This window comes from Solanum lycopersicum, chromosome 1 (assembly GCF_036512215.1).
Source record: "Solanum lycopersicum chromosome 1, SLM_r2.1".
Classification (NCBI taxonomy): Eukaryota; Viridiplantae; Streptophyta; class Magnoliopsida; order Solanales; family Solanaceae; genus Solanum; species Solanum lycopersicum.
In genome coordinates, this window is record NC_090800.1 from 21,673,318 (window position 1) to 21,745,406 (window position 72,089).

General features: G+C 34.4%; 1 protein-coding gene and 1 long non-coding RNA gene across 2 annotated transcripts; one reads left to right on the top strand and one right to left on the bottom strand.

The window, feature by feature from the left end:
- Positions 1 to 1,222: 1,222 nt before the first annotated feature.
- Positions 1,223 to 22,245, top strand: LOC138341696 (uncharacterized). Its single transcript, XM_069293290.1, has 11 exons — positions 1,223 to 1,450; positions 1,783 to 1,906; positions 2,773 to 3,001; positions 3,440 to 3,651; positions 3,712 to 3,905; positions 4,060 to 4,242; positions 4,336 to 4,824; positions 5,526 to 5,717; positions 20,843 to 21,034; positions 21,846 to 21,907; positions 22,008 to 22,245. The coding sequence occupies exons 1-11, from the start codon at positions 1,223 to 1,225 to the stop codon at positions 22,243 to 22,245; spliced, it is 2,343 nt and encodes a 780-aa protein (XP_069149391.1).
- A 27,242-nt stretch (positions 22,246 to 49,487) lies between these two features.
- LOC112940707 (uncharacterized) lies at positions 49,488 to 57,567 on the bottom strand. Its single transcript, XR_003244986.2, has 5 exons — positions 57,502 to 57,567; positions 56,850 to 56,925; positions 56,047 to 56,117; positions 52,259 to 52,319; positions 49,488 to 50,126 (listed from the first exon to the last, which is right to left on the bottom strand). It is a non-coding gene; the product is annotated as an uncharacterized lncRNA (long non-coding RNA).
- Between the last annotated feature and the right edge of the window lie 14,522 nt (positions 57,568 to 72,089).

The following is a 72,089-nucleotide window of genomic DNA, read 5'->3' on the forward strand; positions in this document are numbered from 1 at the left end:
TTTTTATTATTGATGAATCTGAACACGTGTTTTTACTGATCTTATGAGTGTCTCTCTGTGTAACTTGTACTGTTGAATATTGAGAATATGTAAACTTACATAGTGTGGTTATTAAGTTGTGAGTTTGGTAAATTGTGAACTGTTAGACTATAGAGTGAAAGTTCATATAGGGTGTAAGGAGTACCGGTATTTTGTTCACTTAACTTGTGCTTAGAAGTTTGCTTGTTAGGTACCGTATGGTTTGGTACTCACCCCTTCCTTCTACGAATTTTTGTAGGTTATGAGAGTGGATCTTCGTGATACCTTCCATTCTCTTCGTTTTCGAGGCATCTTGTGGAGGATTGTGAAATAGGTGTTAGTAATCTCAGCGAACTTTCCTACTCCAATTTATGACTTTGATTTTACTTGAAAGACAACTTCATTCTAAAATCGTATTTTTACTTCAATCTAGTATTTAAATTAGAGGCTTGTGCACGTGAAAACTAGGTTTTGGGGATTGAATTAAGTTTAATTGGTTTCGTATTAGTAAGTGTTATAAGACTATTTCCGCATTTTATCAAAATTATTGGGTTAGACTAACTTATGTTGGTGGAATAAGATGAGTGTCATCACACTCATTTTTGGGTCGTGACAAAATTGTATCAAAGCCTGGTTCATAGGTCTCACGTGTATACAAGCCTTGTCTGCATAGAGTCTCAAAGATAAGTATGGAAACGTTTGTACTTATCTCTGAGAGGCTATAAGGACTATTAGCAAACTTCTTGTTATTCATTCTTTCTCATTATTAATGGTTACCTTCTTTAGTATTGAGTTATTGTATACTCTTTTGATTGATGACGAGGACTAGAGTTAATATTACTGGTAATATAGGGGAGGCACTTCCTGAAGCAGTTGTTGAGGCCCCCTTTAGGGGTAGGGGTAGAGCTCGAGCTAGAGGTCGTGCTGGTGGTACAACACTAGCAAGGGGTCGTGGCTGTGGAGCAGTTCTAGTGAGAGGTCATGTTAGAGAGGTCTCTCTAAAGCCCCAGAATAATGAAAGAGAGGTTCAGATTCCTCCATAACCTGTAGTCACACCTTTGCTTCAGGATAAATTATTGAGGGTGTTAAATGTGATAGAGGGCTTTTCTCAGGGTGGTGGTGCAACCGCCACACCACGTGACTCTCATACTAGAGAGGGAGCTCAGACCAAGAAAAGCAACAAGCTGCAGTTGTTCAGTTAGCGATGGGGAAGCTACCAGTGGATCCCGCGGTTAAGAATGATGTTACACCAGCATTTGGGGGTCAAGTTGCACTGGTGGTTGTTCTGACAGAGGATGAGCATCGTAGATATGAGATATTTCAAAAGATGGACACACCTCAGTTTCAGGGTAGGATGTTCGAGGACCCTAAAGAGTTACTGACTCTATGGCAAGAGTTTCTAGATGTGGCTGGATTAGCAGAGTCAAATGGGGTTCGATATGCATAACTCCAGCTTCGTGGGCCAGTGGGAGAGTGGTGGAGGACTTATTTGGGGGTTTTTCCAATTGGATCTCCTCTAGTTATTTGGTAGCAGTTTTCTAGTGCATTCCTTGATCGTTTTATCCCTTGTAGTGTGAGAGAGGAGAGTCACTTGAGGTTTTAGAATTTGAGACATGATGGTTTATCGATTACAGAGTATGAGGCGCATTTTTGCAAGTTGTCTAGGCATGCGTTGGCCATTATTCCATATGAGAAAGAGGGGATTTGCAGATTTTTTAAGGGATTAACTTTCTCTATCACGTCAGCTGTGTTTTGGGCATCTAGTTAGGAGGATCTTTCAAGTCCATTGGGAGGGTCACTAAATACGCGGAATTGATGGAGAGAGTGGAGTTTCGGGACCCTAATAGGGCCCGTACATCAGGCCAGTTTCATGTTGCCTCATTTGGGGGTAGGTGATCAAAAAGGGGGAGTGGTTCCTTTCTAAGGCAGGGACTTTAGGAGTGTTAAAACATCTAGGGGTTCTTATAGCCCGGGCCATGGCTCGTACGATTCCCAAAAGTGACCTACAGGGCGAGGCAATTATAGTGGATTTTAAGGGTCCACATAGTAGTTCCAAAGTAAGAGATTTTGCTTTATAGGAGGAGATCCTTATCACCTGATGCGACAGTGTACTTCTCAAAGGGGTCTTGGTACGTCTCAACCTAATTATCCATTTCAAACTAGACTACTAGCACCACGGGGTAGAGGTCATGGAAGAGTTTAGTCAGTGAGAGGCGATAGATTTTCAGGTAGTGGTGTTGCAGCTCATCATTGTTGGAGTAGATGTACCACCCACGTTGGAGGTTGTGGAGGGAAACAATGTTATGCTTTCATAGGGAGACCCGAGGCAGAGACCTATATTGTTATTACAGGTATCATCCCAATATGTCGTCGACCTTTGTTTGTATTGTCTGATCAAGGGTTTACATTCTCTTATTTGTCTACCTATGTTGATGCTGAATTTGATATGATATGTGACAGCATGACTTTACCTATTCATGTTTCTACACCGTAGGTGAGCCCTTAGTGATTGATTGAGTGTATCGATCCTGTCTTGTTTCTTTTGCTGGGTATGACACTTGGGTACACTTAATTATTCAGGGGATGGTAGACTTTGATGTTATTTTGGGTATGAATTGACTTTCTCCTTATCATGTTATCCTTAATTGTAATGCTAAGACTGTGACTTTAGTGATGTCGGGTGTTCCGAAGGTTGAGTGGAAGGGTGTTCGTGGTTCTTATCCTAGCAAGGTCATCTCTTTTATCCGTGCTTAGAGATTGGTGGAGACAGGGTTTTTGTTTTGCTTAGATTTAATCGGGATACTAGTGTTGAACCACCTCCCATGGACTTTGTTCCCATTGTTCAGGTGTTTCTCGATGTATTTCCTTCAGATCTTCCAGGTGTTTTCCCCGATAGGGATATTGATTTTGCTATTGATTTGGATCCAGGAATTAGGCTAATTTCTATCCCTCCATATCATATGGCTCAAGAAGAGTTGAAAAAGTTGAAGGATCAATTTCATGATTTATTGAGTAAGGGTTTTAATCGCCTTATTGTATCACCTTAGGGTGACCATGTACTATTTGTAAAGAAGAAGGATGGGACTATGGTTAGAGTATTGATTACAATCAACTAAACAAGGTATCGACGAAGAACAACTATCCTCTTCCGCGTATTGATAACTTATTTGATCAGCTGCTAGAAGCATCATTGTTCTCTAAGATTTATTTGAGGTCTTGATATCATCAGTTCAAGATTAGGGCATAAAATATCGTTAAGACACTTTTTTGGACCTGATATAGGCATTATGAGTTCTTAGTGATGTCCTTCAGATTGACTAATGCCCCTACAACATTCGTGGAGTGGATGAATGGGATGTTTCGACCATACTTTGATTCTTTTGTGATTGTTTTTCATTGATGACATCTTGGTTTACTCTAGGACTGAGGAGGACCTTGTCGGACACTTGAGGATTATACTTCATAGGTTGACAGAAGAGACGTTGTATGAGAAGTTTTCAAAGTGTGAGTTCTGGCTTACTTCTATCGCATTCTTGGGACACGTGGTGTCCAAGGAGGGTATTAGAGTAGAACCCGCCAAGATTAAGGAAGTTAGAGGCTGGACTCGACCAACTTTACCTACTGAGTTAAGAGGTTTCATGGGATTGGCAGTCTATTATTGATAATTTGTTCAGAGTTTCTCTACAATTGTAGCTCTGTTAACTAGATTGACTCGACAAGATGTGGGTTTACAGTGGTCTGATGCTTGTGAGGAGAGCTTTCAAAAGGTCAAGACTTTATTGACTTCGGCTTCTGTGTTTACTCTACTTGGGGAGGATATAGATTTTACTGTGTATTGTGATGTTGCAGGAGTTGGATTAGGTTGTGTGTCGATGCAGAAAGGGAAGGTGATTGCTTATAGTTCTAGGTAGTTGAAGTCCCATGAGAAGAACTACCCTACTCATGATTTGGAGTTGGCGGTTGTGGTAATTGTACTTAAGTTATGGCATCATTATTTGTATGGTGACATTGTGATTATCTGAGTCTTCAATATATATTCAGTCAGAGGATTTGAACTTCAGGCAGCGGAGATTGATTGAGATGCTGAAGGACTCTGATGTGACAATTTTGTATCATCCACAGAAGGTCAATGTTATGGCAGATGCTTTGAGTAGGAAGACGCCTAGCATGGGATGTCTTGCATCTTTTAGTATAGGGGAGAGAACATTGTCTAGATATGTTCAGGTATTACCTAAAATTATTTTCCAATTGTAGATTTTAGAGGTCTGTCATGGGATGGTTGCTTTTATTGAGTCTCGATCTTCTTTAGTCGTGCAGAACTGTGCGCACCAGTTTGATGATGAAAAATTATGTCTCATTCAAGACAAAATATCGAGAGGGGAAGCTAAGGAAATTGTCCTTCATTTTTATGGTGTCTTGAGGATCGAAGGCAGGATTTGTGTGACCAAGATGGGCGATATGTTTAGATTGGTTCTTGAGAAAGACCATTGTTCTAGATATTCCATCCATTCGGGAGTGGCGAGGATGTATCATGATTTGAGTCAGAATTACTGGAGGTATGGGATGAAGAGGGATATTTCAAACTTTGTTTCGAGGTGTTTGACTTGCCAGCAGGTCAAATGTGAGTACCAATGGACTAGTGGTGTATCTCCGAGGATGCCTATTCCTACTTGGAAGTGGGGGAGGATTACTATGGACTTTGTTGTGAGTTTGTCTACCAAAGTGGGTGGTTATGACTGCATTAGGGTTGTTGTTGATAAGATCACCAAGTCTGCCCACTTCATTTCGATTTGGTTGAAGTATACGGCAAAAAGTAAGTTAAGCTATATATTTGTCCTATTGTGCTACTACACAGAGTTCTTGTTTCTATCATATCAGATTGAGGTTCACTATATATTTCTCACTTCTGTAAGGCATTTCAACATGGTTTGGGTACTTAGTTTAGATATGAGTACATAATTTCACCCTCAGACAGATGGTCAGTCTAAGCGGACAATTCAGGTGTTGGAAGATATGCTTCGAGCATGTGTGATTGATTTCGGTGCTAGATTGGATTGACATTTACCCTTAAAAGAGTTTTCCTACAATACAAGTTATCACTCTAGTATCCAGATGGACCCATTTGAGGCACTCTATTGTAGACGATGCAGGTCTCCGATATATTGTTTGATTCGACGGAGATGGACTCTTTGGATACAGACCTTCTTAGAGATGCTATAAAGAAAGTTCATATGATTCAGTATAGACAATTGAAACCCCAGAGTTGACAGAAGAGTTGTGCAGACCGGAGAGTTAGATTATTAGTCTTTATGGAGGGTGATCATATTTGGCTCTGAGTATCACCTATGAAAGGTGTGATGAGGTTCGGAAAAAAAGGCAAGTTAAGCCCTAGATTCATTGGACCTTTTAATATTTTGAGTCGAGTGGGAGAGGTGGCTAATAAGTTTGTGTTGCCACCTATTTTGTAGGCTATTAATCATATTTTTCATGTCTTTATTCTTCGAAAGTATATTCCGGATGAATCTTATGTGCTTTCACTTGATTCTGCGGAGCTCAGTCCAAACTTGACACTTAATGAGGAGACTATCACTATTGTGGATAGGCAGGTTCAGAAGATTAGGACAAAAGAGATAGCTTCAATGAAGGTGCAGTATAAGCATCGATTAGTAGGAAAGGAAACATGGGAGAAAGATTCTTACGTACGTGCCAAATACCCTATGTTTTTGGAAGCTTCAAGCACTTTGTGTTAGTTTATGTTCGAAGACGAACATAATTTTTTTACTGGTGTATAATGTAATGACCCGCGAAAGTTATTTTTGAAAATTTGAATTATTCGTATAACTTGAGTTAAATTATTTATGGTTAATGGTAAATAATGTAATTAGTAGATAGTTAGTGGGCTAAAGTGATCATTTATTTATTATCCTAAACTATTAGGATTATGTATTAAAAGAATAAGTTAGTCGTTTTGGTCTGTTTAATACACAATTAATTCAGAAAAGAATGAGAGACAGAAACCTTACCTATGTGACGCACACGATAGGAAAAGAGATAGCGATTTGCATGTAACAATGACTCGGACTTTGTTATAATTGGTTTTGCTTAATTGATTATGGGTAAAGGCAGTATTTCATGAATTTAAGGAATGGGTTTGAATGTGCAATTAATGTTCCGTCTTATGTAAAGGTGGGTTAAATATAGTTGGGGTGAATTGACGCGATGTGACTAAAGAAGATTAGTTTACAATTGAAGACAATATTTTATGTAAAATAATGAAATTAATTAGGTGTTATTCGATTCGAAATTACGTTATGGTTGTAAAGTTACCCGTGACAATTTATTATGAGTGATATGTTTTTTATTTTAATAATGTTTTTTTTATATTTAAAAATAGTGTTCTGCCGTGTTTGACATTCACATGCAATGCACGTGCGTCAAAACTAGTAATCCATAAATATGTGTACTAACTAATTATAAAATTGCTAATCAATAAATGTCATTTATCCAATTTGTGCACTCATCACTTGTCTTCAAGTGAGTGTGAACATTCTCTATGCCATGTTAATGTATGTAGTTTATTTATTCCATTTTTAATAGTTTTTTTTTTTTTGGGGGGGGGGGGGTGTAACCGGACCTAGATAAATTTAGATATGTCTTTGATATTTTGGTCATAGTCCACAGGGTACTTGCGGCTTATCCCCATTTATCTACCCAATATATTAGCCCCATAATCTTTCTATTGCAGGGAAGAATTTTTTCACTATAAATAGTGATGGTCTTACTATATAATTAGAAAAACATTGAGAATAATTGTTTGTTGCTTAGTAACTAAACGTGGTCAGCCAAGGCCATAACTTCTCATTGGAATTATATTATTTTATCTATTTTATTTTTTGTGATTCATGTAACCTCTAGGTCATTAATCTAGCAAATTTAGTACCACATACTCTTCCTACTCCTTGCAAGGTAAATTTGTCCTCTATAAATAGTGATGGTCTTACTTTTTACCATTATCTTGGAAGTAATTGCCTTTTGTTTAGTGATAGAATGTGGTTATTCATATTGGTCATAACTTCTCATTGAAACTCCATTATGTAATGATCAAGTTCCGTCGTTATAGAACAGTCAATGGGGAATTTTTTGGCCGGAAAATTATTCGAGTATTTGGAATTTTTTCAACCTAGTGTAGAGTTGGACGAAATTGGAGTAATTAAGTTTTAGGGAGATCTTGTACGAATAGGGTGATTTATTTATAATTTTGATTAAACGAGGGAGTAGATAACTCATTAATGGATCTGTATGACCTTATTTAATTGATCTTGGGCAAGTAGATCACCGAAAATTGATCTTAGCACGAAAGAGGTTTTCTGAGTGCCGTCAGTTAAAGGTGTAATTTGAAACAGAGGGCTTGGAATTATTTGAATAACTCACTATTTCGTGCAAGACTCTTTTGTGTAGGATTTTGCCGCTATGGAGGAGCCTCTTTGGAGGGCCATAAACCACTTAAAGTCGTACATAAATTCCCTGTAAAACTTTATTCTACACTTTTTGATTCTTATAGTTATGGAACGAACCCCATGCGAGTTTCGATTGTTTTCTATTATTCTTACGCTAAAGGAAATTTTTTTACGCCCCAAATAAATTTTTTGATCCGTTGAACGTAATAGAATCAGTAAATTATCAATGGGGGATGGTTTTGAATACAAACCCATGGTGGAAAAACATAGTTTGGATACTTGGGTTCATGACTATGATCTAGATTTTTTGAGTCTTGTATTATATTTATTGTTTATAAATAAAGAACAAGCAGAACGAATCCATAAAGGGAAGGATTTAGGGTTTCAATCTTGTTTTGAGATTGGTAATGATTGTGATTTTATTATATGTTGGTTTTTGCTTGATTGTGATGCATGTATGTATGCAAAAGTTTCATTATTGATCACGCTTTCTGTAAGTTAATATGATAAATACCTATATGCCATGAATCACTTCTTGAATATATCATATTGAGAATATACTTGTGCTTGTAATATCAATATGTGAAGAGGAACAGGTTCCACATTTTGGCATAACTAATTGGGATTGATTGTCACGTTCCTGCTTAAAAATGGGATTGATTGTCACATTTCAACATTACTATTGGATTGGGTGACACGTTCTGGTATAATAATAATTTGAGTTTGGGTTCAATGAGAGGACCAACTACTTGACATAATTTTAATATCTTGAGAATTGTGGAATTGTACGTTGTTGATAGATATTTATAATATTGTGCATGTTCGATACTTTGCAAATTTATGATGTTCTATTTATTTGCTTATGTTATACTTAGTGAGATAGTTGTGATGTCCTATCAATAGTGTGGTTATGTACTAATACTGAACTTGCTCTTATTTTTCTTGAGTACAAGGCATATTCGGCTATTGAATGACCTTCTCGTGATGATTAGTGATTTGTTCAAATTCAAGGGTGAGCCAATTCTTCTACGCTTCCATGAGTTCTCCATTCATCTATGTCCACACTTTCGACTTAGACTCCTCTAGTTAGTTAATATTGCATAAATTTTTTTTATCCCTTCTCGTTAAGACTTTGATTCCTCATTAGTTATTTAGGTACATTGACTATAAAGTTGTTTAGATTGTTTGCTCGAATTAGTTCGGTTAGTTGTTTGTTAAAACCTTGTAGTTTATGGGGACTACATATTAATTGTCATTAAGCCTACTTCCGTATCTTTAAATGCCTTACTTTTCATAAAAGTTTTACATTTGGGTCGTAGTAATGGTTCACCCCCTACAGGGTTAGTAGGAGTGCCAATCACGATGTTGTTGGTCGTAACACATTTTTTCACTAAATATTCTATCTTGTTTTGTCTTCTAAATCACGAAACCTAGAAGTCACTACCCCATATTCTTCTTTTTCATTGCGAGGAAGAATGTATCCCATATAAATAGTGATGGTCTTACTTTGTCATTACAATGTTTGAGTAATTGCAATTTATTTAGTGATTGAACGTGGTCAACCATATTTGCTATAACTTCATATTGAAATTTTTCATTATGCTCATTATCGAAACTCATATAACCTCTAGGTTATTTGTCTATCAAAGTTACTACTCCATAATCATCCTATTCATGGCAAGAAAGAATATCCCCATTATATATAATGATGATCTTATGTTTTTCAATGTATATGAAAATATACAACGCATAAAAATGAGTAAATAAAAGTACTTATTAGTTGAAGGAAGATATTCTTTTTATAAAGCTCTGGATTCAATTCATGTCTCATAATTTTTGGCTTGTACTTGGAGATCGAGATTTATTTCCGGATAAGACATGTTAAGAAACTATTGCTATACTGTTGAAAAAACTTTTTGTCGTGAGATTAAATCTCCTTTAAAAGAAAAAGATATCTATTCATATCTCAACTCAAAAATTTATTTTCAATTGTTATTTTGTAATTTCACTAATAAAAACCACTTGAATTTTCCATATAAATATATGTCATCCTGTAATTTTTTTTGGCAGAAACAATAATCTCTAATAATTTGAAGGATATCTATGCATAAACCTAAATTTGTTTTCTCTATTCCTATTTTATTGACATAATTTCTTGCTTACAACCATGTTATGAACTTTTCTTTTGAATCGTATGTCTATTAGAAATAATATTCATATGACACATTCCTCAAACTTACTTGTGTGATTACACGAAATGTTCTTTACTAGAAACTTTGACTTCAAAAGAGGTTTGAATAAACCATCTTTTGGATTGTGGATAAAATAGAAAAAAGACTCTTTATCCTGAAAAACAGGGATAAGATATGTGTACGTCCTACCTCCCATATTCAACTTTAAGATGAATATCTTTTTCACTAATAAAACATAATATTGGGCAATACTTCATTTACATCAAGTTATGGTGATGTTAAAAAAATTGATCATAAATCTTGACAAATTTCCTTACATAATGACATGGTGATCGTCAAAAATTTGTTCTCAAACCTGGATGAATCACCATAATATATTCAGCATTACCGAGAATATCATATAATTGAATTTATCTCTTAACATATTTGGGATAGTTCTGAAGGAAGTGGAACTGATACACTTCCTTTGAGTAAAGTAGAACTCAGTCTATTTATATTTTCTAATTTCATCAAAGAAAAACTAATGTGTGTGTAGAAATTTTCCAGCCCATTTCAACGGAATATTTTTTCTTTAATAATCGTGATTAGATTGATTGTGTGGGTTGAAATCTCTCATTTCGAAAGGGTTAAACACGGTGATGTTTGGCATTTTAGCTGATAGATGGAATATTGATTTCTTTTTTTCCTACACAATCCGAATGTGAGTAGTTGTGAAGGGGGATGAAGGTATTTCCTATGTGACGAACTCACGAAAATCATGAAAATTTCATATTTTAACTCTTTTGAAAATATTACATGATTGACATTTTTTATCGTATTTGATATTTCATTAACTTCCTAAATTACCACGAAAAATATTTTTTAAAAGATTAATTTTTTGGTCATATAGGTCATTTTATAAATTATCAAAAAATAAAAATAAAGTCTTTGCCCAACCCTAACCTAATCTGATTAGGGTAAAGCCCTAAATCATTAACCCTATCTATAAAAGCTAACTTCAACTTCCTCTTAAGTTCACCTTTATTTCTTCTTACTATGTTGCCTCCTTGCTCACGTCTGAACGTTAAACTACTACTTATTCTATTGTGGGCAGTAGAAGCACTCTAACACACACGCATGAACGCACGCACGCACGCGTGCACACAAATGTGCCCACGCGCGTACACACGCACACCCACATTATCGAAATGAAATCTACTTTTTTGGGGCTACCTCGTGTCATGAAAAATCTAATTTTTTTCTATCTCCAAGTCTTCTTTCTGTTAGAAATTTTCTAATAATAAGGTTTTTGAATGTACTTCAAGTGGGATGAAACTAAAAAAATTCGTGCGCACACACGCACAAATTAATGAAGTGAAATATAATTTATTGGGGCTATCCCATGACGTGAAAAATTTTATTTTTATTTTCTATCTCCTAGTCTTCTTTCTGTTAGAAGTATTCTAATAATAAGGTTGTTGGATGTACTTCAAGTGAGATGAAACATATAAAATCTTCGGTAAATGATGTTAAGCACTTATTGCAGCAAAATGACTAAGTTGAAATATCGTTTCCCCTATAATGGTCTTTCTATTTTGATGACGAGTACTTCCTTGTGGAGTGCCAATTATAAACAAAATCTCAAGTAGGCTTCAAGCTACTATGAATCGAATTCACAATGGATCACAAGAGGGTTCAATCTTATACGACTAATGTTCACAAAAAATTGCAAAACCTCTTTGAAACGCAGTAAAAATAGGGGGAAAATATGATAGTGACTTTAACATTCATATTTTGAATTTTTTCCATAATATTAGATATGGAAATGATTTGAAAATATGCATTCATATATAACTACAATAGTCCACCATATGAGAATTAAATCTCTTAGGTATAGTTCAATAATTTAATATTTAGAAAAAGAAAGAGATAACTACAACAATGTGATTTTACATAAATAGGATTGTAGGAACACTAATACAGTCTTTTTCTTTTTTTGTTAGGTGCAACACCAGCACATAAATCATAAGGGAGTAACAATTTCGTACCCTTTTTATGAAAGAAGACATCGTGTGCTTAGCAAAATGATTTTTTGAAGGTTTGTATCATTGATATGAAGATGAGCTCAAGAGGAAGTTGAAGTATTATCTACCTCTCTCATCAAAGGTATAATAATTGTATTCTCTACCTTAAAGTGTTAGTTTATTCATGGACGTCATAACAACGTAACAGTAAATTGATTTGATGAACAAATTGGATTCAGTTTCGATATTCTGATAACGATGGCACTATGTTCTCTGATAATAAATATAGTATAGATGTGAAGGTTTTCATAGTTTAGATGATGTTGAAGTTGTTGAACTCAATGTGGAATCAGGGTATGAAGATTTTTATACAAGTTTTTTATTTGGGTCATAGTAATGGTTCTCCCATAGCAGGGTTGATAAGGGTACCAATCACGACGCTGTGGGTCGTAACATATTTTTTCACTCACTATTCTATATTTTTATTTTTTCTAACTAATGTACCTTAGATGTCATTTATCTACCAAATTTACTACCCCATATTCTTCTTATTCATTGCAAGGACGAATGTCTTCCATATAAATAGTGATGGTCTTACTTTGTTAACAGTAACACAATGTTGGATTGATATTGATTTATTTAGTGATTGAACGTGGTCAGCCATATTTGCCATAACGTCACATTGAACTTTTGAATTATACTCATTATCGAAACTCATGTAACCTCTAGGTTATTTTTGTATCCAAGTTACTACTCCATAATCATCATATTCATAGAAAGAAAGAATATCCCAACTACATATAATGATGATCTTATGTTTTTCGATGAATAAGAAAATATACTACGCATAAAAATGAGTAAATAAAAATACTTATTAGTTGAAGGAAAATGTTGTTTTTATGAAGCTTTGGATTCAATTCTTGTCTCATACTTTTTTATTTTTACTTGGAGATTGAAGTTTGTTTTCCGGAGAAGACATGTTAAGAAACTATTGCTAGACTACTCAAAAAATTTATTATTGTGGGATTAAATCTTATTAAAAAGAGAAACATATCTATTCATATCTCAACATGAAATTTTATTTTTAATTGTTATTTTGTAATTTCACCAAAAAAAACCACTTGACTTTTCTTTTTCATATTTGATATTTCTTTAACTTCATAAATTACGCCATAAACCCTTTTTTAAAAGATCAATTTTTTCGTCATATAGGTCATTTTATTATTTATTAAAAAATAAAAATAAATTTTTGGCCCAAGACCAACCTTATCTAATTACGGTAAAGCCCACATTCATTAACCCTATCTATAAAAGCTAACTTCTACATCCTCTTGAGATCATCTTCATTTCTTCTTACTATGTTGCCTCTGTGCTCACGTCTAAATTTTACACTACTTATTATTCTCTTGATGGTTGTACAAGCTCTCTCTAACACACATGCACACACACACACGCATGCGCACACACGTGCGCATGTGCACGCTTACACACACATAATTGAAGTTATATCTACTTTTTTGGGGCTACCCCATTGGATGAAAAATCTAATTTTTATTTTCTTTCTCCTAGTCTTCTTTCTGATAGTTGTGTTTTAATAATAAGGTTTTTGAATGTACTTCAAGTGCGAGGAAACAAAAAAAAAATTCGCGCGCACGCACACATACATTATTGAAGTGAAATCTACTTCTTTGGGGCTACTCCGTGGCGTGAAAAATCTAATTTTTATTTTCTTTCGCCTAGAGTTATTTATATTAGAAGTGTTCTAATAATAAGGTTGTTGAATGTACTTCAAGTGGGATGAAACACATAAAATCTTTGGTACATGATGTTAATCACATATTGCAGCAAAATGACTAAGTTGAAGTTTCTTTTCCCCTATTATGGTCTTTCTGTTTTGATGACGAGTACTTCCCCTGGAGTTCAAAATCTAAACAGAATCACAAGTAGGCTTCAAGCCACCGTGAATCGAATTCATAATGGATCACAAGAGAGTTCAATCTTATACGACTAATGTTCACAAAAAATGCAAAACCTCCTTTAAGAGCAGTAAAAATAGGGGGAAAATATGATAGTGACTTTTATATACATATTTTGAATTTTTTCCATAATATCATATATGGAAATATTTTTAAAATATGCATTCATATGTAACTACAATAGTCCACCATATGAGAATTACATCTCTTAGGGATAGTTCAATAATTTAACATTTAGAAAAAAAGAAAGAGATAACTAGAACAAAGTGATTTTACATAAATAGGACTGTAGGAACGCTAATACAGTCTTTTGCTTTTTTGGTTAGGTTAAACACCAACACATAAATCATAAGTGGGTACCAATTTCGTACCCTTTTAAATGAAAAAAGACATCGTGTCCTTAGCAGAATGATTTTTTGAAGGGTTCGTATCATTGATATGAAGATAAGCTCGAGAGGAAGTGGAAGTATTATCTACCTCTCTCATCGAAGGTATAATAATTGTATTCTCTACCTTGAAATGTTAGTTTATTCATGGACGTCATAACAATGTAACAATAAATTGATTTGATGAGCAAACTTGATTCATTTTTGTTACTTCTGATAATGATGGCACTGTGCTCTCTGAAAATAAATATAGTATAGATGTGAAGGTTTTCATAGTTTAGATGATGTTGAGGTTGTTGAACTCAATGTGGAATTAGGGTATGAAGGTTTTCATAAAAAACATTCATTTGGGTCATAGTAATGGTTCTCCCATCGCAAGGTTGATAAGGGTACCAATCACGACACTATGGGTCATAAAATATTTTTTCACTCACTATTCTATCTTTTTATGTTTTCTAACTCATGTAACCTAGATGTCATTTATCTACAAAATTTACTACTCCATATTCTTATTATTCATTGCAAGGACGATTCTGTCCCATATAAATAGTGATGGTCTTACTTTGTCAACAGTAACACAATGTTGGATTAATTGTGATTTATTTAGTGATTGAACGTGGTCAGCCATATTTGTGATAACTTCACATTGAACTTTTGAATTATACTCATCATCGAAACTCATGTAACCTCTAGGTTATTTGTCTATCAAAGTTACTATTCCATAATCATCATATTCATTGCAAGAAAGAATATCCCCACTACATATAATGATGATCTTATGTTTTTATATGAAAAAGAAAATATATTACGCATAAAAATGAGTAAATAAAAGTACTTATTTTTTGAAGGAAGATGTTCTTTATATGAAGCCTTGGATTCAATTCTTGTCTCATAAGTTTTTATTTGTACTTGGAGATTAAGGTTTGTTTTCCGGAGAAGACATGTTAAGAAACTATTGCTAAACTACTGAAAAAACTTAATATCGTGGGATTAAATCTCCTTTACAAGTGAAAGATATCTATTTATATCTCAACCGAAAAATTTAATTTTAATTGTTATTTTATAATTTCACCAATAAAAACCACTTGACTTTTCCTTTTAATGTTTGATATTTCTTTAATTTCCTAAATTACCCCGAAAACCCTTATTATAAAGATTAATGTTTTGGTCATATAGGTCATTTTATTATTTATCAGAACATAAAAATAAAGTTTTTGCCCAATCCCAACCTAATCTTATTAGGGTAATGACCACATTCATTAACTCTATCTATAAAAGCTAACTTCAACTTCCTCTTGAGCTCATCTTCATTTCTTCTTACTATGTTGCCTCTGTGCTCATGTCTAAATGTTACACTTCTCCTTATTATCTTGATGGTAGTACAAGCTCTCTCTAAAACACATGCACACACGCACGCACGCATGCGCACATACGTGCACATGCGCACGCTCACACACAGATTATTTAAGTGAAATCTACTTTTTTGGGGCTACCCCATGGTGTGAAAAATCTAATTTTTATTTTCTATCTCCTAGTCTTCTTTCTGTTAGAAGTGTTCTAATAATAAGCTTTTTGAATGTACTTCAAGTGGGACGAAATAGAAAAAATCTTCGCGCGCACACACACATACATTATTGGAGTGAAATCTACTTTTTTAGGGCTACCACGTGGCGTGAAAAATCTAATTTTTATTTTCTTTTGTCTAGACTTATTTCTATTAGAAGTGTTTTAATAATAAGGTTGTTGAATACACTTCAAGTGGAATGAAACACATAAAATCTTTGGTAGATGATGTGAAGCACATATTGTAGCAAAATGACTAAGTTGAAGTTTCTTTTCCCCTTTTATGGTCTTTTTGTTTTGATGACGAGTACTTCCCCGTGGAGTGATAAACTAAACAGAATCTCAAGTAGGCTCCAAGCCACCGTGAATCGAATTCACAATAGATCGCAAGTGGGTTCAATCCTATACAACTAATGTTCACAAAAAATTGCAAAAACTCCTTTAAGAGCTGTAGAAATAGGGGGAGAACTATGATAGTGACTTTTACATTCATATTTATTAATTTTTTTTCATAACATCATATATGGAAATATTTTACAAATATGCATTCATATATAACTATGATTATAACCACCCTAAAATTAATAGTATAAATACTTAAGATGATTTTTTTTATTATTAAAAATCTGAATTTTTACGGCAAAATGGTCCTTTCAAGTATAATTAATTAAATCAAATTTTAAGTATAAAGGAGAGTCCTAAATTTACTAAGTCATTATCTAAGACTAAACAACTTCACATGTTTCACTCGCTCACGTCTATCACATTCTCACATTCAAAAACTATTGTTTTCCTTCTGCAAATTAACGTGAAGAACAAAAAATACAACAAAGGTATTTCACACATGAGGAATCACGAAAATAATCTAAGAGCAAGCTATTGAAAAATGTTAAGGCAAGGGAGATTTCCGTCGAGTTAGTGGTGAAACTTTAGGTGATTTGGACATGGTTTTGGAGGAAGGTTTGGGCAGCAACTTCAACGTTTGAACTAGGATTGTTTTACCTTTTCATGTTCCCTTTCACTAGTTCCCAGGTTGGTATGTTTGCTTGTAGAATTTTGGGACACTACGTGTGTGGTTTAGATCTCGTTTCGAGTATGTGTTCATAATTATGTATGTTTTCAGAATTGGTCCTATGACTTTGGAGTATCCGTTTTAGAATGCTAATAACATGGAATCACATGTGTTTTATGTGTAAGTAGATGTTCCTAGACGTGATATTTACATTGTTGAAATGCTATCAACTATAGCTAAAACAAATTACCAAAACATTCCTATAACTTGTCTTAAGAACCCTAACGAATGTCTAAGAAACAAATTCTAAAATAAAACGTAAAATGAAGCATAAAATCATGGAATAAAATTTCTAGAATCTGGAGATAAGATGTAGATAAATTCTGGAAATTTTGAATGTTAAAAAAGAAAAAAAGAAATTGGTGAGGTCTGTAGGGATTGAACCCACGACATCACTAAGGTATACCTTAACAAATAAATTAAAAAGGGGTGTATCAGGCGGTGCTCGAACTGGGGTTGGGGTCCAACGACATTCGCAAGAAGGGAAACTAAGAAAATGTTGTTGTGGGGTTTCGGTCTCACGACACAGAAGACCCCTACTTTATACATACATACATATATACATATACATGTGTATATATATATATATATATATATATATATATATATATACATATATATATATGTGTGTGTGTGTGTATGTATATATATACATGTATATATATATATATATATGGGGTCGTAGGGAATCGATCTTGGGCCCCTTAATTATGCAGAAATTAATAAAAAGAGAGGGGATCGTGGGGAATCGATCTCACGCGCCTACCTGCTGTAGTAATTTTAGAATAAAAGGGGAAAGGGAGGGGGATTTGGGGGATTGATCCCACAACCCCTCGGTCAGTAGAGAATTAGGAGTAAAGGGGGAGGATAGAAAAAAAATGGTGTCGTGGCGAATCGATCCCACCCCCCTCAGTAAGCAGTAGCAATGTTAATGGAGAAAAAAATATGAAACTAAAAGAATTGTGAGGCATGGGAATTGAACCCACGACCTCAGGTAGGCTGCAAAAATTAGAGAAAAATAAAGAGAGGTTGTGGGGATTTGGTCCCACAACCTCATGGTGTCAGTGAATTCGACAAGCAAAATTGAATGAAAATAAATAAATAAATAAATAAAAGAGGTTGTGGGGGTTTGAATCCACAACCGTTCGGTCAAATAAGAGGAGAATCCAAGGAGAAACTAAAGATGAAATATTGATGTTGGGGCTCGAAGTAGGGTCCTAATGTCATGAAAACTAAAAATAAAGTCAAGGAAAAATGTAAGTAGTCTCCAAGGGGTTCGAACTTGGGTTCCGTTTCCCAAATTCCGTATTGACAAATAAGTCATATGTGAATTAAATGTTCAATAATAAGGCCACCTACTTAGATCGAAATCGATATCTTGTCATACATAAAAGATGCAAAAGTCTTATACTACGTAATCTTAGGAAGATATGAGTCACTTAATTAACTATGAATGAAGCCTCATGGCTTGTATGTATATACACATAAGTCAACCATACGATCAAAAATAAGTGAACCTAAGATGTATGTAATGAAGTGATGAAACTCTAGAAGGGTAAAGTATGAGTGTAAGATACACTAAATGACCAAGTGCATTGGCATATGAAGAAATGAACAATAAAATTAAAAATGAAATGATGAAATCCTAGAAGGGTTAAGTAAAAGTATAAAACACACTAAATTACCAAGTGCATTGCTATATGAATAAACGAACATTCACGTAAAAAGGGGTAAGTAATTATGAAGAGAAAATGTGCTAATTTTAATGAATGTGGTGACATCATGATATGAGGCTAATGTAAAAGATAAGAACAATCTCAAATAGGCCTAAGTAAATGTTACCAAAACCTACTCACGAATGAGAGTGTAAAGTTAATCAAGAGACCAGTCACTATGAACACTTAATGAAAGTATTCAGCTTAGCACCCGTAATACTAAAGACAGCTTGCGTGACGTATCAGATGAATGAAATGGAACTTATACTGAGCACCGATAGTCTAGCTATAAGCAATGATGCCTTTTTGCGGGAAGAGCGGAAGTTCACGTAACTCTCATGATATGAGACTGCCCGACTTGCCGGGTATGGGTCTCCTTACATCTTCTAGTCTTCGAACCTATACAGACAATATGGGGATCTGATGGAGTTAAATTCCCATGTATGCTAGCATGTTATGGGTCACTCTGGCCGGTGATTCCACCTCTTTTTGGTGTTGGGAAGACACTAGATATCATGATGCTCACATGATCTATGTTGGTTAAAGTTAAAGTTCCCATTGAACGAATGAGGTCATTCTCAAATGATGCATATAATGAAATGAATTATATTAAAGGTGTTAGAATAAGATAATCAAAAGGTGAGTTAGATTTAAGTAATTACATTAGGTCATTCTTTGTCATTGCACAACGAACCTAATGAAAGTCTCAAACTACATCCTAGGTATAGCTGCTATTTACCCTGTCTTATGAATGAAATGAAATGGAGTACGGATGAGTGAACAAAACATACTCTGTGTTTGCTAATGTAGACTCCCTAGTTGAGGTCCCATCTTTTAAGCCCTCATTTCAGGGATGTCTTGATGTAAAGTCCATGATTTGATGGTCTCATGGTATATGAATGAATGATATTAAAGAAGTGATGTGCTACATGAAAAATATTTTTTATGCTATATGATATGTGCTATGTGTAAATGTTATGTGCTGTGTTAAAATGTGAAAATGTGAAAAGTGTGATGATGTATGTTAATCTCATGGCATAACTTTCCCATTCCAAATCAGGAAAGCTCACTGATTTTCCTAATCCAAATTTGGAATCCTTCCTAATCTCAAATTGGAAAGTCTACTACCTTGACTTCTAAAAATCATGTTGTTAAGAAACAGCTGTTTTTTCTAATGCATGTCCTTGGTCTATGCTTTCATATACCCATACATAGTAGAAGTGTGTACTAAGCCTATACAAACTCTACTATTTTAGGTGCAGACAAATGTGGACAATAGAGCTACAAGATCTTCGCTGAAGTTATCCGGACGTTCAACATTCATCTGACTTTGGTAGGTCCTCATGCTTTCGAGGATGATGATGTTTTATATTCTAGCTTAGTTTTGCAATTGAGCTAGTGGATCATGTTCCACTAGCGTTTCCTTTTTATTATTATTTAGACTATATATTGGTGCCATTTTGGAAATTATACACTTAATAAGAACTGAACTACTTCTTTCAGTTACTTATTTCTTAATGTTAGATAGTTGATGATGAAAAGTTACATAATTATGACAATGTTTTTATAAGTGTGTTAAGAAACAAAACAATTCATATTTTCCGCTAAAATTAACCTCTAAGAGGTCAACAACGTCGGTCTCGTCTGTGGTCTAGATTTTTGTTGTGACAAAGTTGGTATCAGAGCGCTCGGTTGAATTCCTAGGAATATAAGTTCACATCAAACAAATTGAGTAGTTTTCGAGTGATGGTAGTGAAGTGCACCACTATCGTGGATTAAAGATTGCATTATATGTAGGAAAATTTCCCTTTTTCTTATCTTATCGTGTTTTCCAAATGTCTGAGTTCTTGGTATTATGATCGTGTCTAACGTAAATTCTTATTTTTTTTCCAGAGAATTAACACTGGGAGAGCTAAGGGCCAGAGGAGGGGAGTAGCAACTGCTAGGGAGTAGTAGCTGCTAGGGGTAATCAGAATTCACCTTAGGCTCCAACATAAGGAGTGGCCACGCCAGTTAACCCAGCTGGGTTTACTGATGCTGAGGTGAGGGCATATCTGGGTCTGATGGGACAGGACATTACGATGCAGGCTCAGGCTATGACTGCCCAAGTCAATTCGCAGGATGTTTAGAGACAAAACCCACCGGTTCGCAGCGTGGCTAACAGGCTGCAAGACTTCATGAGGATGAATCCTCCTATTTTCATAGTGTCTAAGACGTTAGAGGATCCTCATGAGTTTGTGGATAAAGTACATAACATTCTTGTGCTTTTCTTCCCTTACTGCCCCAATGATAGCTTTGAGGAAGAATGAATCCAAGTTTGAATGGACGGGGAGTTGTGAGAAGAGTTTCCAAGAGATCAAGGATAGGCTCAACCCCGGTACTTATCTGCCTAAGTGCAGTGAGAATTACACTGTCTATTGTGATTCATCTAGGGTTGGTTTGGGTTGTGTTCTTATATAGGCTGGTACGGTGATAGGCTATGCTTCCAGACAACTCAAGGTTCATGAGAAGAATTATCCCACTCATAACCTAGAGTTTGCACCTGTGGTATTTGCAGTGAAGCTATGGAGGCATTATCTCTATCGAGTGCATGTGGATGTGTTCACAGATCATAGGAGTCTCCAGTATGTATTCACACAGAAGGTGTTGACAGTACGTCAACGGAAATGGTTGGAGTTGTTGAAGGATTATGACATAGATGTGCACTAATATCAAGGTAAGGCTAACGTTGTGGCCGATGCTTTGAGAAGGATGAGCATGAGAAGTAAAACCCCGTTGAGGACGATAAGAATGAGTTGGCAAAAAAGGTACACAGACTGTCAAGACTGGGTGTGCGATTAGTTGACTCTACTAGTGGGGTTTTTTTTTTCATCCTAGTTTTGAATCATCCTTGGTAGCTGAAGTCAAGAAGGGTCAGCATCTCGATCCCGTGTTGATAGAGCCGAAGGACTCGGGGTTATTATAAATGAATGAGTCTTTCACTTTGGGAGGTGATTGCATCTTTAAATACGTGGACAGGCTGTGTGTACAAGATGTGGATGAATTGTGACCTAGATTATGGCAGGGACCAATGGTTTAAGATATTCCATACATCAAGGTTCCACCCAAATGTATCATGTTCCTTAGCAGATTTGTTTGTGGGATAACATAAAGAAGAACTTTGGAGAATATGTGGGTAAGTGTCCTAATTGTAAGCAGGTTAAGGCAAAGAATCTTAAGCTAGGTGGTAAGACTCAAATTATTGAGGTTCCGAGTTGGAAGTGGGAGGCCATTAATATAGACTTCGTGGTTGCTCTTCCGAGGACTAGAAGGAAACATGAATCCACATGGGTTATTGTGGATAGATTGACTAAGTCTGCTCCCTTTATCCCTGTGAAGGCTACCTAAATATCTGAGGATTATGCAAGACTTTATATTAATGATATTGTGAGGTGGCATATGATTTATTGGTCTATCATTTCAGATAGAGGAGCTCAGTTTACTTCACATTTCTGGAGATCTTTCCAGAAAAGCTTGGGCACGCAGGTGAAGCTTAGTACTGCCTTTTATCCTAAGACTGATGGGCAGGCAGAGGCACCATTCAGATATTGGAGGACATGTTAAGAGCATCTCTGATATACTTCAGAGGTAGCTATCACTCCAACATTGGGAGGGCACCGTTTGAGGCACTGTATGGTAGGAGGTGTAGATCTCCAGTTGGGTGGTTTGAGGTTAGAGAGTCATCCATTTTTGGTCTAGAGATCATTCATGAGGCCTTAGAGAAGGTTAGAGTGATTAGGTACATGTTGGCTACTGCTTATAGCCGAGAGAAGTCATTTGCAGACAATAGAAAGCGGCCTTTAGAATTTGAGTTTGGTGACTAGGTTTACTTAAATATATCACCTATGAAAGGAGTGATGAAATTTGGTAGAAAAGGGAAGGTGAGTATGAGGTATGTTCAGCCATATGAGATCCTACAACGTGTGGGTGAGGTGGCCTATGATTTAGCATTACTTGCGGAGCTAGCTTTTGTCCATCTAGTCTTTCATGTCTTTATGTTGAAGAAGTGCCTAGGTGATGCTACATCGATTCTACCTTTGAAAGGTTTGGGGGTTGTTGAAGACTTGTCTTATGAAGAGGTACCTGTTGAGATCTTAGACCGACAGGTCAAGCGGCTTAGGAACAAAGAGGTTGACAAAGTGAAGGTGTTGTGGAGAAATCATATTGTTGGGGTTGTTACGTGGGAGGCTGAGGCCGACAAAGGATCCTGCTACCCTCATCTTTTCGATTCTAAAGGTTCGATTTCCTACTCTTGAGTCTATGTTTCCTTATCTCTCCGTATTTTGTTTCTATTGCTTGAATGTGCATAGTGATTATGTTATGATTTGATTGGCATTGCTATGTGTAATTGTAGTGTCATTTAGGGACGAATGTTTCTAAGGGGGAGATAATTTAATAACCCTTAAAATGAATAGGATAAATACATAAGGTGATTTATTTATTATTTAAAATCTGAAATTTTAATTGAAGAATGGTCCTTTCACGTATAATTAATTAAATCAGATTTTCAGTATTAAGGAGAGTGCTAAATTGACAAAGTCATTATCTAATCATAAACAACTTCACACGTTTCACTCTCTTATGTCTATCACATTCTCACGTTCAAACCCTATTTTTTTCTCTTTGCCAATTAACGTAAAGAACAGAAAATATAACAAAGGTTTTTCACAGTTGAAGAATCAAGAAAAAAATCTAAGGAAGCAAGATAATCTAAACGTTACGGCAAGGGAGATTTCCATCTAGTTGGTGGTGAAACTTTAGGTGAGATGGACGTTGTTTTGGAGGAAGGTTTTGGCAGCAACATCAACGTTTGAACATCAATTAAGGTATGGGTTTTCCTTCCTCTTGGTCCTTTTTTAAAAAGACCCCTTAAGGTTTATATTATTCATCCGAAACTAGGATTGTTTTCCCTTTTGATGTTCCCTGTCACTAGCTCCCAATGATCATAGGTTTGTATGTTTACTGTTAGAATTTAGGACACTGTGTCTGTGGTGAGGATCTCGTTTCGAGCATGTGCTCATAATTATATGCCTATGTTTTTGTGTCTTTCAAAAATATGAATGTAGACATCAACGTATGTTTCCAAAATTGTTACTATGACTTTGGAGTATCCGTTTTAGCATACTAATAACATGGAATCACTTGTGTTTTATGTGTATGCAGTTGTTCCTAGAAGTGATATTCACATGATTGAAATGCTATCAACTCTAGCTAAAACAAATTACCAAATCATTCCTCTAACATTTCTTGAGAACCCTAACGAATGTCTAAGAAACAAAAGTTAAAATGACCCATAAAATGATGCATAAAATCATGGAATAAAATTTTCAGAATTTGGAGATAAGCTGTAAATAAATTCTGGTTATTTTCAATGTCAAAAAAGAAAAAAATAGGTGAGGTCTGCAGGGATCGAACCCATAAACTCACAAAGGTGTACCTTAACAAATAAATTAAAAAAGGGTGTGCCAGGCGGAGCTCGAATTGGGGCTGGGGTCCCGCGAAATTCATATGGAGGGAAAATAATAAAATGTTGTTATGAGGTTTCGATCCCAAAATATTTGATTAAGGTTGAGTAGAATACTTACCATCTCACTACATTCCTTTATTATTTGGATGTCACTAATCGATTGAATGTCTCGATAAGATTGAAAGTTGAATAAATAAGACTCCAAGGTACTCTTGTACCACTTAGCTTTTCAACACTCAAAGTCTCTTCTTCGACATCCCATAAATGTTTTAGCCACTGAAACACTATAAATATCAAAGTCATTTATTTTAAAAGCTTAAGAATTCTAATTTCCAGAATTTAGTAGGATTCAAAATATTTAAAAAAAAACCTGCATCTAAGAAATTAGCTTCTAAACTAGTACAACTTTTGTAAATATACCCAATAAAAATGTGTTAAATTTAACTGTTGACCCACGTGGCTAACAAAATCCAATATTATTTTCTTTATTTTTTTCGACGAATGAACTTCATGAAACTATAACATCATTATCTCTACTTTCTCTAACAAAATTTATTATTCTCTTACTTAAAACAATAATGGTCATTACTTATAAAGCCTGTGAAATAATATTTTAGAAAAGCAAATATAGTAAATTTTATTGGGGAAAGCCGACAAAATAGTGTTAGATTTTATAATGTTCTTTCTTTTGAACTAAAAAAAAACACAACAATGATCAACTTTGTTAGCCATGTATGGTCCAAAATTAAATTAACATTATTTTATTGAATAAATCTATTAGGTTTGTATAAATCAAATTTTTGGAAATAATAATCACATTAATTGCATAAGTCAATTATGTGAATGAAGAAAAAAATTCTTGAAACTGTCCATCATTCATTCAATAACAGTAGATTAGACCTTTATTTTACTTTCGTATTGATTATCCTAGATTTCGTTTGGAATATATTATGTTCTAGTTCTAACGTTTTTTTTCTTTTTGTGGATAACTAGATGAAGTATGTTTTGTCATTTGTCAACTCCAATTGTTTAATAAACCTCTTTTTGTCCAATTGTTGCACAATTTTTTGTATAAATTAGACAACCAACATGAACTATTTTACTAGTTTTGAGTTTGCCTCTTTCATTAGAAAGCCAAATATGAAAATTTACAATTTTATTTTGCAAATGAATATATATATAGTGACAAATATATTATTTATGCCCTCTCTATTTTAATTTGTTTGTTCTATTTTGATTTAATACAAAGTTTAAGAAAATAAAAATTACTTTTTAATCTTGTAAACATGACATGTGGAAAAATCTCATTTTGAGAAAAAGTTCATCTATGTCATCCATAACAATTTTTGCTCATTTGTGTTATTTAAGTTTGTAAAATGCTCATTCGTACAATTATTTGTAACTAAAATGACAATAGATGAGTCAAATTCTTAACGATAACATAGAATGAGTCTTTTCTCAAAGTTTGATGGCATACTTAATTCCTTTTCCATTTAAAAATTATTTGATTTAATGACATGACTTAATGAAAATTGACCATGTGTAGAAATGATTTTACGAAACCGGAACCATTGTTCATTAACGAATAATGACATGTATGATCCTTTTCTCAATAAAAAATGACGTAGGTGAACCAAAATATTAATATATGGTGTATATAACTCTTTCATAAAAGTTTAATGACAAGTTTGATTCTTTTCCTTATTTGATACTCCCGCTAAGTTATTTACTTGTCCATTTTTTACTTGATACACCTATTAAGAAAATATTAATTGATATAATGACTTTACCATTTAACCCCTATTAATTGATAGAATTTCAAATTAATTTACATAGTAAAAGAGGTTCTACTTTTTTCAAAAACATTAACTATCTAAATAGATTGATGATATGATAGGTAATTTATTTTATTTGTCATAAATGACATTCAAAAAAACAAAATTAGACAAATAAAAAGAGATGGGGGAGTATTCAAAATTAATTATCACATTAATTCCATAAATTTATCAAATGAATGGAGCAATTAACTAATATTTGCAACTAGGTAAATTGTCCGCAGATTGGGCGGTGCTGCACTACGTCAATAATCTACGTCTTAACATTTGATAGTATAATTATTTTCGAGAGGGTAAAGCCCTATGATAGATTTTCAACAACATATTATCCAAAGAAGATATGAAATGTTTTTTAATGTTAAAATGAAAAAGATTTGATTCTAAGTGTTTATAAATAGATTTTGTAATAATTCTTCATTTTATTGCTAATCACCAATGCCTTTCGGAAATATATGTATTATTTTCATTCTCTATATTTGTATTTTCAGAATTTGCACAAATATTTATTCATCAATTGCGAGAGTTTTTCTCCTATTCAAGGCTTTTACATACAAAATCTAAATATTATACATCTTATATAATTAGTTGTGTACTTCATAAGTTTATTTAACTATAAAAACACATCTTTTGGAGTTAAGTATGCCATCAAACTTTGAGAAATATAAACACTTAGAATCAAATCTTTTTCATTTTAACATTAAAGAACATTTCATATCTTCTAAGGATAATATGTTCTTGAAAATCTATTATAGGTATTTATCCTCATGCGTTGGTGTTGCACAAAACAAAAATAGGAAATGATTGTATTAGTGTTCCTACACTCTTATTTATGTAAGAGAACTTTGTTTTAGTTATCTCTTCCTTTTCTTATGAATGTTAAATTAATGAACTATACCTAAGAGATGTAATTCTCATATGGTGGACTATCTTTATCATGATCGGAATCTAGACCCCAGATGAGACGGGTGTCGTTGACCTCTCAGAGGTTGCACACAAGCCTACTTACGTCGTTCTTACTTTACATAGGTTAATTTTGGCGAAACATTTGAAACTTTTTGTTCTTAACAAACATATAAAAACATTCTCATAATAACGTAATTGTTCACCATCAACCATCAAACATTAAGAGATAAGTAACTGAAAGAAATAGTTCAATTCTTATCAAGTGTATAATTGCCAAAATGACACCAATACATAGTCTGCATAAAAATAGGAAGGAAACACTAGTGGAACATGATCCACTACATCAACTCTAAAACTAAGCTAGAATATAAAACAACAGCATCCTCGAAATCATGAGGACCTACCAAAGCCGGTTGAATGCTAAACGTCCGAATAACTGCAGCGAAGATCCTTTAGTTCATTCGTCCAGTTGTGGTTGCACCTAAAATAGTAGAGTTTGTATAGGGTTAGTACACACTTGTACTAAGTATGGGTATATGCAAGCACACACCAATGACATGCATAAGAAAGAATAATTCTTTCCTAACAACATGGTTTTTGGAAGTCAAGTTAGTGGACCTGCCAATTTGTGATTACGAAGGTTTCCAAATATGGATTAGGAAAGTCAGTGAGCTTTCTAGATTTAGAATAGGAAAGTTATGCCATGAGAATAACGTACATCATCAGTTTTTAACATTTCCACATAGCACATAACATTTACACATAGCACATATGATATGGCATAAAATACAATTTGCATGTAGCACATCACTTCTTTAATATCATTTATCATATGCCATGAGACCTTTGAATCATGGACTTAACATTAAGAATTCCCAGAAATGAGGGCTCAACAAATGGGACCTCAACTAGGGAGTCTTCATTAGCAAACACATAGCCTGCTTCTTTCATTCATACGTACTACATTTCATTTCATTCATAGGCCAGTGTAAACACAAACTATACCTAGGATGTAGTTTGAGACTTTCATTAGGTTCATTGTGCAATGACTAAGAATGACCTAATGTCATTACTTGAATCTAACTCACCTTGTGATTATCCTATCCAAACAACTTTGATATCATTCATTTCATTATGTGCATCATTTAAGGATGGCCTCATTCGTTTATTGGGAACTTTAACGTTATCCTACATAGATCATGTAAGCATCATGAAATCTAGTGTCTCCCCCACACCGAAAACAATTGGAATCACGGGCCAAAGTGACCCACAACATGCTAGCGTACATTGGAATTTAACCCCGCCAGATCCCAATATTGGCTATATAGGTTTGAAGACTACGAGATGTAAGGAGACCCATACCCGGAAATCCAGACAGTCTCATCTCATGAGAGTTACGTGAACCACCTCCCTCTCCAAAAGAAGGCATCACCACTCATAGCTAGTCTATCGGTGCTCAATTAAAGTTCCATTTCATTCATCTCATACGTCACACAAGCTGGTTTCTAGTATGAGGACATCATAGCTCATTAGATGATTTCTCATCTCAACAATAGTATTAAGGGTGTTAAGCTGAATACTTTCATTAGAGTGTTCATATTACTAGCCTCTTCATTAACTTTACACTCTCATTGATGAGTATGTTTTGGTAACATTTACTTAGGCCTATTTGAGATTGTTTCCATTCTTTTACATTAGTCTCATATCATGTTGTTACAACAATAATTAACATTAGCACATTTGCTCTTCATAATTACTTACCCCTTTTTACGTGAATGTTCATTTCATCATATGCCAATGCACTTGGCCATTAATGTGCTTCACACTCTTACTTAACCCTTCTAGGGGTTCATCATTTAATTGTTCATTTCATTATTTCATTGTTCATTTCATCATTGTCAATGCACTTGTCCATTTAGTGTATCTTACACGCATACTTAACCCTTCTAGAGTTTCATCATTTCGTTGCATACATCTGAGGTTCACTTATTTTTAATCATATGCTTGACTTATGGGTCTATACATATAAGCCATGAGGCTTCATTCATAGTTCATTAAGTGACTCATACATTCCTAAGATTACGTAGTATAAGACTTATAAATCATACATGTATGTGAAGATCTCGATTTCTATCTAGGTAGGTGAAGTTATTCTTTAACATTTAATTCACGTATGCCTTATTTGTTAATACGGAATTTGGGCAAGGAAACCCAAGTTCGAACCCCTTGGACACTACTTACATCTTTCCTTGACTTTTTTTTTAGTTTTCATGACATTGGGACCCTAGATCGAGCCCCAACATCAATAACTTATCTTTTGTTTTCTCCTTGGATTCTCCTCTTACTTGACCGAAGGATTGTGGGTTACAATCCCCACTACCCCTTTTATTTATTTTTTATTTTTATTTAATTCTTGTTGTCCAATTCAGAAAGACCATGTGGTTGTGGGATCAAATCCCTACAACCTCTTTTTATTTTTGTCCAATTTTTGCAGCCTACATGAGGTCTTGGGTTAAATTTCCACGCCTCACAATTCTTCTATTTTTATTTTTTTCTCCATGAACATTGCTACAGATTACTTAGGGGCGTGGGATCTATTCCCCATGACCCCATAACTTTTTTTTGTATCGTCCCCCTTTACTCCTAATTTGCTACTGGCCAAGGGGTTGTGGGATCAATCCCCCACATTCCCTCCCTTCCCCCTTTTTTTCTAAAATAACTACAGGAGTGAGGGGCGTGAGATCAATCCCCATGACCCCCTCTCTTTTCATTAATTTCTGCATTCTCTAAGGGGCGCATGATCGATTCCCCATGACAACATTTTATTATTTTCCCTTCTTGAGAATTTCGCTGGACCCCAGCCTAACTTCGAGCACCGCCTGACACACCCCTTTTAAATTTATTTGTTAAGGTATACCTTAGTGATGTCTTGGTTTCGATCCCTACAGATCTCACCTATTTCTTTTTTTCTTTTTTGACGTTCAAAATTTCAAGAATTTATCTATAGCTTATCTCAAAATTCTAGAAATTTTATTGCATGATTTAATGCATCATTTTTAAGAGTCATTTTAGCATTTGTTTCTCAGACATTCATTAGGATTCTCAAGACAAGTTAGAGGAATGACTTGGTAATTTGTTTTAGCTAGAGTTGATAGCATTTCAAGCATGTGAATATCAAGTCTAGGAACATCTTTTTCCACATAAAACACAAGTGATTCCATGTTATTAGCATGCTAAAACGGATACTCCAAAGTCATAGTAACAATTTTGCAATCATACGTTCATGTATACATTCATATTTTTGAAAGTCACAAAAACATAGGCACATAATCCTGAACACATGCTCGAAACAAGATCGTCACCACAGACACAGTGTCCCTAAATTCCACCTGCAAACGTACAAACCTAAGATCATTGGGAGCTAGTGATAGGGAACATGAAAAGGGAAAACATCCTAGTTTCGGATGAATAATATGAACCTTAAGGGGTCTTTTCGAAAAAGGGACAAGTGGGAGGAAAACCCATACCTTAATTGATGTTTAAATGTTGAAGTTGCTGCCCAGACCTTCCTCCAATACCACATCCAACTCACCTAAAGTTTCACCACTAAATAGATGGAAGTCTCCCTTGCCTTAACGTTTTTTATTATCTTTCTTTCTTAGATTTTTTTCATGATTTTTCAAGTGTGAAGAACGTTTCTTATATTTTTTTCTTTACGTTAATTCACAAAGAGAAAAAAATAGGGTGTGAACGTTAGAATCTGATAGACGTGAGAGAGTGAAACGTGTGAGGTTGTTTATGATTAGATAATGACTTAGTCAATTTAGGACTCTCCTTAATACTTAATATCTTATTTAATTAATTATATGTGAAAGGACCATTCTTCAACTAAAATTTCAGATTTTAAATAATAAATTAATCATGTTAAGTATTTATCCTATTTATTTTTAGGGTTATTAAATTATCTTCCCCTTAGGAACATTCGTCACCGAATAACACAACCACTACATATAGTAATGTCAATCAGATCATAACATAATAACTATGCACAGCCAAGCAATAGAAACAAAATATGGAGAGATAAGGAAACATAGACTTAAGAGTAGGAAATCAAACCTTTAGAGACGAAAAGATGAGGGTAGCGGGATCTCATGTCGGCCTCAGCCTCCCACGTAACACCCTCAACAAGATGATTTCTCCACAATACCTTCACTGTGGCAACCTCTTTGTTCCTTAGCCGCTTGACATGTCTGTCTAAGATCTCAACAGGTACCTCCTCATAATACAAGTCTTCATCAATCCCCAAATTTTTCAAAGATAGAATCGATGTTGGATCACCTAGGCACTTCTTCAACATAAAGACATGAAATACTGGATGGACAAAAGCTAGCTCCGCAAGTAATGCTAACTCATAGGCCACCTCACCCACACGTTTTAGGATCTCATATTGCCCAACATACCTCAGACTCAGCTTCCCTTTTCTACCAAATTTCATCACTCCTTTAATCGGTTATATTTTTAAGTAAACCTGGTCACAAACCTCAAATTCTAAAGGCCGCTTTCTATTGTCTGCATATGATTTCTATCGGCTATAAGTAGTAGCCAACCTTTACCTAATCACTCTAAACATATCTAAGGCCTCATGAATGATGTCTAAACCTAAAATGGATTACTCTCCAATCTCGAACCACCCAACTGTATATCTACACCTCCTACCATACATTGCCTCAAACGGTGCCATCCCAATGTTGGAGTGATAGCTATTATTATATGAGAACTCTATCAAAGGCAGATGGACATCACAATTACCTCTATAGTCAATCACACATTCTCTTAACGTGTCCTTTAAAATCTTAATGGGGCGCTCTACCTGCCTATTAGTCTGAGGATGAAAGGCAGTACTAAGCTTCACCAGCGTGTCTAAGCTTTTCTGGAAAGATCTTCAGAAATGTGAAGTAAACTGAGCTTCTCTATATGAAATGATAGACCAATAAATCATATTCCACTTCACAATATCATCAATACAATGTCTCGCATAATCCTCGGCTCTGTAGGTAGACTTCACAGGGATAAAGGGAGAAGACTTAGTCAATCTATCCACAATAAACCATGTGGATTCATGATGCCTTCTAGTCCTCGGAAGACCCTGATGAATAATATTAACCTTATGGGGTCTTTTGGGAAAGGGACCAAGAGGGAAGAAAACACATACCTTAATTGATGTTCCAACGTTAATGTTGCTGCCCAAACCTTCCTCCAAAACCATGTCAAACTCACCTAAAGTTTTACCACCAACTTGACGTAAATCTCCCTTGCCTTAACGTTTTTATTAGGTTGCTCTTAGATTTTTTTTTTCGTGATTCTTCAAGTGTGAATAACTTTTGTTATATTTTCTGTTCTTCACGTTTATTTGCAAAGAGAAAACAATAGAGTTTGAACATGAGAATGTGATAGACGCGAGAGAGTGAAACATGTGAAGTTCTTTAGTCTTAGATAATGACTTACCAATTTAGGACTGTCCTTAACACTTAAAATCTGATTTAATTATTTATACTTGAAAGGACCATTTTACCCTACAAAATTCAAATTTTAAAAAATAAATAAATTAACTTAAGTTTTTATCCTATTCATTTTAGGGTGGTTATAATCATAGTTATATATGAATGCATATTTTTAAAATATTTCCATATATGATATTACGAAAAAAAATTAAATATGAATATAAAAGTCACTATCATAATTCTCCCCCTATTTCTACATCTCTTAAAGGACTTTTTGTAATTTTTTGTGAACATTAGTTGTATAGGATTGAACCCTCTTGCGATCTATTGTGAATTCGATTCACGGTGGATTGGAGCCTACTTGTGATTCTGTTTAGATTTGTCACTCCACGGGGAAGTACTCGTCATCAAAACAGAAAGACCATAAAAGGGGAAAACAAACTTCAACATAGTCATTTTGTTACAATATGTGCTTAACATCATCTACCAAAAATTTTATGTGTTTTATCCCACTTGAAGTACATTAAAAAACCTTATTATTAGAACACTTCTAACAGAAAGCAGGCTAAGAGATAGAAAATAAAAATAAGATTTTTCACGCCATAGGTAGCCCCAAAGAAGTACATTTCACTTCAATATTGTGTGTGTGCGTGCGCATGTGCACGTGTGTGCACATGCGTGCGTGCGTGTGTGCGTGTGTGTGCATGCGTGTGAGAGAGAGCTTGTACCCCCATCAAGAGAATAAGGAGTAGTGTTACATTTAGACGTGAGCACAAAGGCAACATAGTAAGAAGAAATGAAGATGAGCTCAAGAAGAAGTTGAAGTTAGCTTTTATAAATAGGGTTATGAATGCGGGCTTTACCCTAATCAGATTAGCTTGGTCTTGGGCCAAAAATTTATGTTTATTTTTTTATAAATAATAAAATGACCTATATGACCAAAAAATCGATCTTTAAAAGAAGGGTTTTTGGGGTAATTTAGGATGTTAAAGAAATATCAAACATGAAAACGAAAAGTCAAGTGGTTTTTATTAGTGAAATTACAAATCAACAACTAAAAAGAAATTTTTCAGGTTGACATATAAATAGATATAGTTTTCTTTTGAAGGAGATTCAATCCACGATAATAAGTTTTTTCAGTAGTCTAGAAATAGTTTCTTAACATGTCTTCTACGGAAAACAAACCTCAATCTCCAAGTGCAAATAAAAAATTATGGGACAAGAATTGAATCCAAAGCTTCATAAAAAAGAGAATCTTCTTTTAACTAATAATTACTTGTATTTACTCATTTTTATGCGTCGTATATTTTCTTATACATCGTAAAACACAAGATCATCATTATATATAGTGGGGATATTCTTTCTTGCCATGAATAGGATGATTATGGAGTAGTAACTTGGATAGACAAATAACCTAGAGGTTACATGAGTTTCGATAATGAGTATAATTCAAAAGTTCAATGTAAAGTTATGGCAAATATGGCTGACCACGTTCAATCAATAAATAAATCACAATTACTCCAACATTGTGTTAATGTTAACAAATTAACACCATCACTATTTAATTGGGAGACATTCGTCCTTGTAATGAATAAGAAGAATATGTGGTAGTAAATTTGGTAGATAAATAACATCTAGGTTACATGAGTTAGAAGACATTAAAAGATAGAATAATGAGGGGAAAAATATGTTACGACCCACAGTGTCGTGATTGGTACCCTTATCAACCAAGAGATGGGAGAACCATTACTATGACCCAAATAAAAAACTTTTATGAAAACCTTCATACCCTGATTCCACATTGAGTTCAACAACTTCAACATCATCTAAACTATGAAAACCTTCACATCTATACTATATAATTATCAGAGAGCATAGCGCCATCATTATCAGAAGTAATGAAATTAAATCAAATTTGCTCATCAAATAAATTCATTATTACGTTGTTATGACGTCCATAAATAAACTAACACTAGAAGGTAGAAAATACAATTATTATACCTTGGATGAGAGCGGTGTATAATACTTGAACTTCCTCTTGAGATCATCTTCATATCAATTATACAAACCCTTCAAAAAATCATTATGCAAAGCACACGATGTCTTTTTTCATAAAAAAGGGTACGAAACTGGTACTCCCTTATTATTTATGTGTTGGTGTAGCACCTAACGAAAATTGGAAAAGAGTGTATTAGTGTTCCTAAAGTCCTTTTTATGTAAAATCACATTGTTCTAGTTATCTCTTTCTTTTTTTCTAAATTTTAAATTATTGAACTATACCTAAGAGATGTAATTCTCATATGGTGGACTATTGTAGTTATATATGAATGTAAATTTTTAAAATATTTCCATATATGATATTATGGAAAAACTTTAAAATATCAATGTAAAAGTCACTATCATATTTCCCCCCTATTTTTACAGCTCTTAAAGGAGGTTTTGCAAGTTTTTGTGAACATTAGTCGTATAAGATTAAACCCTCTTGTGACCATTGTGAATTCGATTCACGGTGGCTTGAAGACTATTTGAGATTCTATTTAGATTTGGCACTCCACAGGGATGTACTCGTCATCAAAAAAGAAAGACCATAAAAGGGGAAAAGAAACTTAAACTTAGTCATTTTGCTACAATATGTGCTTAACATCATCTACAAAAGGTTTTATGTGTATCATCACACTTGAAGTACATTCAACAACCTTATTATTAGAACACTTCTAATATAAATAAGTCTAGGAGAAAGAAAATAAAAATTAGATTTTTCACGCCACGGGGTAGCCCCAAAAAAGTAGATTTCACTTCAATAATATATGTGTGGTGCGCGCGAAGATTTTTTCTATTTCGTCGCACTTGAAGTACATTCAGAAAACTTATTATAAGAACACTTCTAATAGAAAGAATACTAGGACATTGCAAAAAAATTATATTTTTCACGCTATGGGCTAGCCCAAAAAAAGTAGATTTCACTTTAATAATGTGTGCGTGTGTGTGCGCGCATGCGTGCGTGTTTGTGTGCATGCATGTGAGAGAGAGCTTGTACCAAAGAAAATAAGCAATAGTGTAACATTTAGTCGTGAGCATAGCGGCAACATATTAATAAGAAATGAAGATGAGCTCAAGAGGATGTTGAAGTTAGCTTTTATAGAGAGGGTTAATGAAAGTGGGCTTTACCGTAATCATACATGGTTGGCCTTGGGCCAAAACATTATTTTTATTTTTTTATAAATTATAAAATGACCTATATGACAAAAAAATTGATCTTTAAAAGAAGGGTTCTCAGGGTAATTTAGGAAGTTTAAGAAATATCAAACATGAAAAAGAATAGTGAATTGGCTTTTATTGGTGAAATTAGAAAATAACAATTAAAAATAAATTTTCAGGTTGAGTTATGAATAGACATCTTTATCTTTTAAAAGAGATTTAATCCCACGATAATATGTTTTTTCACTAGTGTAGCAATAATTTCTTAACATGTCTTCTCCGAAAAACAAACCTCAATATCCAAGTACAAATAAAAGATTATGAGACAAGAATTGAATCCAAAGCTTCATAAAAAGAGAATCTTCCTTCAACTAATAAGTACTTTTATTTACTAATTTTTATGCGTAGTATATTTTCATATACATCAAAAAACATAAGATCATCATTATATATAGTGGGATATTCTTTCTTGCCATGAATAAGATTATTATGGAGTAGTAACTTGGATAGACAAATAACCTAGAGGTTACATGAGTTTCGATAATGAGTATAATTCAAAAGTTCAATGTGAAGTTATGGCAAATATGGCTGACCATGTTCAATCACTAAATAAATTACAATTACTCCAACATTGTGTTACTATTGATAAGGTAATACCATCACTATTTATATGGGAGACATTCGTCCTTTTAATGAATAAGAAGAATATGTGGTAGTAAATTTTGTAGATAAATGACATCTAGGTTACATTAGTTAGAAAACATAAAAAGATAGAATAGTGAGTGAAAAAATATGTTACGACCCATAGAGTCATGATTGGTACCCTTATTGACCCTGCGGTAGCAGAACCATTACTATAAACCAAATTAAAAACATTTATGAAAACCTTCATACATTGATTCCACATTAAGTTCAACAACTTTAACATCATCTAAACTATGAAAACCTTCACATCTATACTATATAATTATCAGAGAGCACAGTGCCATCATTATCAGAAGTAATGAAACTGAACCAAATTTGCTCATCAAATCAATTCATTGTTACGTTGTTATGACGTCCATGAATAAACTAACACTTCAAGGTAGAGAGTACAATTATTAGACCTTGGATGAGAGAGGTTGATAATACTTCAACTTCATCTTGAGATCATCTTCATATCAATGATTCAAACCCCTCAAAAATCATTTTTCTAACTACACGATGTCTGTTTTCATAAAAAAGGGGTTTGAAATTGGTACTCCCTTATGATTTATGTGTTGGAGTTACACCTAACTAAATTGGAAAAGACTGTATTAGTTTTCCTACAGTCCTATTTATGTAAAATCACTTTGTTCTTGTTATCTCTTTCATTTTTAGTAAATTTTAAATTATTGAACTATACCTAAGAGATGTAATTCTCATATGATGGACTATTGTAGTTATATATGAATGCATATTTTTAAAGTATTTTCATATATGATATTATGGAAAAAATTTAAAATATAAATGTAAAAGTCACTATCATATTTTCCGCTTATTTTATTACTGCTCTGAAAGGAGGTTTTGCAATTTCTTGTGAACATTAGTCGTATAAGATTGAATCCTCTTGTGATCCATTGTGAATTCGATTCACGGTGTCTTGAAGACTATTTGAGATTCTGTTTAGATTTGGCACTCCACAGGGAAGTACTCGTCATCAAAACAGAAAGACCATAAAAGGGGAAAAGAAACTTCAACTTAGTCATTTTGCTACAATATGTGCTCAACATTATCTACCAAAGATTTTATGTGTTTTATCCCACTTAAAAGACATTCAACAACCTTATTATTAGAACACTTCTAATATAAATAAGTCTAGGAGAAAGAAAATAAAATATAGATTTTTCACGCCACGGGGTAGCCCCAAAAAAGTAGATTTCACTTTAATAATATATGTGTGTGTGCGCGCGAAGATTTTTCTATGTTTCGTCGCACATGAAGTACATTCAGAAACCTTATTATTAGAACACTTCTAACAGAAAGAATACTAGGAGAGAGAAAATAAAAATTATATTTTTCACGCCATGGGGTAGCCTCAAAAAAGTAGATTTCACTTCAATATTGTGTGAGTGTGCGTGCGCATGCGCACTTGTGCGTGCATACGTGCGTGTGAGTGTGCATGCATGTGAGAGAGCTTGTACCGCCATCAAGAGAATAAGGAGTACTGTAACATTTAGACGTGAGCATAGAGGCAACATAGTAAGAAGAAATGAAGATGAGCTCAAGAGGATGCTGAAGTTAGCTTTTATAGAGAGGGTTAATGAATGTGGGCTTTACCCTTATCAGATTAGGTTGGGCTTGGGCCAAAACTTTATTTTTATTTTTTGATAAATCATAAAATGACCTAAATGATCAATAAACTGATCTTCAAAAGAAGGGTTTTCGGGGTAATTTTGGATGTTAAAGAAATATCAAACATGAAAAAGAATAGTCAAATGGTTTTTATTGGTGAAATTAGAAAATAACAATTAAAAATAAATTTTCAGGTTGAGATATGAATAGATATATTTCTCTTTTAAAGGAGATTTTATCCCAAGATAATAAGTTTTTTCAGTAGTCTAGCAATAGTTTCTTAACATGTCTTCTCCGGAAAATAAATCTCAATCCCCAAGTACAAATAAAAAATTATGAGACAAGAATTGAATCCAAAGCTTCATAAAAAGAGAATTTTCCTTCAACTAATAAGTACTTTTATTTACTCATTTTTATGCGTAGTATATTTTCTTATACATCGAAAAACATAAGATCATCATTATATATAGTGGTGATATTCTTTCTTGCCATTAATATGATGATTGTGGAGTAGTAAATTTGATAGACAAGTAACCTGGAGGTTATATGTGTTTCGATAATGAGTGTAATTGAAAATTTCAATGTGAAGTTATGGCAAATATGGCTGACCACGTTCAATCACTAAATAAATCACAATTACTCCAACATTGTGTTACTGTTAACAAAGTAATACCATCACTATTTATATGAGAGACATTCGTCCTTATAATGAATAAGAAGAATATGTGGTAGTAAATTTGGTAGTTAAATGACATCTAGGTTACATGAGTTAGAAGACATAAAAAGATAGAATAGTGAGTTAAAAAATATGTTACGACCTACAGCGTCGTGATTGGTACTGTAACGACCTTTTAATAGTTTTGAGCTATAGAGTTTATTTTTGGTACTAACTGTCTGAGTCGACGGATCCCACGACAGACCGTCATAGGCACGACGGACGGTCGAGGGGGTCTCGTTCCAAAACACTTAGATACTGGAAATATGGGTACTGAGAACAACTCTCTGAACTTTGCGACGACATGGCAGGACGGACCGTCGTAGGCACGACGGACCATCACAAAGTTTTAAATAAAACCAACTCTCTGAACATTGTGACGGAAGCAGCAGGACAGACCGTTGCAGGCACGACGGGCCGTCACAGGCTGCGTAACCCTGATTGGGTCGGATTTCTGTTAAATCTTATACGGGGCGTTTTGGACTATTCCTTCTTATAATTATAAAGTTAGTGGTTGAATGTTAATAATTCAATTACTTGGGGGTTAAAAGAGACAACCTTGGAATAAATAGTGGGTTACTTTTACCATCTTTATACTTAATTATATGACAATTAGGGTAAAAGACAAAAGGGTTTGAATAAGAAAAAGAGAAAGAAGAGAGAGTAAAGAGAGAAACGATCGAGAGAAGAGTAGAACGCAAGGAAAGCAAAGGTTTAGGAAAGTAGGTTGCTTGATCACGAATTCTTCGGTAGAGGTAGGCTATGGTTTATGCTTTTCATAGTAAACTCTTGATAGAGAATGATATGTATTGGGTAGTTTTGTAAAGTCTCCTATATGCTTAATTGTATGCTTGCATGATGTGATTATATAATTGCGATAAAATAAGTATGATGAGGCTATTGAATCATAAACCTTGAAACCTCTTTGTTAATGATGATGCCTTGGTATAAAAGAAGGCTTGATGAACTAAAAGAATGAGGTTAGTGGATCGGGTGTCACGTTCCGATACCAGGATAGTAATAGAGGATCGGGTGTCACGTTCCGACAACAGGATAGTAATAGAGGATCGGGTGTCACGTTCCGACACCAAGATAGTATTAATGGATCGGGTGTCACGTTCCAACACCAGGATAGTATGAATGGGATCGAGTGTCACGTTCCAACACCAAGATAGTAATAGTGGATCGGGTGTCATATTCCGACACCAGGATAGTAATAGTTGATCGGGTGTCACGTTCCGACACCAGGATAGTATGATGAGGATCGGAGTGTCACGTTCTGACACCAGGATAGTAAAGAGAATGAATCTTGAAATATGTTAATATACACAAATTAAGGAACCTATTTCCCAAATGAGTATGGTATGGAGGCTTGAGTCCTCACGGGTGTACTTGGAGTTATTTATCAATGATTCTCGTACTTGTGTTGCTACCTGTTGAAAATTGTAGTTGATTTTATGATATTATCTGATACATACTGTTTTTCTATTTTGAGTTGGCCGATGATACCTACTCAGTACCTGTGTTTTGTACTGACCCCAACTTGCATGTTTTCTTTTTATTATTTGTGGAGTGCAGCAAACGTACCGTCGTCTTCAACTCAATCGCAACTCTAGCCAGTCTTCGTCACACCAGATTTCAGGGTGAGCTAAAGCTTCTAGCTTGGATTGGATCTTCTTCTTTATGTCTGGATGCCTTGAAGTTCTGGCATGGACTATCTGTTTTGTTATTTTAGCTTCTTAGATACTCTTAGACTTAGTAATTTGAGGATAGATGTTCTTGTGATGATGACTTTCAGATTTCTGGGATAGTAATTTATAAATTTTAGAAGTTATTTATTGGTTATACTAATGAGTTTTAAGTCTTCCCCATTATTATTCTATTTATTTTGTTTGAAATGTTGGGGTTTAGATTGGTTGGTTCGCATACATAGTAAGATAAGTGTGGGTTCCACTCGCGGCTCGTTTTAAGTCGTGACAAACTTGGTATCAGAGCCAGGTTCATTGGTCTCTTCACACAAGAACGAGTCTAGTAGATTCTTGAGGAACGGTAGGGGGACGCCTTTACTTTTCTTTGAGAGGCTATAAGACTTTAGGAAAGTTCCATTCTTTCTTTCTTTCGTGCTATTACTTGGATCCAATTGGTATCTAGGTGATACAAATTGGTGTCTGACCATCTTCACTCTATTTCGCAGATAGTTAGAACTAGAGCAACAACCGCGCCAACACCAACACCGGCAAGACAAGGTACGTCTGAGCCAGCCACTAGGGTTGTAGCTCGAAGAGGAGTAGTGGCAAGAGGCTGTGGTAGAGGTCGCGGGAGGACGTTCTCTAGAGGAAGAGGACAAACACCTGGCCCATCTAGTACTAGGGCGGTGACTCCTCCACCGAATGAGGAAGTATTAAGAGAGGGTGAGGAAGGGGAAAGCGAACAGGTGCAGAATGAGGAATTACCCCCCCCCCAACCTACCCTAAAGATGATTAATCAGGTTCTTCCTTATCTTAGCAGGTTATCTGATCAAGGACAGACACCTCCATTGTGTTCTGCACTCCACCACAGGTTACGGGAGTACGACATGCCGCTGCTGGGGCTCCCCTCATGGATGCCTCACTAAAAATAGGCACATTTCCTCGTTTGACTACAGGGCCTATAATGACAAGTGAACAGCATGAACTTTTCAGTAATTTCTTGAAATTGAAACATCCGGTCTTCAAGGGTGCTGAATCTGAGGATGCCTACGATTTTCTAGTTGACTGTCATGAGTTACTACACAAGATGGGTATAGTAGAACGATTTGGCGTCGAGTTTGTGACCTATCAATTTCAAGGGAACGCCAAAATGTGGTGGCGGTCACATGTGGAGTGTCAACAAACAGAGGCACCACCTATGACTTGGGCATCACTCTCTACTTTATTTATGGAGAAGTATATACCTCGTACTTTGAGGGATAGGAGGAGAGATGAGTTTCTAAGCCTAGAGCAAGGCAGGATGTCGGTTACTGCTTATAAGGCTAAGTTTCGTGCACTCTCCAGCTATGCCACCCAGCTTTGCTTCAGTCCACAAGAGCGGATTCGCCGTTTTGTGAAGGGGTTGAGGTCAGATTTGCGGATCTCAGCCTTACAGGTAGCTGCTACAGCAAAATCCTTTCAGGAAGTGGTAGACTTTGTGATAGAGGCGGAGGGAGTGAAGCCAGATGATTTCACCATGGCATCAACTACTAAGAAGTTTCGTAAGGGAGGTGAGTTTAGTGGTTCTTACTCCAGAGGACAGAGTTCTGAAGGTTATACAGCCCGACCTATTCAGTCTTCACTACAGGCTGTAGTTGGGGGTCCACCACAGACCGGTCAACATTTCTATGAGTTTGGAGGTTATCCCCAGACTCTGTCGTACTCACAGAGACCTATGCTTGAACCCAGAGAGTGTTATGAATGTGGGGAAATTGGACATATTAAGAGATATTATCCAAAACAGAGTTACAGACCCCCAATAGTCAGAGGTAGAGGTGGTCATGGAAGAGGCCGCTATTCTGGAGAACGTGGTAGCTGAGGTAATGGTGGTCACCAAATCAACCGGGGTGACGGGCAAACTTGAGCCACTACAGCACAACATGGTAGGGGCAACGGGCAGACAGGCGATAGGGCCCAATGTTACGCTTTCACTGGGCGGTCGGAAGCGGAGACATCCGATGCTGTTATCACAGGTAATCTTTTGGTTTGTGATTGCATGGCTTCCGTATTATTTGATCCTGGATCCACATTTTCATATGTATCTTCTTCATTTGCTACTGGTCTTAATTTACATTGTGAATTGCTTGACATGCCTATTCGTGTTTCTACTCCAGTGGGTGAGTTTGTGATAATTGAAAAGGTGTATAGGTCTTGTCTTGTAACGTTTGTGGGGAGAAATACTCATGTAGAACTTGTTATCTTAGAAATGGTTGATTTCGATGTAATTCTGGGTATGACTTGGCTTTTTCCATACTTTGCAATCTTAGATTGTAATGCTAAAACTGTGACGTTAGCCAATCCTGGGACAGTTCCGTTAGTGTGGGAGGGTGACTACACTTCCAATCCGGTTCGTATTATCTCCTTTCTTCGTGCTAAGAAAATGGTTAGTAAGGGTTGTTTGGCGTTCTTGGCACATCTCAGGGATGATACTACCCAAGTACCTTCAATTGAGTTGGTTCCGATAGTCCGTGAGTTTCTGGATTTGTTTCCTGCAGACCTTCCTGGTATGCCACCGGATAGGGATATTGACTTTTGCATTGATCTGGAGCTGGGTACTCGCCCTATTTCTATACCCCCTTACAGAATGGCTCCCGCTGAGTTAAGAGAGTTAAAGGCCCAACTTCAAGAATTGTTAATAAAAGGCTTTATTAGACCAAGTGCATCTCCTTGGGGTGCTCCCATTTTGTTTGTGAAGAAGAAGGATGGAAGTTTTCGGATGTGCATAGACTACAGGCAGCTAAATAAAGTAACTATTAAGAACAAGTATCCTCTTCCTCGCATTGATGATTTGTTCGATCAGTTACAAGGTGCTTGTACCTTCTCAAAAATCAACTTGAGATCTGGTTATCATCAATTGAAAATAAGGGCAAGGGATGTGCCCAAGACGGCTTTTCGGACCAGGTATGGACATTACGAGTTCTTAGTAATGTCTTTTGGGCTTACGAATGCCCCTGCTACTTTCGTGAGTTTGATGAATGGGATATTTAAGCCATATCTGGATCTCTTTGTCATTGTATTCATCGATGATATACTAGTATACTTAAAGAGCAGGAAAGAGCATAAGGAGCATTTGAGAATTGTATTGGAAATGTTGAGGGAGAAAAAGCTTTATGCCAAATTCTCTAAGTGTCAGTTTTTGCTAGATTCAGTGTCCTTCTTGGGGCATGTGGTTTCTAAGGATGGAGTAATGGTGGATCCTTCTAAGATCGAAGCAGTGAAGAATTGGGTAAGACCCACTAATGTTACAGAGGTAAGGAGCTTTGTTGGTTTAGCTAGCTACTACCATCGGTTTGTCAAGAGATTTGCTGCTATTTCTTTCCAATTGACAAACTTGACTAAGCAGAGTGTTCCATTTGTATGGTCGGACGAGTGTGAAGAAAGCTTTCAGAAGCTCAAGACTTTGTTGACTACTGCACCAATCCTCACCTTGCCAGTGGAAGGTAAGAATTTCACTATTTATTGTGATGCATCTTATTCTGGTTTGGGTGCAGTGATAATGCAAGAGAAGAATGTAATTGCTTATGCTTTGAGGCAATTAAAGGTGCATGAACGTAATTATCCGACCCATGATTTGGAGTTGGCTGCGGTAGTCTTTCCGTTAAAGCAATGGAGGCACTATCTATATGGGGTTAAGTGCGAAGTTTATACAGATCACCGTAGTTTACAGTATGTCTTTACTCAGAAGGATTTGAATTTAAGACAGAGGAGGTGGATGGAACTACTGAAAGACTATGACATCACTATCTTGTATCATCCAGGAAAAGCTAACGTTGTGGCAGATGCATTAAGTAGAAAGGCAGGGAGCATGGGAAGTCTAGCTCACTTGCAGGTTTCTAGACGCCCATTGGCTAGAGATGTTCAGACTCTGGCTAATAACTTTATGAGGCTAGAAGTAAATGAGAAGGGAAGATTTTTGGCTTGTGTGGAGGCAAGATCTTCCTTTCTTGACAAGATTAAGGGAAAGCAATTTAATGATGAGAAACTTATCTGGATCCGAGACAAGGTGTTGCAAGGAGAGGCTAAAGAAGCAAGAATCGATGAGGAAGGTGTTTTGAGAATTAAGGGAAGGGTATGTGTACCCCGCGTCGATGATTTGATCCACACTATTCTTATAGAGGCTCATAGTTCAAAGTATTTTATACATCCTGGTGCAACCAAAATGTACCATGACCTAAAGCAACATTTTTGGTGGAGCAGAATGAAGCGTGACATTGTTGACTTTGTTGCTCAATGCCCGAATTGTCAGCAAGTAAAGTATGAACAACAGAGGCCTGGAGGGACACTTCAGAGAATGCCCATTCCAGAATGGAAGTGGGCGAGAATTGCAATGGACTTCGTGGTTGGTCTTCCAAAGACAATGGGTAAGTATGACTCCATTTGGGTAATTGTTGATAGGTTAACTAAGTCTGCTCATTTCATTCTGATCAAGGTAACTTATAATGCAGAGAAGTTAGCCAAAATTTACATCTCAGAAATTGTTCGATTGCATGGAGTTCCACTCTCCATCATATCAGATAGAGGTACGCAGTTTACTTCTAAGTTTTGGAAAACATTGCATGCTGAATTAGGTACTAGATTGGACCTTAGTACTGCGTTCCATCCTCAGACCGATGGTCAGTCTGAGCGAACGATTCAAGTGTTGGAGGATATGTTTCGTGCATGTGTGATAGAGTTTGGTGGCTATTGGGATAACTTCTTACCCTTAGCAGAGTTCTCATACAATAATAGCTATCACTCGAGTATTGATATGGCCCCATTTGAGGCACTATATGGGAGAAGATGTAGTTCTCCCATTGATTGGTTTGATGCATTTGAGGTTAGACCTTGGGGTACGTACCTTCTGAGGGAATCGTTAGATAAAGTGAAATGCATTCAGGAAAAGCTTCTAGCGGCTCAAAGTAGGCAGAAGGAATATGCAGATCGGAAGGTTAGAGACTTGGAGTTTATGGAGGGTGAGCAAGTCTTACTGAAGGTTTCGCCCATGAAAGGGGTGATGCGGTTTGGTAAGCGAGGTAAGCTTAGTCCGAGGTACATTGGTACCTTTGAAGTTCTGAAGCGCGTGGGGGAGGTAGCTTATGAATTAGCCTTACCCCCAGGACTGTCAGGAGTGCACCCGATATTTCATGTGTCTATGTTGAAAAGATACCATGGTGATGGAAACTACATTGTTCGTTGGGATTCGGTCCTTCTTGATGAGAATTTATCTTACGAGGAGGAGTTTGCTGCTATTTTAGATAGAGAAGTCCGCAAGTTGAGATCAAGGGAGATTGCATCCATGAAAGTTCAATAAAGAATCGACCAGTTGAAGAGTCCACTTGGGAGAAGGAGGCCGATATGCAAGAAAGATACCCACACCTGTTTACAGATTAAGGTACTCCTTTTCGTCCTTGTTCTTCTTCTTGTGATCATTCGAGGACGAACGATGGGTAAATTGGTATCTATTGTAATGACCTGTTTAGTCGTTTTGAGCTGTAGAGTTTATTTCTGGTAATAACTGTCTGAGTCGACGGATCCCACGACGGACCGTTATGGGCACGACGGACCGTTGAGGGGGTCTCGTTCCAAAACACTTAGATTCTAGAAATTTGGGTACTGAGAACAACTCTCTGAGCTTCGCGACGAAATGGCAGGACGGATCGTCGTAGGCACGACGGACCGTCACAGAGTCTTAAATAAAATCAATTCTGTGAACTTTGTGACGGAAGCAGCAGGACGGACCGTTGAAGGTACGACGAGCCTTCACAGGCTGCGTAACCCTTATTGGGTCGGATTTCTATTAAACATTTTAAGGGGCGTTTTGGACAATTCCTGCTTATAATTATAAAGTTAGTGGTTGAATGTTAATAATTCAATTACTTAGGGGTTAAAAGAGATAACTTTGGAATAAATAGTGGGTTACTTTTACCATCTTTATACTTAATTATATGACAATTAGGGTAAAAGACAAAAGGGTTTGAATAAGAAAAAGAGAAAGAACAGAGAGTAAAGAGAGAAACGATCGAGAGAAGAGGAGAACGCAAGGGTTTGGGAAAGTAGGTTGCTTGATCACGAATTCTTCGGTAGAGGTAGGTTATGGTTTATGCATTTCATAGTAAACTCTTGATAGCGAATAATATGTATTGGGTAGTTTTGTAAAGTCTCCTATATACTTAATTGTATCTTGCATGATGTGATTATATAATTGCGATAAAATAAGCATGATGAGGCTATTGAATCCTAAACCTTGAAACCTCTTTGTTAATGATGATGCCTTCGTATAAAAGCAGGTTTGATGAACTAAAAGAATGAGGTTAGTGGATCGGGTGTCACGTTCTGACACCAGGATAGTAATAGAGGATCGGGTGTCACGTTCCGACACCAAGATAGTAATAGAGGATCGGGTGTCATGTTCCGACACCAGGATAGTATTAATGGATCGGGTGTCACGTTCCGACACCAGGATAGTATGAATGGGATCGGGTGTCATGTTCCGACACCAGGATAGTAATAGTGGATCGAGTGTCACGTTTCGATACCAGGATAGTAATAGTGGATCTGGTGTCACGTTCCGACACCAAGATAGTATGATGAGGATCGTAATGTCACGTTCTGACACTAGGATAGTAGAGAGAATGAATCTTGAAATATGTTAATATACTCAATTTAATGAACCTATTTTCCAAATGAGTATGGTATGGAGGCTTGAGTCCTCATTGGTGTACTTGGCGTTATTTATCAATGATTCTCGTACTTGTGTTGCTACCTGTTGAGTATTGTAGTTGATTTTATGATATTATCTGATATATACTGTTTTGTATTTTGAGTTGGCCGATGATATCTACTCAGTACCTGTGTTTTGTACTGACCCCTACTTGTATGTTTTCTTTTTACTATTTGTGGAGTGCAGCAAACGTACCGTCGTCTTCAACTCCATCGCAACTCTAGCCAATTTTCGTCACACCAGATTTCAGGGTGAGCTAAAGCTTCTAGCTTGGACTGGATCTTCTTCTTCATGTCTGGATGCCTTGAAGTTCTTGCATGGACTATATGTTTAGTTATTTTAGCTTCTTAGATACTCTTAGACTTAGTAATTTGAGGATAGATGTTCTTGTGATGATGACTTTCAGATTTTGGGATAGTAATTGATAAATTTTAGAAGTTATTTATTGGTTATACTAATGTGGTTTAAGTATTCCGCATTATTATTCTTTTTATTATATTTGAAATGTTGGGGTTTAGATTGCTTGGTTCACTCACATAGTAAGATAAGTGTGGGTGCCACTCGCGGCTCGTTTTGGGTCGTGACAGGTACCCATATCAACGCTGCGAATGGAGAACCATTACTATGACCCAAATTAAAAACTTTTATGAAAACCTTCATATCCTTATTCCAAGTTGAGTTAAACAACTTCAACATCATCTAAACTATTAAAACCTTCACATTTATACTATATTTATTATTAGAGAGCACAGTGGCATCATTATAAGTAGTAATGAAACTGAATCAAATTTGCTCATCAAATCAATTCATTGTTACATTTTTATGACATCCATGAATAAACTAACACTTCAAGGTAGAGAATACAATTATTATACTTTGGATTAGAGAGGTTGATAATACTTCAACTTCCTCTTGAGATCATCTTCATATCAATGATACGAACCCTTCAAAAAATCATTTTGCTTAGCACATGATGTCTTTTCTCATAAAAATGGGTAAGAAATTGGTACTCCCTTATGATTTATGTGTTGGTGTTGCACCTAACCAAAATTGGAAAAGACTGTATTAGTGTTCCTACAGTCCTATTTATGTAAAATCACTTTGTTCTAGTTGTCTCTTTCTTTTTTTCTAAATGTTAAATTACTGAACTATTCTAAAGAGATGTAATTCTCATATGGTGGACTATTGTTGTTATATATGAATGCATATTTTGAAAATATTTCCATATATGAGATTATGAAAATTTAAAATATGAATGTAAAAGTCACTATCATATTTTCCCCCTATTTTTACTACTCTTAAAGGAGGTTTTGCAATTTTTTTTGAATATTAGTCGTATAACATTGAACCCTCTTGTGATCCATTGTGAATTCATTTCACGGTATCTTGAAGCCTACTTGAGATCCTGTTTAGATTTGGCAATCCACGGGGAAATACTCGTCATTAAAACAGAAAGACCATAATAGGGGAAAAGAAACTTCAACTTAGTCATTTTGCTGCAATATATGCTTAACATCATCTATCGAAGATTTTTTGTGTTTCATCTTACTTGAAGTACATTCAACAACCTTATTATTAGAACACTTCTAACAAAAAGAAGACTAGGAGATAGGAAATAAAAATAAAATTTTTCACGCCACGGGGTAGCCCAAAAAAAGTAGATTTCACTTCAATAATGTGTACATGTGAACGCAGGAAGATTTTTAAAGTTTCATCCCACTTGAAGTACATTTAGAAACCTTATTATTAGAACATTTCTAACTGAAAGAAGACTAGGAGAAGGAAAATAAAAATATTATTTTCACGCCATGGGGTAGCCTCAAAAAAGTAGATTTCACTTCAAAAATGTGTGAGTGTGCGTGCATACATGCGTGCGTGTGTGTGTGCATGCGTGTGAGAGAGAGCTTGTACCGCCATCAAGAGAATAAGGAGTAGTGTAACATTTAGACGTGAGCATAGAGGCAACATAGTAAGAAGAAATGAAGATGAGCTCAAGAGGATGCTGAAGTTAGATTTTATAGAGAAGGTTAATGAATGTGGGCTTTACCCTAATCAGATTAGGTTGGGCTTGGGCCAAAACTTTAATTTTATTTTTTGATAAATAATAAAATGACCTATATGACCAAAAAATTGATCTTTAAAAAAAGGGTTTTCAGGGTAATTTAGGATGTTAAAGAAATATCAAACATGAAAAAGAAAAGTCAAGTAATTTTTATTGGTGAAATTAGAAAATAACAATTAAAAATAAATTTTTAGGTTGAGATATGAATAAATATCTTTCTCTTTTAAAGGAGATTTTATCCCACGATAATAAGTTTTTTCAGTAGTCTAGCAATAGTTTCTTAACATGTCTTCTCCAGAAAATAAACCTCAATCTCCAAGTACAAATAAAAAATTATGAGACAAGAATTTAATCCAAAGCTTCATAAAAAGAGAATCTTCCTTCAACTAATAAGTAATTTTATTTACTCATTTTTATGCGTAGTATATTTTCTTATACATTGAAAAACATAAGATCATCATTATATATAGTGGGGATATTCTTTCTTGCCATGAATAGGATGATTATGGAGTAGTAACTTGGATAAACAAATGACCAAGAGGTTACATGAGTTTCGATAATGAGTATAATTCAAAAGTTCAATGTGAAGTTATGGCAAATATGGCTGACCACGTTCAATCACTAAATAAATCACAATTACTCCAACATTGTGTTACTGTTAACAAAGTAATACCATCACTATTTATATGGGAGACATTCGTCCTTGTAATGAATAAGAAAAATATGTGGTAGTTACTTTGGTAGATAAATGACATCTAGCTTACATGAGTTAGAAGACATAAAAAGATAGAATAGTGAGTGAAAAAATATGTTACAACCTACAGCAACGTGATTGGTAGCCTTATCACCCTGCAATGGGAGAACCATTACCATGACCCAAATTAAAAACTTTTATGAAAACCTTCATACCCCGATTCCACATTGAGTTCAACAACTTCAACATCATTTAAACTATGAAAACCTTCACATCTATACTATATTTATTATCAGAGAGCACAGTGCCATCATTATAAGAAGTAATGAAACAGATTCAAACTTGCTCATCAAATCAATTCATTGTTACGTTGTTATGACGTCCATGACAAAACTAACACTTCAAGGTACAGAATACAATTATTATACCTTGGATGAGAGAGGTTGATAATATTCAACTTCCTCTTCAGATCATCTTCATATCAATGATACGAACCCTTCAAAAATCATTTTGCTAAGCACACGATGTCTCTTTTCATAAAATGGGTAAGAAATTGGTACTCCCTTATGATTTATGTGTTGGTGTTGCACCTAACCAAAATAGGAAAAGACTGTATTAGTGTTCTTACAGTCCTATTTAAGTAAAATCACTCTGTTCTAGTTATCTCTTTCTTTTTTTCTAAATGTTAAATTATTGAACTATACCTAAGATATGTAATTCTAATATGGTGGACTATTGTAGTTATATATGAATCCATTTTTTGGAAATATTCCATATATGATATTATGAAAATTTAAAATATGAATGTAAAAGTCACTATCATATTATCCCCCTATTTTTACTTCTCTTAAAGGAGGTTTTACAATTTTTTGTGAACATTAGTCGTATAAGATTGAACCCTCTTGTGATCCATTGTGAATTCGATTCACGGTAGCTTGAAGCCTAATTGAGATTCTGTTTAGATTTGGCAACCCACGGGGAAATACTCGTCATCAAAACAGAAAGACCATAATAGGGGAATGTGCTTAACATCATCTATCAAAGATTTTTTATGTTTAATCTCACTTGAAGTACATTCAACAACATTATTATTAGAACACTTCTAACAGAAAGAAGACTAGGAGATAGGAAATAAAAATAAAATTTTTCACGCCATGGGGTAGCCCCAAAAAAGTAGATTTCACTTCAATAATCTGTTTGTGTGCATGCAAGAAGATTTTTTGAGTTTCATCCCACTAGAAGTAAATTCAAAATCCTTATTATTAGGACATTTCTAAAAGAAAGAATACTAGGAGGTAGAAAATAAAAATTAGATTTTTCATGCCACGGGGTAGCGCTAAAAAAGTAGATTTTATTACAATAATGAGGGTGTGTATATGTGCGCGCGTGCGCACGTATGTGCGCACGCGTGTGTGCATGTGTACATGCGTGCTTGAGTGCGTCTGTGTGAGAGTGCTTGTACCGCCCGCAATAGAATAAGTAGTAGTTTAACATTCAGACGTGAGCAAGGGGGCAACATAGTAAGAAGAAAAGCAGGCGTGCTCAAGAGGAAGTTGTAGTTAGCTTTTATAGATAGGGTTAATGATTGAGGGATCTACCCTAATCAGATTAGTTTAGGGTTGGGCAAAAACTTTATTTTTATTTTTTAATAATTTATAAAATGACCTATATGACCAAAAAATTAATTCTTTAAAACAGATTTTTCTTGATATATTAGGAAGTTAAAGAAATATCAAATATGATATGGAAATGTAGATCATGTAATATTTTCAAAATAGTTAAAATATGAAATTTCCATGATTTTCGTTAGTTCATCACATAGAAAATACCTTCATCCCCCTTCACAACTACTTACATTCGGATTGTGTAGGAGTAAAAGAAATCAATATACCATCTATCAGCTAAAATGCCAAACATCACCGTGTTTAACCCTCTCGAAATGAGACATTTCAACCCATACAATCAAGCTAATCACGATTATTAAAGAAAAAACATTCCGTTGAAATGGGCTGGAAAATTTCTACACACACATTAGTTTATCTTTTATGAAATTACAAAATATAAATAGATAGAGCTAAACATTACTAGTAGGAAGTGTATCAGTTCCACTTCCTTCCGAACTATCCCAAATATATCAATAGATAAATTAAATTATATGATTATTCTCATTAATGCTGAATATATTATGGTGATTCATCCAGGTTTGAGAACAAATTTTTGACGATCACCATGACTTTATATAAGTAAATTTGTCATGATTTGTGATCATTTTTTCTAACATCACCATAGCATGATGTAAATGAAGTCTTGCCCAATATCAAGTTTTATTTGTGAAAAAGATATTCATCTTAATGTTAAATATGGGAGGTAGGACATACACATATCTTATCCCTGTTTTTCGTCATAAAGAGTCTTTTTTTTAATTTATCCACAATCCAAAAGATGGTTTATTCAGACCTATTTTGAAGTCAAATTTTCTATTAAAGAATTTTTCGTGTAATCACACAAATGAGTTTGAGGAAAGTAATAATTAAGTTGTAAACATATTTTACCCATATCAATGTGTCATGAGAATATTAGTTCTAATAGACCTACTATTCAAAAGAAAAGTTCATAACATGGTTATAAGCAGAAAATTATGTCAATAAAACAGGAATAGAGAAAACAAATTTAGGTTTATGCATAGATATCTTTGAACTTATTAGAAAACAAATTGACTCACCCTTGAATTCGAACGACATCACTAATCTTCACGACAAGGTCTTTCAATAGCCCAATATGCCCTTTACTCAACAAAAATAAGAGCAAGTTCAGATAGGACCACACAACTATCTCACTAAGTGTAACATAAGCAAATAAATATAACATCATAAACATGCAAAGAATCGAACATGCAAAATATTATAAATATATATGAACAACGTACAATTTAACAATTCTCAAGATAGTAAAATTATGTCAAGTAGTTGGTTCTCTCATGAAACCCAAACTCACACTAATAGTATACCAGAATGTGTCACCCAATCAAATAGTTATGTTGAAATGTGACAATCTATCCCATCTTTAAGTAGGAAAGTGACAATCGATCCCAATTAGTTATGCCAAAATGTGGAACCTGTTCCTTTACACATATTACAATTACAAGCGCAAGTATATTCTCAATATGATATATTCAAGAAGTGATTCATGGCATGTAGGTATTCCTTCATATTAACTTACAGAAAGAGTGTTAAATAATGCAACTTTCGCATACATACATGTATCACAATAAAGCACAAACAAACATATCATAAAGTAACAATCATTACCAATCTCAAAACAAGATTGAAACCCTAAATCCTTCCCTTTATGGATTCGTTCTGCTTGTTCTTTGTTTACAAACAATAAATATAATACTAGACTCAAAAAATCTAGATCATACTCATGATCCCAAGTATCCAAACTAAGTTTTTTCAACCATGGTTTCGTATTAAAAACCATCCCTCATTGATAATTTACCGATTCTATTGTGTTCAACGGATCAAAAAAATGATTTGGGGAGTAAAAAACATTCCTTTAGCCTAAAGAATGGTACAAAACTATCGAAACTCGCATGGCTTTCGTTCCATAACTCTAACAATCAAGAAGTGTAGAATAAAGTTGTATAGGGAATGTATAAACTACTTTAAGTGGCGTATGACCGTCCAAAGAGGCCCCTCCATAGTGGCAAAATCCTACACCAAAGAGTCTTGGATGAAACAGTGAGCTATTCAAATAATTCCAAGGCCTCCGTTTCAAAACACACATTTAACTGACGGCACTCAGAAAACCTCTTTCGTGCTAAGATCAATTTACGGAGATCTACTTGCCCAAGATCAATTGTATAAAGTCGTACAGTTTCATTAATGAGTTACCTACCCCCTCATTCAATCGAAATTATAAATAAATCAACCTATTGGTACTAGATCTCCCTAAAACTTAATTACTCCAATTTCGTCCAAGTCTAAACTAGGTTGAAAAAATTCAAAATACTCGAAAAAGTTTCCGGCAAAAATATTCCCCATTGACTGTTCTATAACGAAGAAACCTGATCGTTACATAATAGAGTTTCAATGAGAAGTTATGGCCAATATGAAGGACCACATTCTATTACTAAAAAAAAGGCAATTACTTCCAAAGTAATGCCAAAAAGTAAGACCATCACTATTTATAGGGGACAAATTTACCTTGCAACAAGTAGGAAGAGTATGTGGTACTAAATTTGGTAAATAAATGACCTAGAGGTTACATGAATCACAAAAAATAAAATAGATAAAATAATGTAGTTCCAATGAGAAGTTATGGCAATGACTGACCATGTTTAGTTACTAAGCAACAAGCAATTATTCTTAATGTTTTTCTAATTAAATAGTAAGACCATCACTATTTATAGTAGAAAAATTCTTCCTTGCAATAGAAAGATTATGGGGCTAATATATTAGGTAGATAAATGGCCTAGAGTTAACATAAATTATAACAGGGATAAGGTGCAATTACCCTGTGGACTATGACCAAAATATCAAAGACATACCTACATTTAACTAGGTCTGGTTATTCCCCCCCCCCCCCCCCCCCAAATTAATTTAAAATGGAATAAATATACTACATACATAAATATGGCATAGACAGTGTTCACACACACTTGAAGACAAGTGATGAGTGCAGAAATTGGATAAATGTCATTTATTGATTAGCAAATTTATAATTAGTTAGTACACATATTTACTAATTACTAGTTTTGACGCACGTGCATTGCTTGTGAATGTCAAACACGGTAGAACACTATTTTTAAATATAAAGTAAACATTATTAAAATAAAAAACTTATCACTCTTAATAAATCGTAATTACACATCTTCAATATACTTTCTCCTCCATTCTGTTTAGCTTAGTACTATTTTATTATTTTATTTTGGTGTTCTTACTTTTGATATAATATAAATATTATTTTAAAATATAGAATATGTACTAAATTTGCTTTTTTAGTTGGAATATTAGATTAATTTAACATTCATGTAAGGGAATATTCTAATTTCACTAACCTTTGAGATTGTCCACGTCTATAAATCAATTCTGATATTTTAAGAAAAGAAGAACTAAAAACTTTTTTAAAATGAAGTTTAAAAATGTGAGAAAACACCATCATTTATAGTTAAAATGTGTAGTAATAGTATGTGCATATTGTTTCATCAAAAAGATATAGAAGATATACTTAATAGAATTTTTTAAGAAGAAGAAGAACAGGAATAATGAATATTTTTTTTAAAAAAAATTGTTAATTTTTTTTTGAGGAAATCCCTCTTTTTATAGTCAACAAAGGTTAGTGTGTGAAACTACTTATTGTGCCTTATCAAAAAGATGTCACAACCCTTTAGAAAACTCATAATCATTCCGAAAAATCATAACTAATAAGAAATTTCACGACCTTCCAGAAAAGTTACAACTCTTCATATTCACAACCCTCTAGAAAAGTCACAACCCTTTCACAAAATCTGAAAATTTATAACTCTTCGAAAATGTCACAACCCTTCAATTGTGAAAATGTGTCTGTTTTAACATAATGTAGTAAAAAACACACAAGTAAATGTAATACAACATAAAATATAGATGATATACTATATTAAGTGTTTTAAGTTAGATAGTATAGACAATAAAAAATGTATATATACATTGGTCTAATTTTAATTTGATATGAAATTTTACAAAATAAAGAAGAATTTCAATTTAAGGATAATATGTTGAATATAATAAACGTTCTTTTCACTTTGTGATCTTAGAGATGTTTTCCACCCAAAGAAAAAAAAATCTATATTAAACTGAATAATAGTAAATGTACACTAAATAAATTGAAAAGGAATGAGTATTTACTAAACGTAGTTTCGACTCTTCAAATAAGTTTCTGATCAAATACATTTTCCCCCACAATTTGAGACTCTTTTTTAATTTTCAAAACTAAGTTGTAGTTTGTGCAAAAAAAATTATTGATCTTTTTGTTAAGTATAAGCTGCTACAAAAATATTTTTTATTACTACGACAATGTGTAAATATGAATTATCAACATAATCTTTTCAATTAAATTTTAGTTATTTCATTTGCCTTGTCGAATCGATTTTTGTCGATCTATCTATTTTACCCACTAAAAATATTGTAATTTAATGATTGAAAAACTCTCACAATCTTTCTTATTTAAAGAAGAAGATGTCACGACCCAAAAATGAGTGTGATGAAACTCGTCTTATTCCCCCAAGATAAATCAATCTAACCAAATAATTTTTATAAAATGTGAAAATAAATCCAAACTCTGATAAGACTTACTACTATGATAATAATTCAACTTAATTCAATCCCCAAAACCTGGTTGTCACGTGCAAAAGCCTCTAATGTAAATACTTGAATTTAAGTAAAAGTACGAGTCTAGAATGAAGTTGTCTTTCAAGTAAAAACAAAGTCATAAACTTGATTCAGAAAATTCGTTGAGATGACAAGTAGCTACCTCACAATCCTCCACAAGATGCCTCGAAAACGAAGAGAATGGAAGGTATCATGAAGATCCAGGCACGTAACCTACAAAAATTTGTAGAAGCAAGGGCTGAGTACGAAACTACGTGGTACCCAACTAGCAAACCTCTAAACACAAGTTAAGTGAACAAAACATGAGTACTCCTTAGACCCTATCCGAACTTCCACGCTACAGTCAAACAATTCACAATTTACCAAACACACAACTCAATAACCATACTCTATCAACTTACATATTCTCAATAACAACTCAATATTCAACAGTCACAATTTTCACAGAGAAACACTCAAAAGATAAGCAAAACACGTGTTCAGGATCATCAATAATAAAAATGTGCGATGCCATGAGATTCAATGTAAAGTATAGTAATGAATTTCTTTCCTAACGATACACACCCGATGTCTCTCAGTTTTGGACCCACGGGGGACATATCTGTACTTGCATCTTTCGTGGCGCATGACACAATCCTCGATAATAGTAACCGACGCAGCGCGCGTTATGTCCCTCGAAATATAATATCCATCGCGGCGCGCGATACAACCGTCGAAATGGTACATCCTTGTATCACTTTACTATTATCACTACCATGTTTCAGATACAATGCAAATGACATGCTCAAAAAAAGAAAGGAGATAACCAATTTGATAACAAAACACAATTTACAACAAGGAATACAACACCAACAAATAAGCAACAAGTCCCCAAATAATTCTCAACACCACACAAGGAAATACACGAATTTCATACGCTTAACAATGGTTTAGAAATCCACTTGCCTTAGCCAACCGAATAATCACTCTAAGACTTGAATCTTTCCTTTTCGTTGAGCTTCCGAATCAATGGAATTTATTCCTGTATATAATTCACAATAAGGTTTTGAAATTAACAGTTCCCACATTTTTATGTGTTTAACCTTGAACTAAAAATTCACCCAAATTTATAATCAAGTTTGTAATTCTTGATGTCAATTAAAATTTCCACTATCATAGTTCCCAAGTTTGAAGTCTAGGATTGTATCCCAATTTTTTCCAACGTCATATTTTAAATGGTACTAGTTTTGACGCACGTGCATTGCACGTGAATGTCAAACACGGTAGAACACTATTTTTAAATATAAAGTAAACATTATTAAAATAAAAAACTTATCACTCTTAATAAATCGTCACAGGTAACTTTACAACCATAACGTAATTTCCATTCCAATAACACCTAATTAATTTCTTTATTTTACATAAAATATTGTCTCCAATTGTAAACTAACTATCTTTAGTCACCTCTCATCAATTCACCCCAACTATAATTAACCCAGCTTTGCATAAGACGGAACATTAATTGCATTCAAACCCATTCCTTAAACTCATAAAATACTGCCTTTACCCCTAATCAATTAAGCAAAATTAATTATAACAAAGTACGAGTGATTGTTACCTGCAGATCGCTATCTCTTTTCCTCTTGTGTGCCTCGCTCAGGTAAAATATCTACCTCTTCTTCTTTTCTAAATTAATTGTTTATTAAACTGACCAAAACCACTAACTTATTCTTTTAAAACATGACCCTAATAGTATAAGATCTTTAACAAATGATCACTTTAGCCCACTAACTATCTAATAATTCCATTATTTTCCATTAACCATAAATAAATTAATTCAAGTTATATGAATAATTTAAATTTTGAAAAATAACCTCGCGGGTCATTACAGAAGAATAGAAAATCAAAAAATATTATAATTGCATGATTGAACAACTCTCACCGTTTTCCTAATTTTTAGAAGAAGAATAGAAAATTTACAAAATTTGTAATTAAAAAGTGTAAGAAACCCCCTCTATTTAAAGTCATTAAAGGATATTATGTAAAGGTTCTTATTGGTTTTTTTTTTTTTGAGAAATCACAACCCTTCAAAAAAATCACATCTTTGCGAATATGTCATAACTCATCGAAAAAGTCACAACATTATAAAAAATCAGAACCTTTCGGAAGAGTTACTGCGCAGTAGTGTGAAAGTGTGTATGCTTTTAGTATAATATCGCATAAATTAATATAATATTAAATATATAACATATATACTACATATAGTGTTTTAATTTGGGGGTATTTTAGTAATTTAACATTCAAGTTATCTAATTCATGTTTTAAGGTAGTATGTATGTGTGTGTGTATATATATATATATATATATATATATATAAAACTTATATATATAACTTATATATACTCAATTATTTTTATTTCATTCTTTATTAAATACTTATTTTAATTTCTTTCTCAGTTAAACTTTTTAAAAATTAATTTGTTATCTTTTCACTTTCAAACTTTTAAAAGATTATTTTAAAAAAATAAATTAAAAGTGTCCTTCAGTTTTAAAATTTCATTGTTTGATGTTTTATTTGGTTTTCTTCATTTATTTTGATATCTGTTCAAAATTAAGTTATTAAATACAAGAGACTAGGAATTAGATTTGAAATAAATTTAAAACGAAAGACAAGGAAAATAATATCAATGGAAAAACAATTAATCAAGGTAAAAGATTAGAAGTTTCGGCATAAGGTAAAAAAAATTATTAACTTAATTTAAACACAAGATAAGGAAAATAAGAATATTTTTTAGTAATATAGTTTTTAGAAATATTAATTTTTTCAATATATGTATGTGTGTGTGTATATATATATATATTCACACACGTGGCAGGCCAATGTACAAACACAACTTGCTTAGATGGTTGAACGTGCCACGCCATCACAACAAGTGCACAAAAATAGGAAAAAATGATTTCTGGAGTGAGTAATAGGGCCCTAGTTAAGTTTAGGTTTGACTCTGAGATTTTGGTCATATTCTAGAGGTACTTGCGCTTTATCCCATTACAAAACATAAAAAGATAAAATTATGTGTAATATAATGGAGTTTCAGTAAGAAGTTTTAGTCATGACTAACCACGTTCCGTCACTAAATAAAATGTTATAGTCATGACTGACCACGTTTTGTCACTAAATAAAAGGCAATTACTCCCAATGTTCTACTAACGTTTTCCTAGGAAGAGTGGGTCATAGAGGGTGATAAGATAGGAGAAATTTTAAAAGTAAAATAATATAAAAATTCACCAATATACTAACAAGTTTATCAATATTATTTCCGAAAAAAACATAAAGAGGTTGATGCAAAATTACATACCAAACAGTTGATCATCAACTACATTATGTTAATTCAATTATGAGACTTTTTCTTCCTTCAAAGCACAAAATCTTGAGAAAAAAAGGCACATGATGAGGTTAAGTAATTTATTATAGTCTCGAATATATATTTACAATAAAGTATGAACCGCCTGAACTTCAATACAAAAGAAATTTAATGCACCTAAAAAACATCTATAAATTTGACCGCCTTCTAGTAAGCTTCACTCATTACTTCAAAAATATTCTTATGTTTTCTTTTTCATTCTTCGGTATTTCCCTTTGTAATAATTATCCGGATCATTCTTGAATTCGCATGCCTTAGTTCTCATACTCCTCTTCACAAACGACTCAATTTCTTAAGCTTCGTTATGTGGAAAGTCACCAACAATAAGATAATGTTTTTTTCTCTTGGAAAAATCAAGTAATTTCATTTATCAAAATTCATTTTTTCCAGTTTAGGTCTTTTTAAGTGTACCCAAAAAAAAGGTCTACAACATGAATTTCGAAAATTGCAAAATTAATAAATATTTATTTAGGGCCAATTATAAAATTTAACAAAAAATTAGTGCTTTTATGATTAAAAAAACATGAATTAGTTAAGAAATCTGTTATTAAAAAATATATGGTTAATCATATTGTTTTGAAAAAAAATTCCTAAAATATTTTTACAATGCTGTTTTGATATTTAGTGTAAATTCATAATTCTGTCAACATCATAAGTAATGAGTAATTAAAAAGAAAAAAATTTGAATTTATAATAAAGATGGAGTATCCTTAGTTATGTGGAAAGTCATTAACAATAAGATAATGTTTTTTCTCTTGGAAAAATCAAGTAATTTCATTTATGAAAATTCATTTTTTCCATTTTAGACTTGTTATGCTAAATAATCTTTATGTTTTTGTAAGTATATATGTCATCATTTTCTTCATTAGTAAAATTTGTTTGTTATCGACATTTAAAATGACTTTTTAACTTTGATACTTAACATGAAATTCTACATATGAAACTAAAAGAATAAATTGACGTAAAGCAGAAATTAAATTTGAGAATTTGGCAGTCATCTTCTAACCCATGATGTCGCACTACACATGATAACACCATATTTTCTTCAACTTTCTCCATTTTTTAAAGAAAAGTTTTGAGTGTTTTTTTAGAGGAACTAAATTAATTAGTGAATTGTCATCCAATCTTTTTCCTTAAATTAGGCATATCTTGCATTAATGTATAGCTGTTAGATTGGTAAAAATCTTAATTTGGTTGAATATAAATTGAATGAATCAATATCGGTTAATGCAAGTGTTGTAAAAATAAACAAGTGTTTCTTGTTCGTTTTCATTTTCTCATAAAAGTCACGGTATATAAATTGTATTAACTTTCTTAAAAATAACATTCCTTTTACGATATTAGTGTTTTGTTATGAAATTGTTCATTTTTTCCCAAGTTGAATTTGGAAATTTTACTCACATTTCAAAAAATGAATTTTAAATTTATTTAATTTATTATATCAAAAGAAAAATGAAGCAAAAATATTAGCAAACATTATTAATTTTGGCCTCCTAATGTAAGTCTGGAGAAAACAATATTGATTTAACGTGTCTACGAAAACATGTTACTTGCACTATGGATTCTATAGCAGATGAAATCACAAAAAATTTCCAAAGATTTATTCAAACACTAGGTCTATACAATCTATGTAGAATCAAGGAACTGGTTTAATTCTAGGGACCTAATGGATGAAAGAAACTCACTAGTGAAATCAACATACCTAGTTAAGAAATCTAAATAGAAATCCTTTGGATTTTGGGGCTAAAATATGATGAACATTGTTTCTTGTTCTTGAAAGAAATTGGGTCCTCTTTCTTTTTCTGTTAGTAAAACAATGTAGCTTAGACGTCAAAAGATGTAGCTTAAGTGCCTCAACGAATAAGGAAACGAAAAAACAACCCTAACATAAAAGTTGACGAAGGTCATTAACTATGGTACTCAGGGGCCTCATTTAAACTATCGGTTGTCAAAAGGGGTCATGGTTTTAGATCGCGTGGTTTATATCTCGGTTAATAGTATCTTCCAAAGATGAACTCTTCTTGCATTCAACAAAGTCTTTAGCAATAATATCAGTATATTTTTATCATGTTATCTTCATGATTATTACTTGGTCAGTTCATTCAGCTTAACTTTTTTGTTATGTTTCGGTATTTACATACTTGCTCAGACAATGTAATTGCTCAGTGATACTTAGTTCTATTTATATAAATTTTTTCAGCATAGTATCAATATATATCCCGCATGCTGATTATATTTGAATTACTTTCTCATACTCTGCGCTACATCCTTTTAAGATATAGGTTTAGATACTCAGCATAAAAAAATCACACTTATAGCGATTCTCCATGCACATTCAGAAACTTCAAAGGTGAGTCATCATATTTCGAGGACAATAGACATGTTTTCATTTTAGTCATTATTTTTTGTTTGATTTTTAGTTGATTTTGCTGGGAGCATGTCTCATCCACTCAACTCATTTAGAGGCTTTTCATACATAGTAGTAGATTCAACTTGAATTATTTTAGCTATCACTAACCTTAGTTTATTTCACTTATATTTAGTGCATTTAGGTGTTCCCCATTTTCAGGTATCCTTCAATGTAATTTCCGTAAAGTACTTGTTTTACTTAACTATTGGCAGTATTTTCATGATATGCCAGATTCATCGGTCACTCATGATCCTAGGTCCCATGTTATGTCTAGGGGTAGCCTTGGAGTTTGACTGTTGGCGTACACTTTTAGGAATTGTATTATTTCACATAAGATAGCTTTGTACTCGTGACTTCAAAGTTTTGGGAGGGTTTTTATTGTATATAATTTTTTTTATCTACTACGCTTTTGTCCCTCTGTTTTATTAGTATCATTTAAATTTAGTTATACCCTTGCACTCACTATATTACCTTCTCGATACGGGTTGTCTTACATACTAGCTTATATAGTAGGTTTCATCAAAATTCAAGAAGTTAGGTCATGGCAGGAATTTTTTTGAGGAAAGCTGAGAAAGGGTTGACAGAAAGGAAGATCTGCGATGGCTCCAGGTTTTTTTTAAAAACTAGGCTTAAGTAATTGCTTAAAGGATAATGTTTTTCTTCTCTATCATTTATAATATGAGCCAATTTTGATAAATAAAAAAATATTGGACAATTTTAACAACGATGGTGTTTCAATTGGTTTTCTCAATAATCAATTCAAGAATTCATCTGCTATTGTGACAAATCAATAGAGCAACATAAAATTACATATTAGAGAGTATTTAAAAGTTAAAACTTATGTTATATTAAAAATCTTGTATAAGAATATCTGGTGCAAACTATATGCATAGAAATCAATATATTATAAACTCATGTATTTCAAAATGATAAATGTTTATCGAAAAATATAGTTTTAAAATTTTGATTGAGTTTTATACCCTTAAAAGCAAAATTATTTTTATAAACAGATAAAACATAATGGATTAAATATAGATTGAGCTTTACTTAATAATTTGAATCCAACAAAAACTTTTCCTACTAAATTAAATTATTGATCTATAAATTATGACTCCGATACTAATTTAATTTGTTCATATGGTGAGATTTCTATTTGAAACTTTTATTAGAAAATTGTCATGATGTTCATATAAATTAAGAAAAAGCATGCATATGCATATGCATTTGAATTTATTCATTTTTATAGATACTATTATATTTAATCAATTTCATAAACATGATTTATTTTTCCCCCCTTATATTCATATTGTTTACGATTATTAGTTTGAAATGGAAATAAAAATGAAGTGTATGTGCTAGAGCTCTTTATTTTTTCATTGAACACGAGCTTTTTGATCATGGTCGTGTATATGATTTAATGTAAACTTGAATTTTACGTATAATCAACTCTTTTGTAGGTTGGTACAACGAGAGGCGTAAGAAAAAAGGAACAGTGAGGTTGTTTAGTGACCAAACGGGATTCAATTTGGTTGCTCCAAATAATGCTTCTGATGAGTTTTCTTGTTCATCAATCTAGTATAAGATGTAAAGAATTTCTCAGTTTAACTGTCGGGGAAGTGGTTGAACTCGATGTTAAATCTGGAATTGATGGTCATACAAAGGCTACCAATGTTGCCGGCCAGATGGTGCTTTTATTAAAAGAGGATCCGGTGATCGCAGAGGTGGTGGAAGTGATTCCTCTTGTGCTGGTTGTTTTATACATTTTTTGGTGTGGGAAATATTGTCGTGGTGAAGGTGTTAGGGTTAAAACAGGCGGTATGGAGGTTACATGTTATATGGTGGTGGTGGTTGGAAGTATGCTGACCTCGCGATGGTACAACTATTGTGGTAGAGGAGGAAGTGAGTGTTACAAGTGTGGATAAGATTGTCATTTCACAAGGGAATGTAGTCGAGATTGTGAATATTGCAGTGGTAGAAGTGGTCGGAGATATGGTTGCATGAGAATGGAGTCGGAGGAAGTGGTAATGATATTTATAAAGAGGATGTCAATGTTACCAACCTTTTTCCCCTAACTTGTAAAAACAACCACAACGTCCACCTTCTCCTTGATTCAACCATACTTACCACCACTAACGCTGCCATATCCATAACATTGACTACATTTCCTTGGAAATGACCAGCATACTGACACTTGTAATACCCACTTCCTCCTGTACCACCGCAAACTCCACCATACCTCTACCACGATCGCCATATCAACCATCACCTCCATAGTTCTTGCTACTGCACAAAACCACCTTCAAAAGCACAATATATATCCAACCTCAAGATTAATATCCACAACCGCCACCATATAAATCACTCCCACCACGTCAACCATAATGTTTTCCTCCTTAGACATAAGAAAAATCTAGACCGATAACATTGAAAGACATAGTACGACCATCATACCCATATTTCATATTGAGTTTAACAGCTTCAACATCATCTAAACTATGAAAACCTTCACATCTATACTGATTGATTATCTGAGAGATCATTGCCATCAATATAAGAAGTAACGAAACTAAATCCATTTTGCTCGCTAAATGAATACACCATTCCGTTGTTATGACATCATTGAATAAACAAACACTACAAGGTAGAGAATACAATTAATATACATTGGATGCTAGAAGAAAGAGATAAGGAGGTTCAAAAAATAGTTTGGTTAAACACACGATGTCATTTTTAATAAAAAAAAGGTACGAGAATAGCATTGCCTTATAGATTATGTGTTGGTGTTGCACAAAACCAAAATAGGAAAAGATTTTACTAATGCTCATACACTCTTATTTAAGTTAAAAAAGTTTGTTCTAGCTATCTCTTCCCTTTCTTCCGAATGTTAAATTATTGAACTATACCTAAGAGATATAATTCTCATATAGTGGACCATCATAGTAATATATGAATTCATATTTTTATGTTATTTCCATATATGATATTATGAAAAAAATATAAAATATGAATTTAACAGACTCTATTCTAGTTCTCCCCGTAATTTTATTGATGCTTTTACATGAAGTTTTGCAATTTTTGTGAACATTAGTCGTATAGGATTGAACCCTCTTGTGATCCATTGTGAATTAGATTCACGGTGTATTGGTTCCTACATCATATTCTATTTAGATTTGGAAGTGCTCGTCATCACAACAGAAAAACCATAAAAGAGGAATAGACACTTCAACTTAGTCATTTTGCTGCAATATGTTCTTAACATCATCTAACGAAGATTTTATGTGTTTCATACCATTTGAAGTACATTCAACAACCTTCTTATTCGAAACTTCAAACAGAAAGAATACTAGGAGATACAAAATAATAATAAGTTCTTTCACGTCACGGGGTAGCCAAAATTCATACCACTTGAAGTACATTCAACAACCTTCTTATTAGAAACTTCTAACAGAAAGAATACTAGGAGATAGAAAATAATAATAAGATTGTTCACGTCACGGGGTAGCCCAAAAAATGTAGATTTTACTCAAATATATATATATATATATATATATATATATATATATATATAAATATGTATGTATGTATGTATATATGTATACGTAGTGAATACATGTGTAATTGTGAATAAAGTAATTAACATCTCCTAGGTAAATGTATGTATGTATATGTAGTGACTACATGTGTAATTTTGAATAAAGTAATTAACATCTCCTAGGTAAGAAACTGAATAGTTTCGTTTGATTCTCTCCACAAATGAATTTCCCTTTTTCACCATTTTTTAATCTCACAAGATAATTTAGAATTTTAGAATAATTTTTTTCAACAACAAATTCTTTCACATGTATAAGCAACAAACTGTTAGAAAAGTGATGAATAAAGGAAGTGAAAGGATAGGAGTTACGCTACCTTGATTGACTAACACATCTTGTATGAGAAGAAGAGAGATGAGAATGTTGGAATAGCGAGCTTGTACAGCCCACGAGAGAATAAGGACTAGTGTAACATTAAGACGTAAGCAAGGTGGCAACATAGTAAGATGAAATGAAGGTGAGCTTACTAGGAAGTTGAAGTTAGCTTTTATAGACATGTCTAAGAATGTGGCCTTTATCCTAATCAGATTAGGTTGGGCTTGGGCCAAAACTTTATTTTCATTTTTTGATAATTAATTAAATAGCCAATATGACCAAAAAATTGATTTAAAAAAAAGGATTTTATGGGTAATTTAGGAAGTTATAAAAATATCAAATATGCTTACGATATTTCAGTCATGTACTTTTTTCAAAACAATAAAAATATGAAATTTCCATCATTTTCGTGAGTTCCTAATATTGAAAATACCTTCATCCCCCTTCACAAATACTTACATTCAGATTGTATAGGAATATAAGAAATCAAAATTCCATCTATTGTGTATACGATAAGAGATTTATTGATCACCAAAGATGAAGTAATTCTAAAGAGTTTTATATCTCCTCCAAAAAATTAAGGACAATATGAATCGATTTTATTGATTCTCTCAATGAACTCCCAATATGCACAATTACCAGGGATAATATATTCTTTAGATAACAAACTATAATACACCATTATCAAGAAAATCTAAGGAAATTATATTCCCCTAACCAATAGACTTATATAGTAGAGGAATCTGGTAAACATTGAAACCCTACTCATGTTCAAGTACTTATGACAACGATTAAAATGTAGAAAATTCTAACTTTGGTTTGAATCGTCTTGCACGAAGAATGTGCAAAAAAGTAAAAGAAGATGAGGATGATAAATCGATGCCAGGTCTCCAACTTAAAGACTATACCTCAACCTTTTTTAGCTACAAAATGGAATTGCGTGCATCAAATTAGGAGGGTACAAAATTATCATTTGGAGAAATATGGTCCACATTCTATGTCATCATTAACTAAAGGTAATATGAAGAATTCTTACATTAACTAAACTTTCCTCTTCAATATTGGCGTATCTTACTCTTTATAAGCAAGACTTAAAGTAAGAAAATTGCATTGCAAGTTAACGACAATGAGTCTTTAATGGAGATTAAGTACATTTAAAATAATTTACTATTTTGTATGGTTATAGTTATTTCACAATAACCTTACCAAGGATTTGAAGGATTTGAGTGCACAAATATAAACATAGCTCAAATATAAGGTCTAAGATAAACTTAAAATAAAAAGAGGTTAAAGTGCGATACGAACACTGGTCTAAAGGGTGGTATATATACATTCTACTATTTGCACAAGGTCACTTCTATGTTTTTATGGGTTCACTTTTAAATATATTTTAACTTCTACAAATTTTTAAAATTAGATATACACATATGGATATGATCATTTCGAAAGTTACTGGGTGCACATGCGCCCCATGATATAGTGTGGGTATGCCACTAGTTAAAACAATAAGAATTGAGATCTGCAAAGAAATATAGCTGAGATGCTTTCTCATAAATGCACAGACAATGTATTAGGATAACTCGAGAAATATAAATATTTCAATTGATTGGAGACAAAGAATGAGAGAAGAAAAGGAAGAGTTCCTAGATTAGCATAATGGAATAAAGGAATGGGAATTAACAGTTCTTTTATTTAAAACCTTACTAGAAAGGTCAAGAAAGTGAATTTTAACTTACCTTGAAATGAATATAAGAAAATATTATTGGATAAACTAGCATTCCAAATTGCTATTGTAGTGTCCTTCAGGAATTTCTTTCTCATAGCTACAACTTATACAAGTTAATTTCTCTTTATCTCATAATTGGTTAATTCATGAAAAAGTTGCTCAGCTAAAATGTCAAACTTCACCGTGTTTTACCCTCTCGAGAAGAGAGATTTCAACCCATAGAATCAAGCTATTCATGATTAGTAATAGTTCTACACGCACATTAATATATCGTTGAGTTTTCAAGAGCATACTTTTTGTTTAATATAAAGAGAATGATGAAATTACAAAGTATAAATTGACAGAGCTCAATTGTATTAGTAGGGCGTGTATCAGTTACATTTCCTACAGAAATATCTCAAATATATCAAGACATAAATTAAATAATGTGATATTGTTGTTAATGGTGAATATATTATTGTGATTCATCCAGGTTTGAGAACAACTTTTTGACGATCACAATGACTTTTTGTAAGGAAGTTGTCAAGATTTGTGATCAACTTTCAACATCACCACAACTTGATGTAAATAAAGTCTTCTCCAATATCAAATTTTAGTAGTGACAAACATATTCATTTAATAGTTGAATCTAGGAGGTAGGATGTACACATATCTTATCCCTGTTTTTAGGGATAAAGAGTCTTTTTTCTAATTGATCCACAATCTAAAAGATGGGTTTATTAACACCTCTTTTGAAGTCGATTTTTTTAGTAAAGAATATTTCGTGTAATCACACAAGTGAGTTTGAGTAAAGTAATAATTAATATATACACATATTTTACCCATATATTTGTGTCATAAAATTATTATTTCTAATAGAACTATGAGTCTGTAACGACCTGTTTAGTCGTTTTGAGCAGCAGATTTTATTCTGGAAAAACTGTCTTGGTCGACGGATCCCACGACGGACCGTCATGGGCACGATGGACCGTCGAATGGGTCTAGTTCCAAAACACTTAAATTCTGAAATTTGGGTACTGAAATCGACTCTCTAAACTTCGTGACAACATGGCAGGACGGACCGTCGTGGGAACGACGCACCTTCACAGACTCTTCAAGGGATTGAGTCTCTGAACTCTGTGACGGAAGTAGCAGGATGGACCGTCGCATGCACGACAGCCCGTCACAGGCACGACGGCACATCACATACTGCGTAATCCCAGGATGGGTCGGATTTTTGTTAAATGTTTTAAGGGGCGTTTTTGGCTATTCCTTCTTATAATTATAAAGTTAGTGGTTGAATATTAGTAATCCAATTCCTCGAGGGTTAAAAGAGATAACATTGAATTAATTAATGGGTTAATTCATCATCTTTCATACTTAATTATATGATAATTAGGATAAAAGAAAGAGGGTTTGAATAAGAAAAATAGAAAGAACAAGGAGAGGGAAAGAGAACGATCGAGAGAAGAGGGAAACAAAGAGGAAACAAAGCTTTGAGAAATTACTTACTTGATCACGAATCTTTGGTGGAGGTAGGTTATTGTTTTTATGCTATTCGTAGTAGACTCTTAATAGCGAATGATATGTGTTGGGTAGTATTATAAAACTTCTATATGCTTAATTGTGTGCTTACATGATGTGATTTATATAATTGTGATGAATAAGCATGATGACTCTATTGAATCTCTAATCCTAAATATACCTTGTTAATGATGATGCCTTGGTATAAGAGTAGACTTGATGAACTAAAGTAATGAGGTTGATGATGCCTTGGTATAAGAGAAGGCTTGATGAACTAAAGTAATGAGGATTATAATGCCTTGGTATAAAAGAAGGCTTGATGAATTAATATAATGAGATTAGTGGAGCGGGTGTCACGAACCGACACGTAGAATTAGGGGATCGGGTGTCATGAACCGACACGTAGAATTAGGGGATCGGGTGTCACAAACCGACACGTAGAAATTAGGGGATCGGGTGTCACGAATCTACACGTAGAAATTAGGGGATCGGGTGTCACGAACCGACACGTAGAATTAAGGGATCGGGTGTCATGAACCGACACGTAGAATTAGGGGATCGGAGTGTCACGTACCGACACAAGAGGAATAAAGATAATGAATTTTGAAAGATGTTATATACTCAATTTAATGAACCTAATTCCTAAATGCGTATGATGGGGAGGCGTGAGTCCTCATTGATGTGCTTGGTGTTGTGACCAAGGGTTATGGTAATTGTAAACGCCACATGTTGAGTATTGTAATTGATTTCATGATATTATCTGATATATACTATTTTCTATTTTGAGTTGGCTGATGATACCAACTCAGTACCTGTGTTTTGTACTGACCCCTACTTGTATGTTTCTTTCTTTGTTATTGTGGAGTGCAACAAATGTACCGTCGTCTTCAACTCAACCGCAACTCTAGTCAGTCTTCATTACACCGGATTTCAGGGTGAGCTAATGCTTCTAGCTTTGACTGGATCTTCCTCTTCATGTCTTGATGCCTTGAACTTCCGGCATGGACTAGCTTTTTACTTATTTTAACTTCTTAGATACTCTTAGATTAGTAATTTGAGGATAGATGTTCTTGTGATGATGACTTCCAGATTTTGGGGATAATAATAAGTATTGAGTTTTAGAAGTTATTTATTGATTTCGTTAATGAGTTTTATGTCTTCCGCATTGTATTCTATTTATTATGGTTAAAATGTTGGGGTTTAGATTGGCTGGTTTGCTCACATAGAAGGATAAATGTGGGTGCCCCTCACGACGCGTTTTGGGTCGTGACAAACTTGGTATCAGAGCATTAGGTTCGTTGGTCTCATCACACAAGAATGAGTCTAGTAGAGTCTTGAGGAACGGTAGGGGGACGCCTTTACTTTTCTTTGAGAAGCTATAAGACTTTAGGAAAATTCCATTCTTTCTTTCTTTCGTGCTATTACTTGGATCCAATTGGTATCTAGGTTATACAAATTGGTATCTGACCATCTTCACTCTATTTCGCAGATGGTTAGAACTAGAGCAACGACTGCGCCAACACCAACATCGGCAAGACAAGAAGCGTCTGAGCCAGCCACTGGGGCTGTAGCTTGAAGAGGAGTAGTGACAAGAGGCCGTGGAAGAGGTCGTGGGAGGACACCCTTTAGAGGAAGAGGACAAGAACCTAGCCCATCTGATACTAGGGCGGTGACTCCTCCACCAACTGAGGATGTGGTAAGAGAGGGTGAGGATGGGGAGAATGAACAAGTGCAGAATGAGGAATTGCCACCCCAACCTACCCCAGAGATGATCAATCAGGTTCTTGCTTATCTTAGCGGGTTATCTGATCTGGGCCAGACACCTCCAGTGTTTTCTTCACCAACACCTCCGGTTCCGGAGGTACAACATGCAGCTACTGTGGCTCCCCGCATAGATGCCTCATTGGAAATAGGCACGTTTCCTCGTCTGACTAGAGGGCATATAATGACAAATAATCAGCATGAACTTTTCAGTAAGTTTTTGAAATTTAAAACTCCAGTCTTCAAGGGTGATGAATCTGAGGATGCCTACGATTTTCTGGTTGACTGTCATAAGCTACTACACAAGATGGTTATAGTAGAACGGTTTGGTGTTGAGTTTGTGACTTATCAGTTTCAAAGAAACGCCAAAATGTGGTGGCGGTCACATGTTGAGTGTCAACCAACAGAGGCACCACCTATGACTTGGGAATCATTCTCTAGCTTGTTTATAGAGAAGTATATCCCCCGGTTTTTGAGGGATAGGAAAAGAGATGAGTTCTTGAGCCTAGAGCAAGGTAGGATGTCGGTTACTGCATATGAGGCTAAGTTTCGTGCATTATCCAGGTATGCCACCCAACTTTGTTTCAGTCCACAAGAGCGAATTCGCCGTTTTTTGAAGGGGCTGAGGTCAGAATTGCGGATTTCAGCCTTACAGGTAGCGGCTACGGCAAAATCCTTTCAAGAAGTGGTAGACTTCGCGATAGAGGTGGAAGGAGTGAAGTTAGATGACTTCACCATGGCATCAACATCAAAAAGGTTTCGAAAGGGAGGAGAGTTTAATGGTTCTTACTCTAGAGGACAGGGTTCAGGCGGTTACTTAGTTCGACCAATTCAGTCTTCACTACAGACTGTAGTTGGGGGTCCACCTCAAGCCGGTCAACACTTCTCTGAGAGACCTATGCTTGACTCCAGAGAGTGTTATGGATGTGGGCAGACTGGACATATTAGGAGGAATTGTCCAAAACAGAGTTATAGACCCCCAATAGCTAGAGGTAGAGGTGGTCATGGTAGAGGCCGTTATTCTGGAGGACGTGGTGGCCGAGGTAATAGTGGTCACCAAAATGGCCGGGGTGACAGACAAATGGGAACTACTGCAGCGCAACATGGTAGGGGCAACAGGCAAACAGGTGATAGGGCCCATTGTTACGCTTTTCCTGGGCGGTCGGAAGCGGAGACATCAGATGCTGTTATCACAGGTTATCTTTTGGTTTGTGATTGTATGGCTTCTGTATTATTTGATCCCGGCTCCACATTTTCATATGTATCTTCCTTATTTGCTACTGGTCTTAATTTACATTGTGAATTGCTTGACATACCTATTCGTGTGTCTACTCCGGTGGGTGAGTCTGTAATAGTTGAAAAAGTATATAGGTTTTGTTTGGTGACTTTTGTGGGGAGCAATACTTATGTAGACATGGTTATCTTAGAAATGGTTGATTTTGATGTAATTCTGGGTATGACTTGGCTTTCTCCGAATTT

Bases quoted from the DNA above. Each gene is read 5' to 3' on its own strand.
- LOC138341696 (XM_069293290.1), top strand. From the start codon at position 1,223: ATGGGGAAGCTACCAGTGGATCCCGCGGTTAAGAATGATGTTACACCA. The intron at 3,906-4,059 runs GTGATTGCTTAT...ATATATATTCAG, and splicing joins TGTCGATGCAGAAAGGGAAG to TCAGAGGATTTGAACTTCAG. The intron at 4,243-4,335 runs GTATTACCTAAA...TTAGTCGTGCAG, and splicing joins CATTGTCTAGATATGTTCAG to AACTGTGCGCACCAGTTTGA.